General features: G+C 41.8%; 1 pseudogene; it reads left to right on the top strand.

Moving 5' to 3' along the window:
• The first annotated feature begins 11,800 nt into the window (after window positions 1–11,800).
• Window positions 11,801–70,361, top strand: LOC120874071 (annotated as a pseudogene).
• The last annotated feature ends 1,728 nt before the right edge of the window (window positions 70,362–72,089 follow it).

The raw sequence follows: 72,089 nt of genomic DNA, 5'->3' as shown, positions 1-72,089 counted from the left end.
TGCCTGCTAAGAAGAGGTGGACTTGAGAGGGCTTACTGGGTTCCTGAGTCTGGAAAAATATGAATTATTTTGCCACCTGGGGAGATGGAAATCTTCTGTTTAGAGGGTATGGCTGCCATCCCCAAGGATGAATATTGATTCAAGCCAAATGACATCTGTCTCTGAACCTGACCCAGAACTCTGACTGAGCTGATGCTTCTGTTTTCTGGGCCCCAACAAGAGCTAATCATTACTGGCTCAGATTCCTCCCTCCCCAGGCTTACCAGTCAGCATTTCCTTGTCAACTACTTCTAGCCTGAAATCACACTGGAAGGAGAGTTGTAAGGCTATTGGTCTCTTTTCGGTTTCCCACATCTCCAGTGTAGCAACAAGTAGCTGTTATGGCTTCTTGTCATGGCAACAAGTATGGCAACATGTACAGTCAATCTCAGACTATTTAATGAAACTGTCCCCATTTGGCCACTCATGTTTAAATTACCTACAGTTGCCTTAGAAACCTTCCTATGCCTGCTGTTTAACGAACATATATGTGCAGACTTGATCTAGTTTTCTTTCCCAAGTATGATTCCAAGCATGCATTGAAGTAACAAGACATTTAATCATCTAGCCACAGGAATTGACAAAAGCAAACCACCCATCCATTTCTTGCTTGCCCCAAAACAACTTTGAAGTGATCTGCTGAAACAATGTGATACATTGGCATGTACACTCCAGAAGGGACACTTTTTCTGGATCCGTTTTGCACCTAGTGCCAGATGTCTACAACAAGCCTCGCCCTCCAGCAGCCGGTCACCTGGTTTTTGCAGACACAGCCCACTCCAGATCCCTTCAACATCCCTCAGTAAAATCTAGAGAACAAACTCAGTCAAAGCTGTTTCTCCTGAAGAAAACAGGTTTTTGGTTTTTTTAGAAAACAATTTTTGGTAACACATTCAAAATCTTGTGCTCCTTGCCTTGGATTCACGGACCTGCACCAGAGGATGGGAAGCCTCCCCTTCCAACTAAATCTTTCTACACTCCAACCAGGACCAGAGCCTTCAATGGACCCTTTGTCCTCATTGGTATCATTCAGTTGCTAAGCCATGTCTGACTCTTTCTGATTACATGTTCAGCAACAAAACAGGTCTCCCTGTCTTTCACTATTTTGTATAGTTTCCTCAAACTCGTGTCCTTTGAGTAGGCAATGCCATCTCATACTCTCATATCTCTCTCTTTCTGCTCACAATCTTTCCCAGCATCAGGGTCTCTTCCAAAGAGTTGGGTCTTGACATCATTGGCCTAAGTGTTGGAGCTTCATCTTCATCATCAGTTCTTCCATTGAATATTGCTCTACTACTTCCAGAACAAAACTCATGTTTCCAATCAGCTAACAATATTGAACACTGATAAAGTTTAATAGAAGTGGAATCTGGTCCTCTGGGAAATCCCAGCACTGCCACCCTGCTTTTCTCTTACCATTCTTTCCACCTGGCATAGAATTGCTTCCTTACAGCTTCTCCAGCTTGAAATGGCCTGCTGACCCAAAATTGTCAGCTATCCAGGACTTGTTCCTTCCTCCTTCCAAAAAGACTTCTGCCTGCTCCCTGATTGTCCGCTGTACATCAGTTCAGTTCAATCACTCAGTCATGTCCACTCTTTGCCATATCATGGGGTGTAGCATGTCAGGCTTTCCTGTCCATCACCAACTCCCAGAGCTTGCTCAAACTCATGTTCATCAAGTTGATCATGCCACCCAACAATTTTGTCTTCTGTCTTCCCCTTTGCCTCCTGCTTTTAATCTTTCCCACCATCAGGGTCTTTTATAATGAGTCAGTTCTACCCATCAATTGGCCAAAATAATAGAGGTTCAGCTTCAGCATCGGTCCTTCCAATGAATATTCAGGACTGATTTCCTTTAAGATGCACTAGTTGGATCTCCTTGTAGTTCAAGGGACTCTCAAGAGTCTTGTCCAGCAAACAGTGCAAAAGCATCAATTCTTTAGTACTCAGCTATCTTTATGGTCCAACTCTCACATCCACTCAGGACTTCTGGAAAAACCATAGCTTTGACTCTACAGATCTTTGCTGGTAAAGTAATGTCTATGCTTTTTAGTATTCTGTCAAGGTTTTTCATAGCTTTTCTTCCAAGGACCAAGTGTATTTTTTTTCATAGCTGCAGTCACTATCTGCAGTTATTTTGGAGCCCAGGGAAATAAACTCTGTCACTGTGTTCATTGTTTCACCATGTATTTGCCATGAAATAATGGAACTGGATGCAAGAATCTTTGTTTTTTGATCTGTACGTACCTAATCAAGACCATCCCAAAGAAAAATAAATGCAAAAAGGCAAAATGGTTGTCTGATGATGCCTTAGAAATAAGTTAGAAAAGAAGAGAAGCATAGGCAAGAGGGGAGAGAAATGCATGCAAATATGAATGCAGAGTTCCAAAGATAGCAAGAAGAGATTTCAGAAAAGCCTCCCTAAGTGATCAGTGCATAGATATAGAGGAAAACAACAGAATGGGAAAGACCAGAGATCTGCTTAAGAAAAGTAGAGGTAGGGAAGGATTGCTTCATGCAAAGATGGGCCAAATAAAAGACAGAAATGGCATGGACCTAAGAGAAGCAGAATATATTAAGAAGAGGTTGAAAGAATATATAGAAGAACTATACAAAAAGAATATTTGTGATGCAGATAACCACGATGGTGTGATCACTCACCTAGAGCTAGACATAGACATCCTGAAATGTGAAGTCAAGAGGGCGTTTAGAAGCATCACTACGAGTAAAGCTAGTGGTTGTGATGGAATTGCAGTTGAGCTATTTCAAATCCTAAAAGATGATGCTGTTAAAGTGCTTACTTAATATGCCAGCAAATTTGGAAAACTCAGCCTTGGCCACGGGATTGGAAAGGTTGTTTTCATTGCAATCCCAAAGAAAGGTGATTTCAAAGAATGTTCAGCTACCACACACTTGCACTCATCTCACATGCTACCAAAGTAATTTCTCCAAGCAAGTCTTCAACAGCACATGAACTGTGAAATCCCATATGTTCAAGCTAGATTTAGAAAAGGCAGAGGAACCAGAGATCAAATTGCCATCATCCATTGGATCATAGAAAAAGCAAGGGAATTCCACAAATATACTACTTCTGCTTTATTGACCATATAAAAGCCTTTGACAGTGTGGATCATAACAAACTGTGGAAAACTTACTGAGATTGGCATACCAGACCATCTTGCCTGCCTTCTGAGAAATCTGTATGCAGGTCAAGAAGCAATAGTTAGAACTGAACATGGAACAGCAGACTGGTTCCAAATCAGGAAAGGAATAAGTAAAGGCTGTATATTGTCACCCTGCTTATTTAAATTATATGCTGAGTACATCATGTGAAATGCCCAACTGGATGAAACACAAGCTGGAATCACGGTTGCTGGGAGAAATATCAATAACCTCAGATATGCAGAAGAGACCACTCTCATGGCAGGACGTGAAGAGAAACTAATGAGCCTCTTGATGAAAGTGAAAGAGGAGAGTGAAACATCTGGCTTAAATTCCACATTCAAAAAATGAAGATCTTTACATTTCGTCTCATCACTTCATGGCAAATAGATGGGGAAACAATGGAAACAGTAAGAGACTTTATTTTGGGGGGCTCCAAAATCACTGCAGATGATGACTGCAGTCATGAAATTAAAAGATGCTTGCTTGTTTGAAGAAAAGTTATGACAAGCCAGCCACACTTTTAAAAGCAAAAACATTACTTTGCTGCAAAATTTCAGTATAATCAAAGCTATTTTTCCAGTTTTCATGTATAAATGTGACAGTTGAGGCATAAAGAATGGTGAGTAATGAAGAATTGAAGGTTTTGAACAAGACTCTTGAGAGTCCCTTGGACTACAAGGAGATCCAAGAAGTCCATGCTAAAGGAAATCAATCTTGAATATTCAATGGAAGGACAGATGCTGAAGCTGAAACTACAATACTTTGGCCAACTGATGTGAAGGACTTACTCATTAGAAAAGACCCTATTACTGGGAAAGATTGAGGCAGGAGGAAAAGAGGATGACAGAGGATGAGATGGTTGGATGGCATCACCAACTCGATGACATGAGTTTGAGCAAGATCTAGGAGTTGATGAAGGACAGAGAAGGCTAGCATGCTGCAGTCCATGGGGTTGCAAAGAGTCAGGCATGACTGAGAGACTGAACTGAACTGGATATACTCCATAGCAAATGCTATTTGTAACTGTCAGTTTTCTCCAGCAAGTCGGGGCTCCCCAAAGCCCCATATCCATAGTTAGTCTGCACCCACGCACAGAAGTCACTGCCTAGCATTCACAAGGCATTCAGTGAGTTCTGATTGCAGGGGGACCTCCATTTTGGTAGACATAGAGCACACTTATTCTCCTGTCTCAAACAACTTGAAAATAGAAGAGATAAATGAAAGAGCAGTTTTTTACATCCAATGTCAGGCAGCAGAGTATGGATTCCTGAGGCAGGGAGCAAGCAAGGTGAGTTCTACAATCGCCACAACTCTAGAAATAGTTTCTAACACATATATGGAAGTGCTATCTAGGCAGAGATAAACGGTCTCCCAAGAAGAAAGATTCGAGACTCTAGATAGTTAGAGTTCACTGGAGACAGCTACACACAGAGAACTGTGTGAGTATACAGGTGATACCCTTCCAGTTTACAGCAGAGAGTTAATAGTACTGGTTAGGATTATAGGGAACAATCCTTGAGCCTCAAATTGCACCAACTCTAATGGTGTCCCCACCCACCAGCATGGAAATTACTCATAATTCCCATGACATCAGTATAGCCCTGAAGACAATATTGCCTTACTAGTGGGGAATAGTAAACCTGGTCTAAAGGCTGGCCTTATATCAGCTAAAAAACCTGAACAGCAAGCCTTCAAATAATACAATTGTTTCCAAGAAATTAACAGTGTCTGCAAACAGTGCCATGAGTAAATTATAAAAATTAAGACTATCCAGCATCCAAAGGGTAACAATTGCCATATCCAATATCCAACTTAAAATTTCCATATCAATTGTGAAAATATTTGTCCTACATCAATCAAAATATTGTAAATTAATTATCTTCTAATTAAGATAAATAAATGTTTTTTAATTTATTTTTTATTTTACTTTACAATTCTGTATTGGTTTTGCCATACATTAACATGAATCCACCATGGGTGTACATGCGTTCCCAAACATGAACCCCCCTCCCAACCCTCTCCCCACAACATCTCTCTGGGTCATCCCCACGTACCAGCCCCAAGTGTGCCATATCCTGCATCGGACATAGACTGGCAATTAGATTCTTACATGATATTATACATGTTTCAATGCCATTCTCCCAAATCATCTCACCCTCTCCCTCTACCACTGAGTCCAAAAGTCTGTTATACACATCGGTGTCTTTTTTGCTGTCCTGCATACAGGGTCATCATTGCCATCTTTCTAAATTCCATATATATGTGTTAGTATACTGTATTGGTGTTTTTCTTTCTGGCTTACTTCACTCTGTATAATCGGCTCCAGTTTCATCCATCTCATCAGAACTGATTCAAATGTATTCTTTTTAACGGCTGAGTAATACTCTATTGTGTATATGTACCACAGCTTTCTTATCCATTCATCTGCTGATGGACATCTAGGTTGTTTCCATGTCCTGGCTATTATAAACAGTGCTGCGATGAACATTGGGTTACATGTGTCTCTTTCAATTCTTGTTTCCTCGGTGTGTATGCCCAGCAGTGGGATTGCTGGGTCATAAGGCAGTTCTATTTGCAACTTTTTAGGGAATCTCCACACTGTTCTCCATAGTGGCTGTACTAGTTTGCATTCCCACCAACACTGTAGGAGGATTCCCTTCTCTCCACACCCTCTTCAGCATTTATTGCTTGCAGATTTTTGGATCGCAGACATTCTGACTGGTGTGAAGTGGTACCTCATTGTGGTTTTGATTTGCATTTCTCTAATAATGAGTGATGTTGAGCATCTTTTCATGTGTTTGTTAGCCATCCGTGTGTCTTCTTTGGAGAAATGTCTGTTTAGTTCTTTGGCCCATTTTTTGATTGGGTCGTTTATTTTTCTGGAATTGAGCTGCAGGAGTTGCTTGTATATTTTTGAGATTAGTTGTTTGTCAGTTGCTTCATTTGCTATTATTTTCTCCCATTCGGAAGGCTGTCTTTTCACCTTGCTTATAGTTTCCTTTGTTGTGCAGAAGCTTTTAATTTTAATTAGGTCCCATTTGTTTATTTTTGATTTTATTTCCAGAATTCTGGGAGGTGGATCATAGAGGATCCTGCTGTGGTTTATGTCGGAGAGTGTTTTGCCTATGTTCTCCCCTAGGAGTTTTATGGTTTCTGGTCTTACATTTAGATCTTTAATTCATTTTTAGTTTATCTTTGTGTGCGGTGTTAGAAAGTGATCTAGTTTCATTCTTTTACAAGTGGTTGACCAGTTTTCCCAGCACCACTTGTTAAAGAGATTGTCTTTACTCCATTGTATATTCTTGCCTCCTTTGTCAAAGATAAGGTGTCCATATGTGTGTGGATTTATCTCTGGGCTTTCTATTTTGTTCCATTGATCTATATTTCTGTCTTTGTGCCAATACCATACTGTCTTGATGACTGTGGCTTTGTAGTAGAGCCTGAAGTCAGGCAAGTTGATTCCTCCAGTTCCATTCTTCTTTCTCAAGATTGCTTTGGCTATTCGTGGTTTTTTGTATTTCCATACAAATCTTGAAATTATTTGTTCTAGTTCTGTGAAAAATATCGCTGGAAGCTTGAGAGGGATTGCATTGAATTTGTAAATTGCTTTGGGTAGTATACTCATTTTCACAATATTGATTCTTCCGATCCATGAGCATGGTATATTTCTCCATCTATTAGTGTCCTCTTTGATTTCTTTCATCAGTGTTTTATAGTTTTCTGTATATAGGTCTTTAGTTTCTTTAGGTAGATATATTCCTAAGTATTTTATTCTTTTTGTTGCAATGGTGAATGGAATTGTTTCCTTAATTTCTTCTTCTACTTTCTCATTATTAGTGTATAGGAATGCAAGGGATTTCTATGTGTTGATTTTATATCCTGCAACTTTACTATATTCATTAATTAGCTCTAGAAATTTTCTGGTAGAGTCTTTAGGGTTTTCTATGTAGAGGATCATGTCATCTGCAAACAGTGAGAGTTTTAATTCTTCTTTTCCAATTTGGATTCCTTTTATTTCTTTTTCTGCTCTGATTGCTGTGGCTAAAACTTCCAGAACTATGTTGAATAGTAGTGGTGAAAGTGGGCACCCTTGTCTTGTTCCTGACTTTAGGGGAAATGCTTTCAATTTTTCACCATTGAGGATAATGTTTGCGGTGGGTTTGTCATATATAGCTTTTATTATGTTGAGGTATGTTCCTTCTATTCCTTCTTTTTGGAGAGTTTTTATCATAAATGGATGTTGAATTTTGTCAAAGGCCTTCTCTGCATCTATTGAGATAATCATATGACTTTTATTTTTGAATTTGTTATTTGTGGTGAATTACATTGATTGATTTGCGGATATTGAAGAATCCTTGCATCCCTGGGATAAAGCCCACTTGGTCATGGTGTACAATCTTTTTAATGTGTTGTTGGATTCTGATTGCTAGAATTTTGTTGAGGATTTTTGCATCTATGTTCATCAGTGATATTGGCCTGTAGTTTTCTTTTTTTGTAGTATCTTTGTCAGGTTTTGGTACTAGGGTGATGGTGGCCTCATAGAATGAGTTTGGAAGTTTCCCTTCCTCTGCAATTTTCTGGAAGAGTTTGAGTAGGATAGGTGTTAACTCTTCTCGAAATTTTTGGTAGAATTCAGCTGTGAAGCCGTCTGGACCTGGGCTTTTGTTTGCTGGAAGATTTCTGATTACAGTTTCAATTTCCGTGCTTGTGATGGGTCTGTTAAGATTATCTATTTCTTCCTGGTTCAGTTTTGGAAAATTGTACTTTTCTAAGAATTTGTCCATTTCTTCCAGGTTGTCCATTTTATTGGCATATAATTGCTGATAGTAGTCTCTTATGATCCTTTGTATTTCTGTGTTGTCTGTTGTGATCTCTCCATTTTCATTTCTAATTTTATTGATTTGATTTTTCTCTCTTTGCTTCTTGATGAGTCTGGCTAATAGTCTGTCAATTTTATTTATCATTTCAAAGAACCAGCTTTTGGCTTTGTTGATTTTTGCTATGGTCTCTTTTGTTTCTTTTGCATTTATTTCTGCCCTAATTTTTAAGATTTCTTTCCTTCTGCTATCTCTGGGGTTCTCCAATTCTTCCTTTTCTAGTTGCTTTAGGTGTAGAGTTAGGTTATTTATTTGACTTTTTTCTTGTTTCTTGAGGTATGCCTGTATTGCTATGAACTTTCCTCTTAGCACTGCTTTTATAGTGTCCCACAGGTTTTGGGTTGTTGTGTTTTCATTTTCATTAGTTTCTATGCATATTTGATTTCTTTTTTGATTTCTTCTGTGATTTGTTGGTTATTCAGAAGCGTGTTGTTCAGTCTCCATATGTTGGAATTTTTAAAATTTTCCTCCTGTAATTGAGGTCTAATCTTAGTGCATTATGGTCAGAAAAGATGCTTGGAATGATTTCGATTTTTTTGAATTTATCAAGGTTATATTTATGGCCCAGGATGTGATCTATCCTGGAGAAGGTTCCATGAGCACTTGAGAAAAAGGTGAAATTCATTGTTTTGGGGTGCAATGTCCTATAAATATCAAGTAGATCTAACTGGTCTAATGTATCATTTAAAGTTTGTGTTTCTTTGTTAATTTTCTGTTTAGTTGATCTGACCATAGGTGTGAGTGGAGTATTAAAGTCTCCCACTATTATTGTGTTGTTGTTAATTTCCCCTTTCATACTTGTTAGCATTTGTCCTACATATTGCGGTGTTCCTATATTGGGTGCATATATATTTATAATTGTTATATCCTCTTCTTGGATTGATCCTTTGATCATTATGTAGTGGCCTTCTTTGTCTCTTTTCACAGCCTTTGTTTTAAAGTCTATTTTATCAGATATGAGTATTGCCACTCCTGCTTTCTTTTGGTCTCTATTTGCATGGAATATCTTTTTCCAACCCTTCACTTTCAGTCTGTATGTGTCCCTTGTTTTGAGGTGGGTCTCTTGTAAGCAGCATAGAGAGGGGTCTTGTTTTTGTATCCATTCGGCCAGTCTTTGCCTTTTGGTTGGGGCATTCAATCCATTTACGTTTAAGGTAATTATTGATAAGTATGATCCCGTTGCCATTTACTCATATTTCCCATGACATCAGTATAGCCCTGAAAACAATATTGCCTTACTAGTGGGGAATAGTAAACCTGGTCTAAAGGCTGGCCTTATATCAGCTAAAAAACCTGAACAGCAAGCCTTCAAATAATACAATTGTTTCCAAGAAATTAACAGTGTCTGCAAACAGTGCCATGAGTAAATTATAAAAATTAAGACTATCCAGCATCCAAAGGGTAACAATTGCCATATCCAATATCCAACTTAAAATTTCCATATCAATTATGAAAATATTTGTCCTACATCAATCAAAATATTGTAAATTAATTATCTTCTAATTAAGATAAATAAATAAATTTAAGAAGGAAAAAAATTCCAATGTTTAAAGAAGCAAGAAAATATCCAAAATGAGGGTGAAATCAATTAGTAAAATCACTGTTAAAATATACATTACATAATTAGCACAGAAGGACATTAAAATGCTTCCTAGAATAATAATCTCTAGAGTCATGAAGCTGAAGAATATTGAGTATGTCAAATAGAGATATGGAAAATAGGAATGAAAAGACTGTGGGAAACAATTGTGCATCACAGAGATTTGAAACAACTTTAAGAATACTGAAATATATGTAAATAGAATCCCACAGGAAGTGAAAGAAGGAGAATAGAGAAAAGAACTTCATAATTACTGGCTGAAAATTTTCCAGATATGATGAAAGCTTTAAACCCATTAAGACAGAAGTTCAATTAATTCAAGGACAAGAAATAGGACAACTATTCAAAGGTCCATGATAACTCATTGTTTCAAACAATCAACCAAAGAAATGTAACCAGAAGGAAAAACAGACACAATAGAACAAAAATGGGAAAGACAGCAGATTAGGCAAATGGGACAATGTTAGCCAGAGGGCACTGGCACCACATCTTAAAATGCTGAAAGAAATATAATTGACTCAGAATTCTATACCCAAGAAAAATACATATCAAAAACAAGATAAAATACGTTCTCAGATGTACAACAACTATGAGACAGCATCACCACCAACCACCAATGTAACAATAAATGTTTTTTACCAGGCCTCAAACGTGAGATCTCCATAATTCTAGCCATCTCAGTCCTTCAAAAGACCTTGATAAGGGCAAATATTAAAGGAGAAATAGTCATTGTGTTTCTACCCACTTTGAGAAAGTATTGCTAACTCCTCAGTTTATGAGGTTGCAATGCTGGTGAACTAGATGGAGAAGTGATGTGAACAGAAATAAGGAAGGTGAGACAGGTAGGTCAGAATGTGAGGTAACAAAGACAAGGTATTTAGAAGCTGAAGGATTGGGAGAGATTTGGGACCTCAGTTGGAAAAGAAGTTTTCAAATCAAATTGGGTCATGTGGTGTGTATAATCCTCACTTCAGTCCTTAGAAGATCTCTACTGACCAGTCTGCCTCTTTTTTTCTGAAGCACAGTTCAGGTCCATCTAGCTGTTTCTCATTGCTGTTCCTTTCTCCTGGCTTCCACACTGTGCCCAGCTGTTCAGCCTAATCCATTCAGACAAGGTTTGTTCTTTTAGGCAGGCGATGCAGGCTACTTACAAAATGATCTATTCTCTGCTTCTCTTTCAAAACTGTAAATAGTTTGTTATATAGCCATGAGCCCAGTAACTACAGGACTGCATTTCCTACCCAGCCGGGCTCTTAGTCATGACTGCTGACTGAGATGCAAGCAGATCTTTAAGAGGGATTTCTTTAAAGACTTCTTTCAAGGAGCTGATTTAGCTGAGAGACAGGACTCTTCTCTTCCCTACTTTCTTCCTGTTATCTGGATTTTAGTTGTGATGGCTAAAACTCCTGCAGTTGTATTGGACAATCATGTAACCTAGGAGATGGATACCACCCAAGCTCTGGCTGGCTCACCTCCAGGTTTGTTTCAGTGGCAGAGAAAAATCAAGTTTATCTTGCTAAATTATAGTTCTTTTAGTTTTTTGCAATGTGCATCAAAATTTAATCCTGATACTACTATGTGTTTAATACGATATAGCCTTATTATTTTGTTGGGTTTAGTGAATAAATTTGTTTTACATTTCTCTACTTTTTATTTTATAAATTGATTCATCAACCATTATACCTAAATTGTATAAATGCAAAATTATGATTATAAGCATGCTTTCTTTTAGATTTTGAATTTTTATACTTTCTTATGTTCTTTCCTTTCTTCTTTTCTCCGTATTGGTACAGCCTGGATCATGTCCTCTCTGTTAACCATCCATATCCATATCTGCAGGCCAAAACAGAGCAAGAGCTCTGTGGGGAGAACCAAACAAGAATGAATACAGGGGCATGAATGAAGGGTGGTGGCTCTTGTTACTCCTCATGACTGTTCTGAAGTAGGATCACATTCCCCTGCCCTTCTGAGTGCCCACAACCTGTAAGTTTTCCATGAACATGGAAGGTACTTTGGCCAGTGGAATTTGAGTAGAGGTGGTATGTCACTTCCATACTGAAGTATTATTTTCTGTCCCACTAGCTGGAATGCAGATGTAATGACAGCACCTGAAGCGGCCATGTTAGACCAGAAGTAAGTAGCACAGGTGGAAGATATGACAAGAAAGAAGTGGACCCTCATCTCTGTGGAGAGACCTGCACTAACATCATATGAAGACAGTTTAAATGGTATTGTATTTAAGATAATGTTATTTAGGGTTTGATTACAGATGTTGAACCTGTAACCTAACACTCATAATAGAATAACTGATCTTTGTATTAGCCTTGTCTTGACATTAGGGTCTGAATGAGACAGTATCTACTGATGTATACTTAGAAGTGAGTCACGTGACAGCCCTGCCCTCTGGAAGCTGTGCTCTAGTGTGGGATTCAGAAACTGAAGAAAGAACAAAGCCACATGGCAGGACAGCTTCAAGATCCTGTAGAAAACCTTGGGAGGGGAACCTCAATCAGTCCTGATCTCAGGAGGTTGCTTGAAGCAGGGACCATCCTCTCAGTCTCCTCATAAATAGGCCATGGTGCCAAGTTTCATGTAAAAGTGAGTTATTTCAAATTCCTTCCAGAGTGTTTTCCCTTTTGATCCAGTGCTTAAGATATGCATTTGAGACCTGCTTTGGGAAAATCACAAATGCCCCAGGGCCAAAACTACTGAGCCTGAGTGACCTAGAGACTGATCTACATCAGGAGAAGCACAGGATTGAAAAGCCAGTGCACTGCAATTACAGAGGAGCACCTGCTCGCTGCAAATAGAGAAGTCCTGAGCAGCAATGAAGACCTACTGCAACCAAAACTTAAAAAAAAAAAAAAAAAACTCACAGAGAAACCAGTGAGGTCTCAGGGAAAGCAGGACATGAAAAAGAATGAAACTAGTCTGGGTCTGATATCATGCAAGTCATGGAGAGGGAAGCAAGAGCCTGTTTTCACAGGGAACTTGGGATGTAAGTTGTGCCTCAAACGTGCCCCAACCTAAGGCTAGGGAGCTGGGATTTCACTCTCCCACTAGCACCTCCCTCTCATCCTTCAACTAACACCCAGCTGGTGTCTCCAAGCCCTTGTATTAGATCCTACAAAGACAAATCAAAGGTGACACTAGAAGCAAAAGACACCAAACTGAGGAAAATATAACCTCAGAAAACGTCTAGATTTCTGCACTCATTCTGGCATCAGTTCAGTTCAGTTCAGTTCAGTTGCTCAGTCGTGTCCGACTCTTTGTGACCCTGAGAATCGCAGCACACCAGGCCACCCTGTCCATCACCAACTCCTGGAGTTCACCCATATCCAGCATCATATCTAAATCCTGCAGTCTAAATAAATCCATGGGTCTCTACATGTAAGCATTAAAAAAAGAAAAATCAGCTTTTAATCTATATAATAGTATAGTTGATTTAGAGCATCGTATTAATATTAGTTGTATGAGAAATTAATCAGCTTTTAATCTATATAGTAGTATAGTTGATTTACAGCATTGTATTAATATTTGTTGTATGAGAAATTAATTCCCTTATACATACACATGTATCCAGTCTTTCCATATAGGATATTACAGACTACTGAACAGAATTCCTGTGCAAACAGTAGGTCTTTGTTGACTATCTATTAAATAAAGAAGTATACATATATTAATCTGAAACTCTCAATTTATCCCTCTCCCACCTTTCCACATTAGTAACTATAATTATTGTTTTGATGGAGGAAAGTGTCTAGGCACTTTTTGGTTCAGGGTCTGTGCTTGTGAGAGTGGAGTAGCCAGGGAAAGCAAGCCTGAGACAGACTCATTTGAGAAGATGCTAAATGTTGAGAAGGACCTGGCCATGCAAAAAGCTGGGAGAAAAACATTCTAGATGTGAGAAATAGCCGCTGCTAAGGACCAATGTAACCAAGTTTAATGAATGGCTACTGTTCCACTCATCCTGTGCTTCAGTTGTGAGTTAGCAGCAATAAGCCATGCTAGCTTTCCCAAGAAGGGAGAACCTGGGTTATCACGAGGCTGAATATGCTCTGGACTCAGGGATGTGTCCATAAACTGGTTATCACCAGGAACATCAGGTGCCAGGGGCACCACCATTGCCTCTGACTATTTCCATGTACTTGTTTTCAGAAGTAGAAACGCCAAGGAAATGATAGAACAAAGAAACAAGTAATGCCTCTTGTTTTATCTTGCGCTGTGTGATTCCCATGGCCCTTTGACCACACTGCTCTCTGCCCAAAAACTCTTTTCTCTTTTGCTTCCTCAAAGGTGGCTTGTGAATAACATCAGCACCTGACTGTGAAGCCTGGTGGCTGGAACTCAACTCACAATCAGCTGGGACCCAGAGATGCCCAGCCTTATCCTGAGTTTCTGTCCTTTTTCTCCAACCAGATTTATAAAGCAAAGTCCCTAAAAATCATAAGAGTGATGGCAGTTCTCTCAAGGCCTTTGAATCTCCAAGGTCTATTTGGAGCATCAAAGAGAGAATATATTCCCCTGCATCCAGGCTAGTCTCAGACCTCAGCCTCCCTCAGCCAGGGGTTCCCTGAGGAAACATAAGACATTTATCTAAGTTGCCAGAAGGCTGAGAAGAGAAAGCTTCTCACTGTGAATCCAGGTTCATGTTATCCATTCACCCAAAGGTCTGTGTTGTCTGAATGAGGATAGGGAGCTCTGGGGATTCTGAGTTGGGAGTGAGTCAGTCACCACCTGCATGACGGCCTCCTAGGGTCACTACAGCTGGGACTCCCCACTGTGCCTGGAACCCAGAAGAAACAGCATGCAGTATTGCTTTCCTGCTGCTACAAGAAGGTAGGTCTGGTGACAAATTCAGAACCAGACTTGAGGGGCAACGGGAAAGGATTTCCATTCTGGTGCCTACAGATATCTGAGAGCTGCCCAACAGTGGATGCAGTGGAGTTTTCTCTCATCTTTCCCTTCTTGGAAGTCTCCTAGTCTGAGAACCAGAGTCCCTGGGTCCCAAGTCTTCACTAACGTACCTGCAGCTTTAGAGTGGGTCATACAACCCAGGGTTCAGTTTCCCACCTCTTGGATGAGGGAGACTGGACTTGCTCCAGAACACTTGTTCCAGGCTGAAGCTCAGTGCCAATCAGCGGGCAAGAGGCTCAAAGGTGCCTGTTACTGAGGATGCTGAGGCTGCCTCTGGTGGGCAGGGGGCTGTAACTGTCTGGTGATGTTTATGGGTCCTGGGATCAAAACTGGGAGTGGTAGACCACTTGGCACACAGCTGCTGTGACACCGACGACCTTAGAGGCCTTGCCTCCTGGAACTTACCATCATTTAGGTTCTGTGGGATGAGATCAGGTACCTAAAAGTCAGAAGTTACCCATGCGGACGTTTGTAGATTCTTCAGCAGAAACCCAAATTAGGCTGATGAATCATCTCTGATAAAAAACTCGGAGAACTCGATATGCCAGGACTCTTAGACAAATTTTGTAGTATTTTAAATACTATTTAAAGTAGGTCATCTTTTGGATGACCTGCCATTTGGTCTCTGGCTTGGGATGATACCCACAGTTAGAGTGGAATCCAAGGGCTCCTGGGTGAGGCTGTACCTCTCCCTGTGACTCAGTAGGAGTGAGTACAGCTCTCTCCCTTCCACATCTGGAGCAGGAATTCCAGCAGGAAGGATGTGACCTCCAAGATTAACTGGAAGACTCAGGTAGGTCTGGCCCTCAGGTGCACTATTCTTTTCCCAGTGCTTCTTCCTTCCCTCCTGTGTCCTGTGCAAGTTGCCCACCTCCTGGTTCTTGGGTTCTGAATTCCTCCTCCCTTCTCTTGCAAATATCCATGCAGTCCAACTTGTGGCTTCCTCTCTACCCAGGCCCGATCCCTCACATGCAGATGGCACGAAAGAAGGGAAAACCAAGGATGGGTGTGCCTAGTTCATTGTTTCTAAAAATGCCTGCATTCCTTCTGCTTCTAGACCCTGTTCTGAATCACTAACATCTCCAGCTAGATGACTCAGCTTAGCAGGGTAATGGAAATGCAGATAATGGGGGTGGGGGTGGTAAGTTTGTCAGGTGTGGGGGACGATTTTCAGATGAGAAGAGATGAGTTGGAGTAAGGAGCATGTGGTCCTCCAACCACTCATTCACTGGGGACCTTCCTGAATCTGCTATCTTGTACTCCTCAGGGTACCTCTAAGACAGAAATTTCAAAATGGACTTTCTATAAACTTACTACAAAATGATTTCAAACATAGCAAATATAATAAAGAAGAGTGTCATAAAGTCTATATTTTATCATTTTGGCGTGAATAAGTACAAAACTAACCTCTTAGTCCCACCGGTTGTCATTGACTGGAGACTATGCAACATCAAGGTGGTGGCCAATTAAGTTCCCAGTGGAGACATTTTTGACATGCATCAGTCTTTCTCTTCTTGCTATCTTCTCGCATGTGGTGGTTGACGGGAAAGAGGAAGAGGGAGAATAAGAGAGAAAAATAGGGAGAGGATAATCCCATCATGAGGAACCACCATCAAAAACCCATGTCAACCTGGGTACCTTCCAAACGCCTTACTTCCTAATACCATCACATTGGGAGTAAAGAGTGGACACAATTCAATCCATAGCAGCTATGCAGTTCTGTTTTTAAAACAAGACAGACACTCATTTCATTCTCTCTTTTACTTCTTATTCATTTTTCCTGAAGTATTTTAGGGACTAGACGAACAATTCACAAAATGTACATAATGAGTATTTGGGGTAAAATAATGGGATGTTAAAAAAAATGCACTTTGTTCTCAATAAAATTAACATCTAATATCCAGTCCATGTACAAATTTCCCTGATGCTCAAAAAGCAGTTTTCACAGTTTATTGGAAGAATGTAGTCATATTTTACACTTGGTTGTTCTCCTTTAAGATGAAATAACTGTTCCTCTCTCAATTTTAATGCCATTCATTTGTTCAGAAACTGGGTGGAAGCAGGGTGGATTGTCTTACAGAATGTCCCACTATTGGGTTTAGAGCAGGAGTCCACAATACCAGCACAGTGGGTCACGACCAGTACCAGTCCTTGGTCTATTAGGAACCAGACCTCTACAGAAGGAGGTGAGCTGCAGGCCAGTGAGTGAGGCTTCATCTGTATTATAGCACTCCCAATCACTCTCATCACTCCCAGAATCGACAGTCTAGCTTGTTTTCCTGGGACTGTTTGTAGTTACATAACCTATGCTTAATAGAAACAAAATAACATAAATATTGATGATTATTTTCCTTTATCAGCACTCAGAATGGTGAGTTGGTGCCCTAGCAATCTATCACAGAGTCAAATAAGTTGTTGCCTATTAACATTTGGACACACTTGGCCAGCTTAAAATTCAATATTAAAAAACTAAGATCATGGGATCCAGCCCCATCCTTCATGGTAAATAGAAGGAGAAAACATGGAAGCACTGACAGATTTCTTCATCTTAGCTTCCAAAACCACTGTGGATGGTGCCTGCAGCCATGAAATCAGAGGACGTTTGCTTCTTGGCAGGAAAGCTATGAGAAACATAAACAGTGTGTTGAGAAGCAGAAACATCATTCTGCCCAACAAACTGGTAGATGTTTGATCTTTTCATTTGGATTCTTAAACTTTCTGTCCAGTCCCCATTTGGCTTCAAAGTGCCTTAGCTTTCTGGTCCTTCACGATTCCCAAGATCATTTTGTGCATTTCTTTACACAGTCCTGAATTCAGCCGTCTCTTTAAGAATCCATGCATTGTTGGATGGGAAATGTATTTAGAAGATACATGCTAGACCTCAGAATAGTCACTGTTATCAAGTTGTCATTGATTGTAGGCTTTACATTGGTCAGAGTAGAAAGTACACATTTTCCTTTAAAAATAAAGTAAAAAGTAATATAAATAGTTGGTACAAACTTATGATTTCAGTTCTAGATTTAAGACAGCAGGGTTTGAATTAAACTTTTTTCCATTACCTGTGAACCTCTTTTTCTAGCCACTGAAAGGCTTACTTCAGAACATTAATTATTGCCTTGCTTTTACCTGTTAACATGCATATGATTCTGTCACAATTACAGAAGTTATGAGGAACAATTAGTTGTTGAATAAAGTTTCAGATTTCTTTCCTGATTTCTTTTGATTTTGTTTGGTTTTGTTTTGGATGGGCAGTATTTTTATTTTTCCTTAGAAGATATTCGACTCTGAATATAGTCATAATTCTGAATTTTAAAGCTACTTAAGTAATGTGTTCTTATGGGCAGCTAGTCACCAACCTGCTGCAATTAGATTTATCAGTCTCTTTGCTCTCATTTGCTCAGTTCAGTTCTGTCCTTTCAGTGGTGTCCGTCTCTTTGCAACACCATGGACTGCAGCATGCCAGGCTTCCCTATCCAACACCAACTCTCGGAGCTTACTCAAGCCCATGTCCATCGACTTGGTGATTCCATCCAACCATCTCATTCTGTCTTCCCCTTCTCTTCCTGACTTCAATCTTTCCTAACTTCAGGGTCTTTTCCAATGAGTCAGTTGTACCTATCAGGTCAGCAAATAATTGGAGCTTCAGCTTCAGCATCAGTCTTTCCAGTGAATATTCAGGACTGATTTTTTTTTAGGATGGACTGCCTGATCTCCTTGCAGTCCAAGGGACTCTCAAGAGTCTTCTCCAACACCATAGTTCAAAGGGCACATATGTGTGTTATTTGTCAGTGATGTCACATTCCCCCTGTTGGGATTTAACCACCAAAACTGAATTTAAACAACATGCAAAAATGAGGATTATGTCACAGTGCCCCATCTAAACACACCTGGCAAAAGGAGAGGCTCCTGTTGTATTCAAAGGACAGGCATGGATAAATCTCATGCAGGAATATGCACTGGAGGGTTGGCTGAGTCATTAAACACGATTGCCATTACTTTGGCTGCCACAGTAGTTTTGTCTTCTTTGATTGGGAAGACATTTCAAAATTATTTTTTGTACGTTTGGTTTGGCAGACAAAATTTTTCATAACATAAACCCTATGGGGAAATTATATCAGAAATATATCCATTTATCTTCAGCAGTAAAATTTTGTTGGCTTGTATGTCCCTGGTGATCTTTCTTTATAAATAGAAAGGAAACACACATGTTCAGTATGCATTCAGTCTCTTTTTAAATCAACAGAAATGAATTAAATTCCTCTCTGTCCCCACTGGACTCCCAACACTTGGTGAGAAATAAAAACCTGCAGAGACTGAAGGCTGATTCCAGCACATTGCTGTGGAGATTCTTCCCACTGTTTTTAGGGGAAACAATTAGTTGTTAACATTAAAATCAGTAGATTGTAGATAAATATCCAAACTTCCAATTCTCTTGAAAACATGGCCAAGTGGCCTGCTATCCAGCATGGGTGAAGTGGAGGAAAGGCTGCTTCCAGTGGTAAGGCCTGTGTGGGCCAGGGTTCAACATGGCAACCTAGTCCTAGTATCATATCTCCTGCCTCCGGGGGCCATGATTTTGTGAGAACTAGACTGCTACCTCTCTTAAGATAAAGACTACTTTTGTCTTCATCAACTTTTACTTTGAAGCCTTTAACCCAGAACCTAGCACACAGTTCTTCCTTGTACATTTGTTAGATGCTATAAAATATCTTGTGGATGCATATGACATTTCTTCCAATATTGAAACCATGCAATTGAAGTACTGCTCTGTCCTAAATCTTTGATGCAGTCTGGCATCATAGGCACCCTTGATGTCTCCCATTAACCCACTACCTAAAGCCAGTTGTATGTCCCTGGGCTGTCCCTGAAGTTTTCATTTTGCCATTTGACAACTTATCCTCCTAGGAATCTCCTCGCCAATGAAGACAGCAATGCATATCTCATGAAGTGGCTAGGAAGATGACATGAAACCACGAATGTCGAGCTTAGCCCTTAATATCCATTTTTATGATATTCTTAGCAGGATTTTCTCCAACTAGGCAAGGTTCTCCATCTTCTGAAATGTCCATGCAGATCAGTATGATTTTCCAGTCAACCTTCAAGGAAGAGATTACAGTTCAATTGTCTGTATTCTGTGAAGCTTCAAAATCCACTCGGCAAGGACACTGTGAAGTTAAAGATTTTATCGAGACCTTTGTGTTTTTTTCAGACCTATTATTGGCCTAAGGGCTACACTAGGGCATGTCAGAGCATATATATCACTAGGGCTCCCGATCACCACTACATGCTAAGAACCTGAACTTCCCTGAGTACTTGGAGCCAGGAAAGAAGCATGAAGTGGCTTGTGCTCCTCGACCTGGTGGCCTCAGATTACAGAGTCATGTAAGTGTGGAGACTGTAAGCCACATCATCTTCCTTTCTGTGATTTTTCTTTTCATCTGATTATTCTTCTACTCACAGGTTTAGAATGAAATGGAATATTTCCCTCACAATTTTAAAGTTCAGCCCTTAAATATTGATAAATACCTTGCTATAGGAACTGTGGGACCCAAGGTCTTGGTGTAGATTTGCATAGTTGCATAACTCTGGGGTCCAGTCATGTCATGACCTATTGAAATTGGAACTCCTTGCAAATATTCAGTGCACAGTCAATCAGAAGTAGGTGTGGTCCTGGGGAATAGCACTTTTCTAGGTTTTATTTAGCATGTTCTTTGTTCCCTCTCTACTTCCGTGTGTATATCTCTATGTCTGCATCTCTGTATCACTATTGTTTGTCTCTCCATCCCTTTGGAAGTCTCTGTGAGTGTATTTCTCTCTGTGGTGTTTTCTTTTAACTTTTCTTTTAATTTTCTACATTTCCTGAACTTGTGCCCTATCTCCTGGATTCTTTTAACTTTCCTTCTCTTTCAACTTGGAGAAAGATGGGGAGAGCTATTTATACACTGTTTTATATCTGACAAGCAGTGTGACCACAGCCAATTCACAAGCCTCTTGTATTTCAAATTCCTCCCTTGTAAAAGAGGATAAGAATCCCCCTTCTACCTCATTCCCTGAGCTTCTGTGAGAAGGGTACAGTGGCGTGGCAACAGCAAGGCTAGTGGTTGTCATTGTTGAGACTTCCTATTTATCAGGCACTTTATATCCATCACTTCACTTATCCCAAAGATATCCTATTTGAAGTGTTTGAATCATTACATTCCACCATTATACCAAAGGGAAGACTGAGACCACACATGGTCATATGGCTTACCCAACATTACAGAACAGAGTCTTTATTCAAAACTACGTCTTTGCCATGGAATATGCATAAAATTCTTATAATAAGGGGACTCATAAAAATGAGTAGAAAGTACACAGTGCCTTTAGTAAGACAGTTATACCTTAACACTGACAGCTAATTGTAGCATCTTTTTGTTTTCTTTCTCAAATGTTCAGTGAAAGAATATCTCTAAGGTATTCACCCCCTGAGGAACATCATGGATGTGAGTGTTTTGGGAGGATGCTAATCCACAGTGCCACCTGACGCTCTAGCCTAGCACTGGGGCTCATCTGGAGATGCCACGTGATATGTTGGGGTTGGGGCTCCTGCAGGAGGCAGAAACACTGGGCAAAAGGGGCCCCACACAGAGGAGAAGACAGTCTCATCTTCAACTGTTGGTTTTGGTGACTGGACCCAGAAATTACCAGGTGGCAGGGAAACATCCATTTCTGTGTCAAAGATGTGTCATTAGTTTGAGGGAGATTGTTCCTTCTGAGCAGAAGGCAATGACGACCCACTACAGTACTCTTGCCTGGAAAAACCCCAAAACGGAGAGGCCTGGTAGGCTGTAGTCCAAGGGGTCGCTAAGAGTCGGACACGACTGAGTGACTTCACTTTCACTTTTCGCTTTCCTGAATTGGAGAAGGAAATGGCAACCCACTCAAGTGTTCTTACCTGGAGAATTCCAGGGACAGTGGAGCATGGTGGGTTGCTGTTTATGGGGTTGCACAGAATCGGACATGACTGAAGCGACTTAGCAGCAGCAGCAGCTCCTTCTGAACTAAGGGAGTCAACTAGTTACAGATGAAGAATGAACCATCTCTTGTCAGAAGGTAGAACCAACTGCAAAGCAACCAGGTAGAGGAATTCAGTTTCCACAGATGCAAGAACCACAACAGGAAAAAGTTACTGAGCCCGTATTCTGTGTAAGGCCATAAGAATCTAACACAATGCTTACTGTTTTTAGATTAGAAAGGGGCTTATTTGTCTTCAAGAATGCCCGTGTCAGCCTGAGAGATAGGCAAACAGTAAATACATGTCAAATGAAAGTGTCACTTATGTGGTGTTGCTCGAATGTGGTCTGAGTTTAGAGTTAGTGCCTGGGGTTGATCAAGAAGGACCTCCTGGAGAAGGGGGTGCTAAGGCTGCGTTTGAAAAGACTACAAAATTTCCCAAATGAAGGCACCAGGACTTCCCTGGGTGTCCAATGTTCCTGGAGGTCCAGTGGTTATGCCTCTGTGCTTCCAGTGCAGGAGGTACCATTTCAACGCCTGGTCATAGAATCAATATCCTGCATATAATGTAGCACTGGGAAAAAAAAATCAAATGCAAGCACCTCTGTGATCAAAGGCTGTGAGCTTCACAGTGGTTGGAAAGTGATCTCAAGAGATATATGAACCCAGAGGAAGACATCAGTGTGGGAACAGACGGTAACCAGTTCTGCACTAACCCACTCCCTCCTTCTCCATGTAGATGCTCTACGTGGGTAACATCACCACTGGAACCCCCTCAGGAATTGCAGGTTATCTTTGACACAGGCTCATCTGACTTGTGTGTGCCCTCCCTCTTTTGACCCGACCAGCCTGTTGTGAGTACAGATACCCCGTACCCGGACCATCCTTCACTTGCCCTGCCACCTTGTTTCCACCCTTGGAACCTGATGACACTCATCTCTTGGGTCTGCAGCTACACAATTTAGATTCAGACATTACAAGTCCTCCACCTTCCAGCCTACACAAAAGACCTTCAGGATCACCTATGGATCTGGGAGCATGAAGGGATATCTTGCTTATGACAACATTTTGGGTAACGTGTAAAGAGAAGCTGGGTCAGGACTGGCTATGGAGTAACCCCTGCTTGAAAAACAGATGCAGGACCAATTGGCAGGACCCTTCCAGGCCTAACTGACATAGACATTGACCATCTTACCCACAGGATCCTGTCCCTGGGGAGGTAGTGCCTGCACTGACACATGAGCAAATGGATTAGCTAACCCAGGGAGTGGCTTGAGGTGTAGACTTGCAGCTCCTTTGCCCATGAGCAGTTCAAGATTAACTTTGCTGGGAGCAAGAAGACAGGAAAAAAGCATCCACTTTTATATTCACAGACTATATCAGCCATTTTCAGGTGATAACTGGTTTAATTTTGCAACAACCCCACAAAGCAGTTACTCCGATTAGCTCATGAGACATATGAGGAAACTGAGATCCAGACAGCAAGGGCATTGCTGAGAGCATACATGTGGCAAAGGGTGGAATTAGGCTGGCTTTTGTGGACTGAAGTTGCTGTGGGGTGTTTGGGGACAGGATAAAACTAATCTGGGGACCCTGGGGGCAGTCAAGAGCTTCAGGTATCCAGAGTCAGAAACTGGAGGCCTGAGAAGTCAAGGGGCCTGATAAATGAGTTCTCACTCTAGAGGACCCTTGAGAGTCTAATAAACCTATGGCCTGACTCCCCCAAAATACTTGAGTATTTCCCCTCTCTCTCTTTCTCTCTCATACATACTCACAAAAATATACACATATCCCCAAAAATGAATTCCCCAGGCAGTAATTTCATAGAACCCTGCAAGCAAGATTGTATTTTTGGCTTGTCTTCTTGGACAGATGCAGAATCTGCAGTATATTACAAAGAATACAGTCCATTCCTGTCATTAAGTCACAGTGATGCCAAAGAGAAGGCTATCTTGCTCCCAATTGTTTTGTCCATAAGGTGGCACCACTGCGACCTGGCCTGACTCCTGGTTGCCCCACCTGGACAGAAGCCACGAGGCCAATCTGACTCATTCAGGTGGTGTTTTTCAGAGGGGCAAATATTTTAAAATTCACACTCTCTCTCAAATGGAACCCAAATTCCCCTTCCACCTTGCTCTAACCGTCTGTGGGCAACCAAAGACAGAGCACAGCCTCAATTCTTCTCTGAAGATCTAATGGCAATGCAACCCAACCCAGTCCTAGCCACAGTTCATGTAACTGTACGTTGGAACACTCTTCTCTCCCACAGATTGGGGAGCTTGTAAGTACTGACCAGCCGTTCGGTCTAAGTGTGGCGGAATACGAGTTTGAGGACAGACGATTTGATGGTGTCTTGGGCTTGAACTATCCCAACATATCCTTCTCTGGGGCCATCCCCATCTTTGACAAGCTGAAGAATGAAGGTGCTATTTCTGAGCCTGTTTTTGCCTTCTACTTGAGCAAGTAAGTCTGAGATGGACAATTCCTTTCTCCGAATGTAAGATGCTTTCAGTTGCACAAAAATTATAGAACACTTGATAAAGCAGTATCCTAAGAGTAATATAACCAAGGATAACTATGGCCCCAGGGCCCTACCTGGCTTCACCACTGGCTTTTATAAATAAAATTTTATTGGAACACAACCCTACTCCTGGGCTCAAGACCAGTAACTTAGTCTACCTTGGTTAGTTATGAGGGAGGCTAATGGAAGGCAACAGGAAATAAGTTGGAGGAAAAAGCAATATGATTTGCTTATGAGTTTGATAAGGATGGAAGGAGAAGGATCGTGGATATCTTTCCTTCCTCATTAGCATTTAAACAGAGCCCAGGAACAGCTACCCCATTTTTGAAGTCAGTGAAAAATGAAAGTGTGGGACACAAAAGCGTGGGACTCCTCATTCAAGAAATATTAGGCATTTGAAGTCAGGGAGAGCAGAGGTGGGGTCCCTTCTGAGTGTGGGGCCCTTTGGACATTGTAGGTCACAGGCCAGTGGAGCCAACTCTGGGTGACACGAACCTCTGGGTCCAGCCCAGGTGGATCCAGGGTAATTCAAAAGGGAGATGGAGCAGGCATCCTAGGAAAAAACTTATTTAATTACAGATAGAGAGAGGTTAGAAACGGATAGTGTAGTAGGAAAATTAGTGGAGAAAAAGAGGCTGAATAACTTGGTTTACGTGGAATACCAATCACCACCTACGTAGGCCACAGGCGTCTTTCCATTCTCCCGAAGGAGAGGAGGCACTGAGGCCTCCCTGGTCCGATCTTAGAAGCCCAGGCAAAATTAGCAGGCTTGGTGAGTACTTACGTACCAGATGGGAATTCAGCCAGAAAAACGGGGAGCAAGAAAGAATGACATGGGGGAATCAGTCTTTCCAGAAACTGATCCCAGTTCTTTATTTTTCAGATTTGCTTATATACTTTTTGTTATACATAGGGATGAATACAGAGTCACGTGGGGGTCAGCAGACCTGACCCTTGTCACAATCAGGTGCTTCATATAAAATTATACAAAGGTCTTAGGGGGTTTACATCATCTTCTGGCCATGAGGCCTGCTGACATTTTACAGCACTTTCTGATAATGGTCAGTCAACCAGAAAACTTATTTTTTCTAGGGGTGATTTTTTAGTAAACCACACACCACCCTCCAAATAAAGTTGCATTCCTATAGGGTGAGGGTTTATTGGGTTACAATCAAGAAAGGAATTTACTTAGCCTAAGGTTTAACATGATTAATCTTAAAGGTTAATACTTCTTTCTCCTATATGCTAGTTATATTCATTATAAGGGCAGGGAATATGGAGATTTAGCAGCAAATATTGGCTCAACAAATGAAAAACCCTTCACCAATATAATTTCTAATCAATGTACTATACTATACTAATAATTTTCTAACTTCTCAAAAGAGTCTGTATTTAGGAAGTTTAAAGCGTCGTGTGCCTCTCACAGTTGGGAGGCTGTAAACAATCACATGTGGCCGGATGAACCTGTTCAGGTAGGCTAGAAAACCTTTAGAAGAGTTTTTAAGTTGAAACACTCTTGTCACACCCAAGAATTTTTATTAACTAGAGCTGCAAGTTAACTCCTTCTCCAAGAGAAATGGTGATGGGGGAGAGCCCCCTGTAAAGTCAGAGGTATAGGTGAGAGCATACAATAGACTCTGGTTTTGGGGGTAGATGCTCGGGAACATGGGGTTTCCTGAGGCTCGATCCTGCCTTTGCATATGCCGAGCCTCCTTCCTCATGACCTTTGCCAAAGGTGGAGTTCCTTATGCTGGCTCCCGGCATGAACCCACACCATTAGAAATCCCAGGCTTTGGTTTTCCTGAAAAATGACAAGATGGACAATGGGAAAGCAAAATACTTCTGCACCATGTCCTCTGATGGTGTCTGAGCATTCAGGTCGCTTAAGGTCCAGGGCATCTTCAGAAGACGTAGTAGGTGGAGCTCAGACAAGTGATTCAGCTTCTAACCTCCTCTGTGCCACTCATGAGACAGTAACAGACCTCAGTGTGGATCTCTATCTCTCTTAGACACTATTTCTGCATATGTACATGGGGACCTTTAGGGCCTTGATGGGTGGACAAGCACAGCTCTCAGACAGTGCTGTTGTTACTGTCCTCCAAAGATTCCCCACTCACTTCTCTGTACAGAGACAAGTGGGAGGGCAGTGTGGTGATGTTTGGTGGGGTGGACCACCGCTGCTACAAGGGAGAGCTCAACTGGGTACCATTGATCCAAGAGGGTGACTAGATTGTATGCATGGACCGGCAAGACTCTCCGTTTAAGGGTCAGCCAAAGTGATGCTCCCACTACTGTACGTGGACTCAGGCAAACACACACAAATGCATTCTCAGACACACAGTCACACAGACATACACCACCTTCAATGACAGAGACAGACAAACACGTGGAAACACACAAGCAGACACATATAAACATACACATTAACACATAAAAACATGCATAGCTAGTCAGAGAAACACAAGCACACACAGAGACACATGCAAACACACATACAAACAAAGACACAAGCACATAGATACACAAACAACCCATGCGTTATTAATCCCCAGGCCTTCTGAGCATGGCTCTGACCAGTGTCCTAAAAGGCACCAGAGAGTTCTTTGCAGCTGGGAGAATGCTGCACCCACTGCCCTTTGAGCTGGGGAGCATGATTAGAGGACTCCAAAGTGTGGTAAGCCGAGGATCAGGGAGAATTTCTCCAGCCTGAACAGAGTTATGATAAGATGACCAACTGTCCAGGGCTACCTAGGACATAGGAAGTTCTCAGTACAGATAAATGTCTGTTTAAAAACAGGGACAGTCCTGAGAAAATGGGGAAAACTGGTCTTCTTAGGGAGCAGCTACGCAGCAGTGAAGAGAGGTTGGCTGCAGTCTTAAGGCGTGAAAGCAACTAAAAAAAAGACACGCCAAGTTCTTGGGCACACAGTGGGACAGGGGCTATTACAGAGAATCAGGAAGGTGGGATCCAGGAGTGACCTGAGGACAAGAGGCATAATTGATAGGATTCTGTGTCATACCCTCAGACAAAAGCTGACCTGTCCTTTGGAGTTTCTGTGGGCTAGTCATGTATTTCCTGGCCAGGGTCTCAGGGTCTGAGCTAGTTGTAGGAGCAGTGCTGGGAGACACCCTCTCCCAGAGGAGCCCCTCTCTCCCACCACTGTGAGAATCTGCTGCCCCTGCGAATCTCCATCTTCACTCTGTGTGTGACCCGTTATTTGTTCCTCATCAGATACAGCTCTCTGGAGGTTTCTTATTGTTTTCTCAGTCTCATTCACTCATTGAACAGAAAAGCATTGGGCATCTACTGTGTGCCAGGCACTTTAGTGGGTCAAGGAGAATAAAATTCGCCCTCACATCTAAGAAGGCAGATGTACATGAAGTGACTTGCCCACATAGTGAATTGTGACTTTGGTACATGCTAGACGTGAAGAAGAAAAGGCACTGGCAACCCATTCCAGTACTCTTGCCTGGACAATCCCAGGGACAGCGGAACCTGGTGGGCTGCCCTTTATGAGTTCACACAGAATCGGACATGACTGAAGTGAGTTAGCAGCAGCAGTGGACATGAGGAAGGGTCTACAGAGAGTGACCAAGACAGGAGACTGATAAACACCGGGGGAGAGACTTCCCAAAAACAAAGTGGAGTGGAGCCTTCTAGGAAGGAAGACCAGCTCGTGTCAAGGTACAAAAGATCCTGGTGTATTCAAGTAATGCATTCGAGGATGTTAAGAAAGGTGCTGTGTCGAGAGCAAAGGAAAAGAGGGCAAGAGACAAAAGTCTATTTAGGAGACAGTCGGGAAGGGGACAAGTCTGGGGAGACTCACAGTGACCTTGATGCCCACTTTCTTCCTTTCTCTCTCAGCATCACCATGAAAAGAAAGGTTATTGCCTGTTCTGGAGGCAGCAAAGGCCATAGTTGACACCAGGGCAACATGCATCGAAGGCCTAAGAACAATGGCTGATAACATACAGAATCTCATCAGCGCCACGCCACGGGGTTCCAAGGTAAAGGGTCATGCCCCAGGGTCACTCCAAGTCTCCACACACAACAAGGATAACCAGGGCCAATCTCTCACCCTTTCTCTCTAATAGCACTACGTTTCATGTTCTAAGGTCAATACTCTGCCCTATATTATCTTCACCATCAATGGCATCAACTACCCACTGCCAGCTTGAGGCTACATTATCAAGGTGAGGGGACAATACTGAGGGTTGGTTCTCAAACTGGAGCTTGCAGGAACCCTTGGGCTGCTGCTGGGAGGCTGCGCCCTCTGGAGGCCATGTCAAACCATTACAGATGCTGCTGGGCCCTGTGGCTGGGCCAGTGCCTCCCACAGAACCAATCACTTGAGAGTAAAGGGCTGTGTGGGACACTGATCTTCCTGAAATAAATGCAGAGAGGCCACACCATATGGCATGGTGGGAGTCAAGGAGAGGGGAACACTAAGGTCGTCAGTCATCAAAGAGCTTCAATTCAATCTGAACCCTTAGGTGCATGAACATGAAACTCAGCACTAGCAGTCACTGAAATATGCCATTTACAAGGAGAATGGCTGGGGACAGTCCCAGTGTGATGTCCCAGCATAAGTTAACAGTCTCCCTTCTCTTCTCAAAGTTTTCCTGATTTGGATGATAAATTACATGGTCAGCCTAGTTCTCAGCTACATCTTCCCCTTGCTCCAGCCAGGTGCCTCCTTTGTGAGTTGGGGTACCCGACCCCTCTGTGGGGAGGATGGATGCCGATGTGAATAAAGGGTTCACTGTGACTGCTCAGCCCCGGCACTGGGTGGAGGCTTCATGTCAGCTCCCAGCATGAGTTCAGAGCAGGCTGATGGACTCAAAGAAGGCTTTGAGGAAGAGAGGGAATATCAGGAATTCTAAAAAGACAAACTCATTGAGACATATGGAGGGTTGCTTGGTTCTAGGCAAGACTGCACTAGATTCCATGCAAGTGGCATCCCAAGGTGCTCTGCACTGGAGCACTGGGGACTTACTAGGAGTGATGAGGTCTATGGACTGACCAGTGGGGATGGGGGATAAGAGTACTTTACCCAACCAAGCCTGGAGTGGCCAAAGAGAGTGAGTGTGGGCTAAAGGAGGCTTTGCAGGTTCCAGAGTTAAGTCTTCAATAAAGTGTTGTGAGCACTGCTCTATTTAAGATGAATAACCAACAACGAGTTGCTGTGTAGCACAGGGAACTCCACTCAGTTTTTATATGACAGCCTGCATGGGAGGGACATCTTTGGGACCAGGATACCCGGATACATACAGTTGAGTCCTTTGATTGTCCTCCTGAAACTCAGAATACTGTTAATCAGCTATACTCCAATACAAAATAAAAATTTTTAATAAAGTATGGATTGTGCGATGCAAGAGGAAAACCAGCATTCTCTTCAGAGACAACAAGGAGCAGGAATCAGAAGGAAAAAAAAACAGGGAGTGAGGAGAGCTATGGAAACACTTGTTCTTTTCGAAAAAATTATACTGAAGTGTGGCTAATTTTCAATGTTGCATTAAGTTTGCTGCACAGCAATGTGACTCAGTTATAAACATAAATTATATATATATATATTCTTTTTCATGGGATTTATCACTTAATATTGAATATAGTTCCTTATGCCCTACAGTAGGACTTTGTTGTTTTTCATTCCTCTGTTTCCCCAACTCCCAGTCCTCGCCTACCCCACAAGCTTGCTCATGGCACCTCATATCTTGACCCTCTCTGGTTTTGGATGAACTCTCATATACCCTGCTTCTGAGAAAACCCCTTGATATTTACCAAAAGAAGGAAATCATAGAAAATATTGTGTTGAGTCTGGATATTGGGAAGAGTCACCAGTAAGGGCTCATGCTGACTGGTGTGTGTCTCTGACTCCCCCAGGATTCTAGAGGCCACTGCTTTACCACCTTTCAAGAGAACACTGTGAGTTCATCTACAGAGAACTGGGTCCTAGGTGACGTCTTCCTGAGGCTGTATTTCTTGGTCTTTGATCAAGGAGATGACAGGATTGGCCTGGCACAGTGTAAATGCTTGGAGTGCTTCAGGAATCAGTAAGGATGCTCCTAACACACATTAACTCACACTTTGGGCACTGCTACCCAGGATGCTGGTGAACAGTGTTTGGTGGCCTGCTCACCCTATTCTCAGTAAAGAATAAAGGGTTTCACTCTTAATGGTGCTGAAACAAATGGTTGCCTCTGTTTGTGTCTGGGAGTGTAGAATCTAGAACCAAGTCTGAATCAAAATTGAGAGGAGCCCTACTCCAACTGGCTTCAAGGAAAAGGGAGACTCATTGAAATTATTCTGGGAATCCAGGACACAAGACTCAGAGCAAATGCAAAGATCTCAGTGACTGCCCCAAGAAATCAGAAGTCATCAGTTCTATCTTTCTCACCCTCGGTATTCCCCTTCCCACATCTTTGATGGTCTTAGCCTGACAACTTTCTTCCTTAAGCCTTCTACACCTAGTGAGGGAGTCTAAGCTACCTGTCCTAGGGTTTTTATCCTGAAGGCATCTCCTAGTAAGGAAAGAAGCTCGGAGCCATTAGAGTTCAAGGGTGTTCCCTGAATGGCCCACCTCAGTTCACATATACAGTCCTAGATCAGCCATCCTGGCACGGCCATGTGGTCCTATGATTGGCTTTACATGGTCATGGGACCTGACACAGCAGCACACATGATTATCAATTTCCTCCAGAACTACATGACTGAAGCTGGGGAGAGGCAGCCCCAAGAATGGCGACTGTGGGATGGTCTAGGCAGAGTGGAAGAGTTTGTGATGACCCACCAACTCCATCACCTCCTCATTCAGAGGAATTATAAGAGGTAATGAAATAGACTCTCTTCATCCCATCTCAGAAGATCGTATCACTGGGCATGTCCTCCAGGGGATTATAGGTGAGATACTTCATGCAAAGCTGGTTCCCTCTTGCTCCCACACCCCAGTCACGCTCTCTGCAACATATGCCTGCCCTGTCCTTTTCAGTCCCACTTGGTAAGTGGTGGCCTCAGTGGATCCCTGAGCCATATCCCTTCTCCAGGGCCCAGAATGCCCCTTCCTTGGTCTCCAAACTGCTGGGGAGAATGCAACGCATGTAGTGGGGGACCCAGTAACACAGAGCCTTCAGCCTTTCTGAGCTTCCTCCAGGGATGGAGCTGCAAACTATTTGCTTGGAGCTGCCATGGTAAGGCACCTTTGCAGTGGAAGCATACGTTCTTTCCACTTGGACCCCTCAGTGCATGCCTCAGCTAAGACAGCAGGGGTCAGAGGTTGATTTCCTTTCAGATTGACTGGTTTGATCTCCTTGCTTTATAAGGGACTCTCAAGAATCTTCTCAAGCACCACATTTCAAAAGTTCAATTCTTTGGCATTCACCCTTTCATATGGTCCAGATCACTGATCTGTACATGATTACTGGAAAAATCATAGCTTGAAAAGTCAGACCTCTGTAGCAAAGTGAGTCTCTGCTTTTTAACACACTGTGCAGGTTTTTCATAGCTTTTCTTTCTTCCAAGGAGGCAAGTGTCTTTTAATTTTGGGCTGCAATCAAGAAGAACTGTATGAAAAAGAGCTTCACGACATAGATAAACACGATGGCGTGATCTCTTACCTAGAGCCAGACATCCTAGAATGTGATGTCAAATGGGCCTTAGAAAGTATCACTACGAACAAAGTTAGTGGAGGTGATGTAATTCCAGTTGAGTTATTTCAAATCATGAAAGATGATGCTCTCAAAGTGCTGAACTCAATATGCCAGCAAATTTGGAAACTCAGCAGTGGCCACAGAACTGGAAAAGGTCAGTTTTCATTCCAATCCCAAAGAAAGGTAATGCCAAAGAATGCTCAAACTACCGCACAATTGCACACATATCACACGCTAGTAAAGTAATGCTCAAAATTCTCCAAGCCAGGCTTCAGCAATACGTGAACTGTGAACTTCCAGATGTTCAGGCTGGTTTTAGAAAAGGCAGAGGACTCAGAGATCAAATTGCCAACATTGGCTGGATCATTGAAAAAGCAAGAGAGTTCCATAAAAAATATCTATTTCTTTTTATTGACTATGACAAAGCCTTTGACTGTATGGGCCACAATAAACTGTGGAAATTTCTGAAAGAAATGGGAATACCATACCACCTGACCTGCCTCTGGAGAAACCTGTATGCAGGTCAGGAAACAGCAGTTAGAACTGGGTAAGGAACAACAGACTGGTTCCAAAAAGGAAAAGGAGTACGTCAAGAGTGTATATTGTCACCCTGTTTATTTAACTTATATGCAGAGTACATCATGAGATATGCTGCGCTGGAAGAAGCACAAGATGGAATCAAGATTTCCAGGAGAAATATCAATAACCTCAGATATGCAGATGACACCACCCTTATGGCAGAAAGTGAATAGGACCTAAAAAGACTCTTGATGTAAATGAAAGAGGAGAGTGAAAAAGTTGGCTTAAAGATCAATATTCAGAAAACAAAGATGATGGCATCTGGTCCCATCACTTCATGGGAAATAGAAGGAGAAACAGTGGAAACAGTGTCAGACTTTATTTTGGGGGGCTCCAAAATCACTGCAGATGGTGATTGCAGCCATGAAATTAAAAGACACTTACTCCTTGGAAGAAAAGTTATGACCAACCTAGAGAGCATATTGAAAAGCAGAGATATCACTTTGCCAACAAAGGTCCGTCTAGTCAAGGCTATGATTTTCCCAGTGGTCATGTATGGATGTGAGAGTTGGACTGTGAAGAAAGCTCAGCACCAAAGAATTGGTGATTTTGAACTGTGGTGTTGGAGAAGACTCCTGTGAGTTCCTGGGACTGCAAAGATATCCAACCAGTCCATTCTAAACGAGATAAGTCCTGGGTGTTCATTGGAAGGACTGATGCTAAAGCTGAAACTCCAATACTTTGGCCACCTCATGCAAAGAGTTGACTCACTGGAAAAGACCCTCATGCTGGGAGGGATTTAGGGCAGGTGGAGAACGGGATGACAGAGGATGAGATGGCTGGATGGCATCACCGACTCGATGGACATGAGTCTGAGTGAACTCTGGGAGTTGGTGACAGACCGTGAGGCCTGGCATGCTGTGATTCATGGGGTTTCAAAGAGTTGGACACAACTGAGCGACTGAGCTGAACTGATTCTGGGTTTGTTCTGGCATTTCACATACTTAGCTGTGTGACCTTGATCAAGTCCCTTAACCTCAGATTTCTCATCTGGAAAATGGGCAACATGATGATACTTTAACCCTTTAGATTGCATACATGCCTGCAAAGAGCAGGTGGCCCTGAGAGGGCTTTCTGGTCTCCTAAGTCTGGAACAAATACGAATTATTCTGCCACCTGGGTAGAAGGAAATCTTCTGTTTAGAGGTTATGCCTGCCATCCCCAGAGTTAAATACTGATTCAAGCCAAATGACATCTATTTTTGAACCATAACACAGAAGTCTGACTGAGCCAATGCTTTTGTTTTCTGGGGTCCCACAAGAGCTAATGATTATTGTCTCAGATTACTCCCTTCCTTAGCCTTACCAGTTAGCCTTTCCTTGCCAACTACTTCTAGCCTGAAATCAACTGCAAGGAGAGTTGTAAGGTCTCTTTTTAGTTTCCCACATCTCCAGCAAGGCAAACAATAGTTGTTATGGCTGCTCGTCATAGCAACAACTATGGCAACCTGCACAGTCCAATCTCAGCCTGTTAAATTAAACTGTCCCCATTTGGCCCCTCATGGTGAAAATACCTACAGTGGCCTTAGAAACCTGTCTATTCCTGCTGTTTATCAGAAAATATGTGTGACATGATCTAGTTTGCTTTCTCAAGTATGATTCCAACCATGCATTTAAGGAACCAGACATTTAGTCATCTAACTATCCAGAGGAGTTGACAAAAGCAAACCACCCATCGTTCATTTCTCGCTTACCTCAAAACAATATTGAAGTGATCTGCCACAACAATCTGATACATTGGCATGTACACTCTAGACGGGACAATTTTCCTCTGGATTCATTTTCCACCTAGTGCAGAATGTTTACCATGAGCCTGGCCTTGCAGGATCTGGACACCTGGTTTTTGCAGACTTAGCCCACTCCAGATCTCTTCCACATCCATCAGTAAAATCTAGAGAACAAACTCAGTCAAAGCTCCCACTTCTGCAGGAGATAGCTTTGTTTTTGTAGAATACAATATTTGGTAACACATTCAAAATTTTGTGCTCCTTTCCTTGGATTCAAGGACCTGTACCAGAGGATGGGAAGCTTCCCCTTCCACCTAAATATTTCTCTAGTCCCACCAGGGCCAGAGGATTCACTGGACCCTGTGTCCTCACTGGTATTGTTTAGTTGCTAACTCATGTCTGACACTTTGTGATTACATGTACGGCAGGAAAACAGGCTTCATTGTCTTTCACTATTTTGTGGAGTTTCCTCTAACTCATGTCCATTGAGTTGGTGACACCATCTCATCTTCTCATCCTTTTGATACCTCTCCTTCTGACAACAATATTTCCCAGCATCAGGGTCTCTTCCAATGAGCTGGCTCTTCACATCAGGTGGCATAAATGTTGGAACTTCATCTTCAGCATCAGTCTTTGCATTAAATATTGCTCTACCACTTCCAAAACAAAACTCATGTTTCCAATCACCTACCAATATTGAGCATTGATAAGGTTTAGTAGAACAGGGATATTGTGCCCTGGGAAATCCCAGCACTGCCACCCTTCCTTTCTCTTACTATTCTCTGAACCTGGAACAGAATTGCTTCCCTACAACTTCTCTTGCTTGAAAAGACCTACCAATCTATCATTGTCAGCTATCCAGGAACTGTTCCTTCCTCCTTCCCCAAAGACTTCTGCCTGCTTCTTGATTGTAATCTGTACATCAGTTCAGAAGAATTGCTATATCATGCTAACTTCTTGCTATGTCATGGGGTGCAGCACACCAGGCTTCCCTGTCCATCACCAACTTCCAGAGCTTGCTCAAACTCATGTTCATCAAGTTGGTGATGCCATCCAACAATTTCATCTTCTGTCTTCCCCTTTATCTCCTGCATTTAATCTTTCCCAGCATCAGGGTCTTTTCTAATAAGTTGGTTCTTCCCATCAGTGGCCAAAGTATTGGAGGTTGGGCTTCAGCATTGGCCCTTCAAATGAATATTCAGGACTTATTTCCTTTAGGGTGGACTGGTTGGATCTCCTTGCAGTCCAAGGGACTCTCAAGAGGCTTGTCCAATACCACAGCTTAAAAGCATCAATGCTTTGGTCCTCAGCTTTCTTTATGGTCCAACTCTCACATCCATCACAACTTCTGGCAAAACCATAGCTTTGACTATACAGACCTTTGCTTTTAAACAATGTCTCTGCTTTTTAGTATGCTGTCTAAGTTTTTCATAGATTTATCTTCCAAGTATCAGTGTCTCTTTTTTCACAGCTGCAGTCACTATCTCCAGTGATTTTGGAGCCCAGGAAAATTTGTCACTGTTTTCATTGTTTCTCCATGTATTTGCCATGAAGTAATGGGATGGGATGCCATAATCTTTGACCTTGTGATCTGTACATACCATATGAAGACCATCCCTAAGAAGAAGAAATGCAAAAGTTTGTCTGAGAATGCCTTACAAATAACTTACAGAAGAACAGACGCAGGGTGGAAAGGAAAAAAGAAAGACATACCCATATGAATGCAAAGTGCCAAAGAATAGCAAGGAGAGATTTTTAAAAAGCCTTCCTAAGTTATCAGTGCAAAGAAATAGAGGAAAACAACAGAATGGCAAAGACCAGAGATCTCTTCAAGAAAATTAGAGATAGGGAGGAAACATTTCATGCAAAGGTGGGCACAATAAAGGACAGAAATGATTAAGAAGAGGTTGAAAGAATACATAGAACTGTACAAAAGAGACATTAATGACCCAGATAACCCCAATAGTGTGATCACTCACCTGGAGCTAGACATCCTGAGATGCACATCAAGTGGGCCTTCAGAAGTATCACTAGGAGAAAGCAAGTGGAGGTGATGGAATTGCAGTTGATCTATTTCAGATTTTAAAGATGATCCTGTTAAACTGCTGTACTCAGTATACTAGCAAATTTGGAAGGTCGTATTCATTCCAATCCAAAAGAAAGGCGATTTCAGAGAATGTACATCTCCCACACATTTGCACTCATCTCACATGCTACCAAAGTAATTTCTCCAAGCAAGTCTTCAACAGTACAGGTACTGTGAAATTCCACATGTCCAAGCTGGATTGAAAAAAGGCAGAGGAACCAGAGATCAAACTGACAACATCTGCCAGTTCATAGAAAAAAACAAGAGAATTGCAGAAAAACACCTACCTCTGCTTCATCAAATTTGCAAAAACCTTTGACAGTGTGGGTTACAACAAACTGTGCAAAACTTACAGAGATTGGAATACCAGACTATCTTATCTGCCTCCTGAGAAATCTGTATGCAGGTCAAGAAGCAACAGCGAGAACTGAAGATGGAACAACAGACTGGTTCCAAATCAGGAAAGGAGTATGTCAAGGCTGTGTATTGTCACCCTGATTACTTAACTTATATGCAGAGTACCTCATGAGAAATGCCCAACTGGATGAAGCAAAAACTGGAATGAAGATATCCGGGAGAAATATCAATAACTGCACATAATCAGATGACACCACCCTCATGGCAGAAAGTGAAGAGGAACTAAAGAGCCTCTTGATGAAAGTGAAAGAGGAGAGTGAAATATCTGGCTCAAACTCCCCATTCAGAAAATGAATATCATGACATTTGGTCCCATCACTTCATGGCAAATAGATGGGGAAACAATGGAAACAGTGAGAGACTTCATGACTTCATTTTGGGGGGCTCCAAAATCACTGCAGAAGATGACTGCAGTCATGAAATTAAAGATGCTTGCTTGTTTGAAGGAAAGCTATAACAAACCTAGACAGCATTTTTAAAAGCAATGACATTACTTTGCTAAAAGAGTTAAGTATAACCAAAGCTCTGATTTTTCCTGTTGTCATGTATGGATGTGACAGCTGCACCATAAGGAGTGGTGAGCGATGAAGCATTGATGTTTTTGAACTGTGGTGTTGGACAAGACTCTTGAGAGACATTTGGACTGCAAGGATATCCATCCAGTCAATGCTACAGGAAATCAATCCTGAATATCCAATGTAAACACTGAATCTGAACCTGAAGCTCCAATACTTTGGCCAACTGTTGTAAAGAACAGACTATTAGGAAAGACTCTGTTGCTGGGAAAGATTGAAGGCAGGCAGAGAAGAGGATGACAGAGGATGAGATGGTTGGATGGCATCACTGACTTGATGGACATGAGTTTGAGCAAGCTTCTTAAGTTGGTGAAGGACAGGGAGGCCTGGCGTGCTGCAGTTCGTGGGGTTACAAAGAGTTGGACAGGACTGAGTGATTGAACTGAATTGAACAGACCCCATAGCAAATACTATTTGTAATTGGCATGTTTCCCCAGCAAGAGTGGGGCTCCCAAGGCCCCAACAATTATCCCCAATCAAGTCTGCACCCATGCACAGAAGTCAGTGTCTAGCATTCACAAGGCATTTGGTGAGTTCTGATTCCAGGGAGACCTCCATTTTGGTAGACATAGAGGAACAAAGGACACATTTATCCTCTTGTCTCAAAAAACTCCAAAATAGATAAATGAAAGAGTAGTTTTTTACATCAAACATCTGGCAGCAAAAATGGATTCCTGGGGTGGAGGGGAGCCAGCAAGGTGAGTTCTACAATTGCTCCAACTCTAGAAATAGTTTCCAACACATACATGGAAGGGGTATCTAGGCAGAGACAAACAGTCTCCCCAAAAATAGAGATTTGAGACTCTAGATAATTAAGAGTTCACAGGAGAAAGCTACATAGATAGAACTGTGGGAAGGTACAGGTGATACCCCTCCAGTTTTCAGTGGAGAGTTGATAGTAATGGTAAGAATTATAGGGAACAACCCTTGAGCCTCAAATTGAGCCAAGTCTAATTGTGTCCTTACCCACCAGAGTGGAAATGATTCATAATTCCCATGACATCAGTAGGACCTTGAAGACAATATTGCCTTGCTAGTGTGGAATAATAAACCTGGTCTAAAGTCTGGTCTCATCTCAGCTTAAAAAACTGAACAGCAAGCCTTCAAAAAGTACAACTGTTTCCAAGAAATTAACAATGTTTGCAGAGTGCCAAGAATAATTTATAATAATTAAAAAACATCCAGCATCCAAAGGGTAAAAATGACCACATTCAACATCCAATTTAAAATTTCCATATAAATTGTGAAAGTATTTGTCCTAGTTCCTTCACAATATTGTAAAATAATTATCCTCTAAGATATATAAATTTAATAAGAAAAAAATTCCAGATGTACAAAGAAGCAAGAAATATCCCAAATGAGGGGAAAATCAATTGGTAAAAACACGCTCAATCACTACAAACAAATCCAGATGATATTTGCTGAGTCTTCACATACACCAGTGAAAAATTGTTTCCTCCTCTTTTACACTTCTGGCTCGTTTCAACCAACCATGCCTCTTGTGCCACATCCTGCAATCTTGGTCCTCTGTCACTTGCAGTGATGTCCTAGTTCCATCAGCATATTGTAAAGTAATTATCCTCAAATTAAGATAAATAAATTTAAAAAGAAAAAAATTCCAGATGTCCAAAGAAGCAAGAAAATATCCATAAAGATGGAAAAATCAATTAGTAAAAGCACAGTTAAAAATGTACATTACATAATTAGCAAGGAAGGACATTAAAATGCTTACTACAGCAATAATCCTTATATTCATGAAGCTGAAGAATATGGAGTATGTTAAGTAGAGACATGGAAAATAGTAATGGAAAGAATGTGGGGAAAAATGAATTGTCCATCACAGAACTTTGAAACAACTATAAGAATACTACAATATATGTAGATGGAATCCAACAGGAAGTTAGAGACAGGAGAATAGAGGAAAAAAACGTCATAATTACTGGTTGAAAAATATCCAGATATGATGAAAGCTTTAAACCCACAAACACAGAAGCTCAAGTAACTCAAGGACAAGACGTATGACAAGTATACAAAGTCACATCATAATTCATTGCTTAAAACAATCAACCAAAGAAATGTAACCAGAAGGAGAAACAGACACAGCAGAACAAAAAATGGGAATGACAGCAGATTAGGCATAGGAAACAATGTTAGCCAGAGGACACTGGCACCACATCTTAGAGTGCTGAGAGAAATAGATTGACTCACAATTCCACACCCAAGAAAAATACATATCAAAAACAAGATAAAATACTTTCTCAGACACACAACAATTATAAGACTGCATCACCACCAACACACCAATGTAATAAATGTTTTATAAAAGGTCTCAAGTCAGAACAAATTTAAAAGGAAGGGGAAATCTGGATATACAGAATGAAGGAACAGTAGCCAAATGATCAACATGCAATATATATTAAAAGGTAATTATAATGAATTTCCAGTGGTCCAGTACTTAAGGATCTGTTTTGCAATGCAGGGGATGCTGGTTTGTTTCTTTGCCAGAGGAGTAAAATCCTACATGCCACAGAGCAACTAGTCCTGCATGTCTCAAATAGAGTTTACAAACTGCAAGTACTGAGCTTGCCCTCCTCGAATAAAGAGTCCCTACCACAAGGAAGACCCTGCATGCCACACTAAGACCCAACACAGCCAAGGAAATGATAAATGAATATATAATTTAATAATTATTAATAATTATCATAATTAATAATGATAGACTGGAAAGTTAATGATGTATACCATGGATATTAAAACTACTTTAAAAGAGTTACAGTTAATAAAGTGACAAAGTCTATAAAAGGAAATCATAAAAACTACTCAGTCACAAAGAAGTCAGGGATAAAAAGAGACATGGGAAGAAAGAACATGGGACAAACTGAAGATAAAGAGCAAGATGATCGAATTAAACCCAACTAGAGTTAACCCCTCAGATGTGAACCCAGACTGAAGATATACCCCAGGCCCCAGATGACAGCAGATCCCCATACACTGCACTCTGCAGTTGAAACAGAGCCTGCCATGCTCCAGGGCCCCATGTGCCTGGGCACAAAACAGCACCAAAAATTTATATGGAACAGTGAATTAGAAGCCTCCAATCATATGAAGTACACCCTCTGTTTATAAAGAAATGGCATTAGAAATCAATGTTCACTAGACAGAAGAAGAAAAAGGTGCTAGCATAATGCAGACCTTCCCTGCTTTACTACTTTACTTCTTTCCAGGAAGGAGTAAATAAATTGACAGGACTTACATCTCTTCAATACTAGATATACTTGACCTGGGACACATGTTCAGTTTTCATGGTTCATTCTCCTCTTTTTTTTTTTTTTTTTTGCTTATACTGAGCAACAGAGACTGCTCCTCTAAACCAAGCTCAATCACTACAAACAAATCCAGATGATATTTGCTGAGTCTTTCACATAAACCAGTGAACACTTTTTTCCTCCTAATTTGCATTCCTGGCTCTTTTCAACCAACCATGGCTCTTTGGCCACGTCCTGGAATCCTGGTCCTCTGTCACTTGCAGCGATGTTCCCATACACCAGGCCTCAATTATGCTCAATGCAATTCCTATTCAGAGTGGCCATAATACATGCAAAAATGGAAAGAACAGGCAGCTCCTTGCTCTCCTCTCTTGTTCATTCACTACATACATTCACTGAACACCTGTGTAGCAAGTCTGTTACAAACAAACCTTCAAGTTGAAAACTTTCAAACATGTAAAAGTGTAGTTTAATGTGCAATCACGTCAGTTAGTTCAAAGATCTGACACACATGGTCGTGGGCACATCCCAGACAAGTGGGTGTGCTTTTGTGTACTTTACTATACAAAACTGTATGGAGTACAATAAGTGTTAGTTGCTCAGTCGAGCCTGACTCTTTGAGACCCCATAGACCGCAGCCCACCAGGCTCCACTGTCCATGAGATTTTTCCAGCAAGGATACTGGAGTGCATTGCCATTTCCTTCTCCAGGGGATCTTTGCAACCAAGGGATTGAACACGGGTGTCCTGCCCTGCAGGAAGATTCTTTACTGATTGAGCTACAAGGGAAGCTGACAGAGTACAATACTGCAGTATTTTTATTTCAAGCCTACGATGTCTGAAAGGAAGCATAAATGCAGTGGTAATATAGATGGTACTACTATTCTGTTTTTAAAAGTGTGCTTAATTGCTCAGCTGTGTTCAAATTTGGCAACATATGGACTATAGTCAGCCAGGCTTCTCTTGCCATGATTCTCCAGACAAGAATACTGGAGTGAGTTGCCATACCCTATCCAGGTAATGCAAGATTAAAAATGTTTCTTTTATTGTTTGTGTTGGGTTTTTTTATGTATTATTTGCGTGAAAAGTATCATAAAGCTATTAAACTGCAGTAACATATAGCCATTTGCCTTAGTTGGCTGTCTAAGTAACTTTGCTGGACTTATGAAGAAACTGGGATTTTTGAACATCCTTTTGAAATGTTACTTGTTCATGCACAGGGGACTTACTCTCCTGCTAAGACCTGTGAATCCAAAAGAAAGCACATCCCCTCCAGGTCCAAAGAATTCATATTCTTCGTTGGGATTTTAGAGGAAACATGAGAGCTTCATAATTCTAGGCATATCAGTCCTTCAGTAGACATTGATCATGAGAAACTAATATTAAGGTAGAAATAGTCATTGTGTTTCTACACACATCTAGAAAGTGTTGCTAACTCCTCAGTACTGGATCTTGTAATGCTGGTGACTGGATGTTGAGGTGACGTGAACAGAAGTAAGGAAGGTGAGACAGGTAGGTCAGAATGTGAGGTACCAAAGACAAGATATTTAGAAGCTGAAGAATTGAGAGAGATTTGGGACCTGAGTTGGAAAAGCAGTTTTCAAAACAAATTGGGTCATGTGGTACGTGTAATCCTCACTTCATCCCTTAGGAGATTTCTACTGACTACTCTGCCTCTATTTTCTGGAGCACAGTTCAGATCCATCTAGCTGTTTCCCATTGCTGCTCCTTTCTCCTGGCTCACACACTGTGGCCAGCCGTTCAGCCTACTCCATTCATTTATGTTGTTGTTGTTATTGTTGTTCTTTAAGGTAAGTGCAGCAGGCTACCTACAAAATTATCAATTTTATGCTTCTCTTTTAAAACTGAAAATAGTTTGTTATATAGCCATGAGCCCAGTAGCTACAGGACTGCCCTTCCTATACACCCGTGCTCTTAGTCATGACTGTTGACTTAGAGATGCAAGAAGATCTCTAAGAAGGATTTCTTGGAAGACTGCATTCAAGGAGCTGATTTAGCTGAAACATGGGACTTTTCCCTTCCCTACTTTCTTCTTAACTGTTGTCTGGATTTTAGTTGTGATGGCTGGAACTCCTGTAGTTGCATTGGACAATCATGTAACGTTGGAGATGGATACCACCAGAGCTCTCACTGGCCCACCTCAATCTTTGTTTCAGTGGGAGACAAAAATCAAGTTTATCTTGCTAAAGTTATGGTTGTTTTAGTATTTTGCAATGTGCATCCAAACTAATCCTGATACTACTATATGTTTAATGTGATATAGCCTTATTATTTTGTTGGGTTTAGTTAATATATTTATATTTTACATTTCTCTTATGTTTTATTTAATAAATTGATTCACCAACCACAGGTATACCTAAATTGATTAACTGCAAAATTATGATTATAAGCGTACTTTCCTATAGATTTTGCATTTTTATACTTTCTTATCTTCTTCCCTTTCTTGTTTTCTCCATATTTGTACAGCCAGGGCCATTTCCTCTCTTACAGCTTCATCTGTATCCATATCTGCAGGCAAAAACAGGCTGAAAGTTGTGTGGGGAGAACCAAAGAAGAATTAATTACAGGGACAAGAATGAAGAGTGGTAGCCCTTGTTACTCATCATGAATGTTCTGTAGTAGCATCACATTCCCCTGCCCTTGTGTGGACCCACTACACCCAGGTTTGCCATGACCATGAACATACTTCAGCCTGTGGAATTTGAATAGAGATGATATGTCACTTGCAAATGGAAGTATTATTTTCTGTCCCACTAGCTGGAATGAAGATGTAATGACAGGAGCTGGAATAGCCATCTTAGACCAGAGGTAAATAATAAAGGTGGAAGATGTAAAAAGAAAGAAGTGGGTTCCATTTCTGTGCAGAGACCTGCACTATTATTATATGAAAGAGAATTGAAATTGTATTGTATTTAAGATAACGTTATTTAAGGTTCGATTACAGTACTTGAACCTGTAACCTAAAACTCATAGTGGAATAACTGATCATTGTGTTAGCCTTGTCTTGACATTAGAGTCTGGTATAATGAGACAAGATTTACTGACATATGTTTACAAGTGTGTTAAGTGACAGCCCTGCCCTCTGGAAGCTGTGGTCTAGTGTGGGTTTCAGAAACTCAAGCAAGAACAAAGCGACATGGTGGGAACAGCTTCAAGATGCTGTAAGAACACTTGGGAGGGGAACCTAAATCAGTCCTGGTCTCATGAGGTTGCTTGAAGTAGCAGACAATCCTCTATTGGTCTCCTTAAAAATACGCCATGGTGCCAAGTTTCATGTAAAGGTTATGTATTTCAAATTCCTTCCAGAGGATTTTCCTTTTTGATCCACTGCTTAAGATATGCATTTGAGACCTGGCTTGGGAAGATTTCAAATGTGTCAGGGCAACTAAACCGGTGGGCCACAACTACTGAGACTGAGTGCCCTAGAGCCTGTGATCTGCCTCAAGAGAAACACAGGCTTGAAAAGCCAGTGTACTGCAATTACAGAGTAGCCACAGCTCGCTGCAAATAGAGAAGTCCTGAGCAGCAATGAAGACCTAGTGCAGCCAAAATTTTTTCCAAAAAAATATGGGGAAATTAACAATAACACAACAATTGTGGGAGACTTTCATATCCCACTCACACCTATGGATAGATCAACTAGACAGGGAAATAACAAGCAAACACATACTTTAAATGATACCTTAGACCTAACTGATATCTATAGGACATTTCACCCCCAAACAGTGAATTTCACCTTTTTCGGAGGTGCACATAGAACCTTCTCCTAGATAGAGCACATCCTGGGGCATAAATCTAGCCTTGGCAAATTCAAAATAATTGAAATAATTTCAAGCATCTTTTCTGGTCACAATGCAGTAAGATTAGATGTTAATTACGGGAGAATAACTATTAAAATCCCAACATATGGAGGGTGAACAACATGCTGCTGAATAACCAACAATTCACAGAAGAAATAAGAAAAGGAAATCAAAATATGCCTTAGTTCAGTTCAGTTCAGTTGCTCAGTCATGTCTGACTCTTTGCGACCTCATGAATCACGACATGCCTCCCTGTCCATCACTATCTCCTGGAGTTCAATCAAGTTCATGTTCATCGGGTTGGTGATGCCATCCAGCCATCTCATCCTCTGTCATCCCCTTTTCCTCCTGCCCCCAATCCCTCCCAGCATCAGAGTCAGCTCTTCGCATGAGGTGGCCAAAGTACTGGAGTTTCAGCTTTAGTGTCATTCCTTCCAAAGACCACCAGAAACGAATAAAAATGAAAACACCTCCACCTTAAAACTATGGGTCCTTGTAAAAGCAGTGTTAAGGGGAAGGTTCATAGCAATAGAGGCTTACCTCAAGAAACAAGAAATAAGTCAAATAAATAACCTAACTTTACACCTTACACAACAAGAAAAGGAAGAAATTAAGAACCCCAGGGTTAGTAGAAGGAAAGAAAACTTAAAAATTAGGGCATAAATAAGTTCAAAAGAAATAAAGGAGACCATAATAAAAATAAACAAAGCCAGCAGCTGGTTCTTTGAGAGGATAAATAAAATTGAAAAACCATTAGCCAGACTCATCAAGAAACAAAGGGAGAAGAATCAAATCAACAAAATTAGAAATGAAAATGGAGAGATCACAACAGATAACACAGAAATACAAAGGATCATAAGAGACTAGTATCAGCAACTATATGCCAATAAAATGGACAACATGGAAGAAATGGACAAATTCTTAGAAAAATAAACTTTCCAAAACTGAACCAGGAAGAAATAGAAAATCTTATCAGACCCATCACAACCACAGAAATTGAAACTGTAATCAGAAATCTTCCAGCAAACAAAAGCCCAGGACCAGACAGCTTAACAGCTAAATTCTACCAAAAATTTAGAGAAGAGCTAACACGTATCCTACTCAAAGTCTTCCAGAAAATTGCAGATAAAGACAAACTGCCAAACTCATTCTATGAAGTCACCATCGCCCCAATATCAAAATCAGACAAAGATGCCACCTATAGGCCAATATCACTGATAAACATAGATGGAAAAACCTTAACAAAATTCTAGCAAAGAAAATCCAACAACATAATAAAAAGATCATACATCATGACCAAGTGGCTTTTATCCCAGGGATGCAAGGAGTCTTCAATATCCACAAATCAATCAACATAATATATCACATTAACAAATTGAAAAATAAGAACCATATGATTATCTCAATAGATGCAGAGAAAGCCTTTAAAAAAAATCAACATCCGTTTATGACAAAACCCTCCAGAAAGCAGGAATAGAAAGAACATACCTCAACATAATAAAAGCTATATATGACAAACCCACAGCGAACATTATCCTTAAAGATGAAACTTTGAAAGCATTTCCCCTTAAGTCAGGAATAAGACAAAGGTGCCCACTCTCATCATTACTATTCAACATAGTTTTGGAAGTTTTGGCCACAGCAATCAGAGAAGAAAAATAAATAAAAGGAATCCATACTGGAAAGGAAGAAGTAAAACTCTCACTGTTTGCAGATGACATGATCTTCTACATAGAAAACCCTAAAGACTCCACCAGAAAATTACTAGAGCCAATCAATGCATATAGTAAAGTTGGAGGATATAAATCAACACACAGAAATCACTTGCATTCCTATACACTAATAATGAGAAAATAGAAAATAAATTAAGAAAACAATTCCATTCACCATTGCAATGAAAAGAATAAAATGAATAGGAATATATCTACCTAAGAATTGATGCTTTTGAACTGTGGTATTGGAGAAGACTCTTGAGAGTCCCTTGGACTGCAAGGAGATCCAACCAGTCCATTCTGAAGGAGATCAACCCTGGGATTTCTTTGGAAGAATGATGCTAAAGCTGAAGCTCCAGTACTTTGGCCACCTCATGCAAAGAGTTGACTCATTGGAAAAGACTCTGATGCTGGGAGGGATTGGGGGCAGGAGGAGAAGAGGAAGACCGAGGATGAGATGGTTGGATGGCATCATGGACTCGATAGAGGTGAGTCTGAGTGAACTCTGGGAGTTGGTGATGAACAGGGAGGCCTGGCATGCTGCAATTCATGGGGTCGCAGAGTCGGACATGACTGACCGACTGAACTGAACTGAACGGAAAGAGACAAAAGACTTATACATAGAAAACTATAATACACTGGTGAAAGAAATCAAAGAGGACACTAATAGATGGAGAAATATACCCATGCTCATGGATCAGAAGAATCAATATAGTGGAAATGAGTATAGTATCCAAAGCAAACTATATGTTCAATGCAATCCCTATCAAGCTACCAATGTTATTTTTCACAGAACTAGAGCAAATAATTTCACAATTTGTATGGAAATACAAAAAAACCTGAATAGCCAAAGCAATCTTGAGAAAGAAGAATGGAACTGGAGGAATCAACCTGCCTGACTTCAGGCTCTACTACAAAGCTAAGGACCAAGGTAACCAAGTTAAATAAATGGCTACCCTTCTACTGCCAACCCAGAAGAAACAGCCCTGAATATTGCTTTCCTGCTGCTACATGGAGGCAGGTATGCTGATAAAATTGGAACGGGACAGGAGGGGCAAAGGGAAAGGAACTTCCACTCTGGTGCTTGCAGACATCTGAGAGCCACCCAGCAGTGGATGCAGTTGAGCTTTCTCTCATCTTTCCCTTCCTGGAAGTCTCCTAGCCTGGGAACCAGAGTTCCTGGGTCCCCAGTCTTCACTAAGTTATCTGAAGCCTTAAGGTGAGTCATACACCCCAGGTTTCAGTTTCCCATCTCTTGGATGAGGGAGACTGGACTTGCTCCAGAGCACTTGTTCCAGACTGAAGCTCAGTGCCAATCAGTGGACAAGTGGCTCAGAGGTGGGTGTTGTTGAGGATGTTGAGGCTACCTCTGGTGGGCAGGGGGCTGTAACTGTCTGGTGATAATCATGGGTCCTGGGCTTAGGACTGGGAGTGGTAGACCACTTGGCACACAGCTGCTGTGACACCGACGACCTTAGAGGCCTTGCCCTAACCATCATTTGGGCTCTGTGGGATGAGATCAGGTAGTTGTAAGTCAAAAGATACCAATGAGCAACCTTGTAGAATCCACAGCAGAACCCTAATTAGGCCAGTGAATCATCTCTTTTAAAAAAAACTCTGGGAACAAGATATGCCAGGACTCTTAGACAAATTTTGTAGTATTTTAAGTACTATTTAAAGTATGTCATCTTTTGGATGACCTGCCATTTGCTCTCTGCCTTGGGAAGATAGCCACAGTTAGAGTGGAATCCAAGGGCTCCTGGGGGAGGCTGTTCCTCTCCCTGTGACTCATTACAGTGAGTACAGCTCTATCCCCTCCACATCTGGAGTAGAATTTAAAGCAGGAAGGATGCGACCTCCAAGTTTAACAGGAAGACTCAGGTAGGTCTGGCCCTCAGATAGGCACTATTCTTTTCCCAGTGCTCTTCCTTCCCTCCTGGGACCTGTGCAATCTCCCCACCTCCTGGTTATTGGGTTGTGAATTCCTCCTCCCTTCTCTGGAAAATATCCATGCAGTCACTTGTGGCTTCCTCTCTACCCAGGCCCTATCCCTCACCTGCAGATAGCAATAAAGAAGGGAAAACCAAGGAGGGGTCTGCACAGATCATTCTTTCTAAATATGTCTGCATTCCTTCTCCTTCCAGACCCTGTCCTGAATCATAAGATTTCCAACTAAATGACTCAGTAGCTTAGCATGGGTGTGGAGATGCAGATAGGATTGGAGGTAAAGTTGTCAGGTATGGGGGGATGATTTTCAGATGGCAAGGGAAGAGTTGGAGTAAGGAGCATGTGGTTCTCCAACCACTCACTCATCGGGCACCTGCCTGAATCTGCTATCTTGGGCCCCTCAGGGTATCACTAAGACAGAAATTCATTCTATAAACATCTTACTACAAAACGCTTTCAAACATAGCAAATATCAGAAAGAAGAGTGTCACGAACCCTATATTTCATCATTCAGCATTAATAACTACGAAACTAACCTCTTAGTCCCACAGGTTGTCATAGACCGGAGACTATGCAACATCAAGTTGGTGGACAATTGAGTTCCCATGAAGACATCCTTGACCTGCATCAGGTATTTCTCTTCTTGCTATGTTCTCATTTATGGTGGGTGAAGGGAAGGAGGAAGAGGGAGAATAAGAGAGAAAAAGAGGGAGAGGCTAATATCATGATGGACCACTATCAAAACCCCATGTCAACTTGCCTACCTCCCAAAGGCCCTACTTCCTAATACCATCACATTGGGAGTCAAGGGTGGACACAGTTCAATCCATAGCAGCTATACAGATCTGTTTTTAAATCAAGACAGACCCTCATTTCATTCTCTCTTTTACTCCTTATTCATTTTTCCTGAAGTGTTTTAGGGAGGAGATGAATATTTCACAAAATATGCATAATGAGTATTTGGGGTAAAATGATAGGATGTGAAAAAAATGCTCTTTTGTTCCCAATAAAATTAACATCTAATATCCAGTCCATGTACAAATTTCCCTGATTCTCAAAAAGCAGTTTTCACAGTTTATTGAAAGAATGTAGTCATATGTTGCACTTGGTTGTTCTCCTTTAAGACTAAATAACTGTTCCTCTCCTAATTTTAATGCCATTTATTTGTTCAGAAACTGGGTGGAAACAGGGTGGTTTGTCTTACAGAATGCCGCTCTCTTGGGTTTAGAGCAGGAGTCCACAATACCAGCACAGTGGGTCAGGACCAGTACCAGTCCTTGGTCTATTAGGAACCAGACCTCCGCAGCAGGAGGTGAGCTGCACGCCAGTGAGTAAGGCTTCAACTGTATTATAGCTGCTCCCCATCACTCTCTCGTCACCCTGAGAAGGGTCAGTCTAATTGTTTTCCTGGAACTATTTTTAGGTACATAACATATGCTTAATAGAAACAAAAATAGCATGAATATTGATGATTATTTTCCTTTCTCACTGCTCAGAATGGTGAGTTGATACCCTAGCAATCTATCACAGTGACAAAATAGATGTTGTCCATTAACATTTGGATACATTCGGCCAGCTTAAAATTAAATATTAAAAAAACTAAGATCATGGGATCCAATCCAATCCTTCATGGCAAATAGAAGGAGAAAGGGTGGAAGCAGTGACAGATTTCTTCATCTTAGCCTCTAAAACCACTGAAGATGGTGCCTGCAGCCATGAAATCAGAGGATGTTTGCTTCTTTGCAGGATAGCTAAGAGCAATATAAATCATGTATTGAGAAGCAGAAACATCATTCTGCCCAACAAACTGGTAGATGTTTGGCCTTTTCATTTGAATTCCTAAACTTTCTTTCCAGTCCCCATTGGGCTTCAAAGTGCCTTAGCTTACTGGTCCTTCACGATTCCCGAAATTATTTTATGCATTTCTTAACCTAGTCTTGAAATCAGCCATCTCTGAGAATCCATGAATTGTCTAATGGGAAATGTATTTAGAAGCTACATGTTAGACCTCAGAATAGTCACTGTTATCAAGTTGTCATTGTTTGTAGGCTTTACATTGGTCAGAGTAGGAAGTACACATTTTCCTTAAAAAATAGAATAAAAATGAGTATAATTTGTTGGTACAAACTTATGCTTTCATTTCAAGATTAAAGACAGCATGGTTTTAATTTAACTTCTTTATGTTATGTGTGAACCTCTTTTTCTAGACACTGAAAGGCTTACTTCAGAACATTAGTTTTAATTATTGTCTTGCTATTACCTGTTAACATGCATATCATTCTGTCTCAATAACAGAAGTTATGAGGAACAATAAGTTGTTGAATATGATTTCAGATTTCTTTCCTGTTTTTCTTTTGATTTTCTTTGGTTTTGTTTTGGATGGGCAGTATTTTTGTTTTTCCTTAGAAGATATTCCACTCTGAATGTAGTCATAATTCTGAATTTTAAAGCCACTTAAGTAATGTGTTGTTATGGACAGCTAGTCACCACTTGATGCAATTAGATTTATCAGTCTCTTTGTTCTCAGTTTGTTCAGTTCAGTTCAATTCTTTCAGTCGTGTCCGTCTCTTTCAACGCCATGGACTGCAGCATGCCAGGCTTCCCTATCCATCACCAACTCTCGGAGCTTACTCATGCTCATGTCCATCGACTTGGTGATGCCAACCAACCATCTCATCCTGTCTTCCCCTTCTCTTCCTGCCTTCAGTCTTTCCTAACATCAGGGTCTTTCCCAATGACTCAGTTCTTCCCATCAGGTGGGTAAATAACTGGAGCTTCAGCTTTAGCGTCAGTCCTTCCACTGAATATTCAGGACTGATTTTTTTTTTAGGATGGACTGGTTTGATAAGAGTCTTCTCCAACACCATAGTTCAAAGGGCATATGCCAGAGCCCAGCTCCAACAGCCAGGGATTCAACCTGAAGAGGTGAGCAGTGTCAGCGATGATGATGTAACCTCTGACTCATAGTACCGACTACATCTGACAGACAGTGATGTAGCCTCTGATTCAAAGTATGGGACTACATCAGCGATGATGAGGCAGCCTCTCAGTTTTTCTTGGACTGCCTGTTTATTTCAAGTTTAAGTCTTTCTTTTATACTTTTACAAAAGCATTAGCTCAGAGGTTTGACATTTTCAGTTCTCCCTCACCCAGATTTATTATCTCCATAAGTCATGGTTGCTCTTCAAACAGAGTTCCTGCTTCAGTGATTCTCTCAGAATAAGCCTTACTATCTATTATCTACTTCCTCTAATGTGTCCTATAGTTAACTTGTGATTACATTTTAACTCATGCACATTCCTCAGTTTAATTCTTATCTTTCTAAACTCTGTTTGCCCCTAACATCCTGAGCTCACTATCTCTTAAAAAGGCTTCTAGCTATCAGTTCAGTTCAGTTCAGTTGCTCAGTCGTGTCCGACTCTTTGCGACCCCATGATTCGCAGCACACCAGGCCTCCCTGTCCATCACCATCTCCCGGAGTTCACTCAGACTCATGTCCATCGAGTCCGTGATCCCATCCAACCATCTCATCCTCTGTCGTCCCCTTCTCCTCCTGCCCCCAATCCCTCCCAGCATCAGAGTCTTTTCCAATGAGTCAACTCTTTGCATGAGGTGGACAATGTACTGGAGTTTCAGCTAGTTTTAGCATCATTCCTTCCAAAGAAATCCCAGGGCTGATCTCCTTCAGAATGGACTGGTCAGATCTCCTTGCAGTCCAAGGGACTCTCAAGAGTCTTCTCCAACACCACAGTTCAAAAGTATCAGTTCTTCTGCGCTCAGCCTTCTTCACAGTCCAACTCTCACATCCATACATGACCACAGGAAAAACCATAGCCTTGACTAGACGGACCTTAGTCAGCAAAGTAATGTCTCTGCTTTTGAATATACTATCTAGGTTGGTCATAACTGTCCTTCCAAGGAGTAAGCGTCTTTTAATTTCATGGCTGCAGTCACCATCTGCAGTGATTTTGGAGCCCCCCAAAATAAAGTCTGACATTGTTTGTACTGTTTCCCCATCTATTTCCCATGAAGTGATGGGACCAGATGCCATGATCTTCGTTTTCTGAATGTTGAACTTTAAGCCAACTTTTTTGCTCTCCTTTTCACCTTCATCAAGAGGCTTTTTAGCTCCTCTTCACTTTCTGCCATAAGGGTGGTGTCATCTGCATATCTGAGGTTATTGATATTTCTCCTGGCAATCTTGATTCCAGCTATAGTGTCTCTAAAAATTGCTAACCATAAGCTACAGTAAAATGTGCTAACTTTACAAAATTCCTTAAATCTTTGACTTCTAACTATTTTAATTATTTTTAAGCCCTAAATTCAATAAACTCCTTTGCCATAAACATTTTCCTCACAAATAAGCTTCAGATAGCAATCCCTCCCATGGCCTCAAGTTGCAGCCTATGTGCTCATCCTGGAACACTCTTTTCGTAAAAAGTCCTTAAACAAATGTCAATGATTAACTTTAAGAATTATTCTCTGAGCACAGCTGTAGAAGGCTTTGTGCCTTCTCATGCTCCTCTCAAGAACAATAAGCACCTTAATATTCCCTTTCCATCGACTCAGGCAAGGAGAGGGAAAAAACAAGTGAGAATTACAAGGCCTAACTCTTTCATCCTGGGTCCATGCCTGCAGAATGAGGAGAGGGGTGTGGGGTCGTGCCTTCATTTTGTCAGTAAAGCCTAACACGGCTCCTGACAGGCATATATGTGTGTAATTTGTTAGTGATGTCATGGTCCCCCATTGGGATTTAGCCACCAGAGCTGAATTTAAACAACATGCAAAAATGAGGATTAAGTCACAGTGCCCCATCTAAACAGGAGAGGCTGCTGTTGTATTCAAGGGACAAGCATGGATAGATCTCATGAAGGAATAGGCCCTGGGAGTCCTGGATGACTCATTAAACACGATTGTCTTTACTTTGGCTGCCACAGTTGTTTTGTCTTCTTTGATTGGGAAGACATTTCAAAATTATTTTTTTGTATGTTTGGATTGGCAGACAAAATTTTTCATGACATAGACCCTATGGGGAAATTATATCAGAAATATATCCATTTATCTTCAGCAGTTAAATTTTTTTGGTTTGTATGTTCCTGATGATCTTTCTCTATAAATAGAAAAGAAACACATATGTTTAGTATGCATTCAGTTTATCTTTAAGTCAACCAACATGAATTAAATTCATCTATGTCCCCACTGCACACCCAACTCTAGGCAAGAAATAAAAACCTGCAGAGATTGAAGGCTGATTCTAGCACATTGCCGTGGAGATTTTGTTCCCACTGGTTTTTTTTTTTTTTTTGGGGGGGGGGGAAATAGTTGCTAACATTAAAATCAGTAGATTGTACATAAATATCCAAACTTCTGATTTTCTTGAAAACATGGCCAACTGGTGTGCTTTACAGAATGGGTGAAGTGGAGGAAAGGCTGCCCCCAGTGGTAAGGCCTGTGTGGCCCAGGGTTCAACATGGCCACCTTGTCCTAGTGTCATATCTCCTGCCTCCTGGGGCCATGACTTTGTGAGAACTAGACTTCTAGCTCTCTTAAGATAGAGACTACTTTTGGCTTCATCAACTTTGAATTTGAAGCCTTTAACCAAGATCCTAGCACATGGTTCTTCCTTGTACAGTTGTTGGATGCTATAAAATATCTTGTGGATGCATCTGACACTTCCAATACTGAAACCATGCAATTGAAGTACTGCTCTGCCCTAAATCTTTGATGCAGCCGGGCATCATAGGTGCCTCTGATATCTGCCATTAAACCCCCTACCTAAAGCCGGTTGTATGTCCCTGGGCTGTCTCTGAAGTCTTCTCTTTGCCATTTGACAACTAATCCTCCTAGCAATTTCCTCTCCAAAGAAGACAGCAATGCATATCTCAAGAAGTGGCTCAGAAGATGACATGAATCCATGAGTGTCAAGCATTGCCCTTAGTATCCATTTTTACGATGTTCTTAGCAGTTTTTCTCCAAGTAGGCAAGGTTCTCCATCTTCTTAGATGTCCATGCAGATCAGTTTGATTTTCCATCCAACTTTCAAGGGAGAGATAACAGTTCAATTCTCTGTATTCTGTGAAGCTTCAAAGTCCACTCGCCAAGGACACTGATGAAGGTAAATATTTTATTGAGGCCTTTGTGGGTTTTTCAGACCTATTATTGGCCTAAAGGGCTAAACTAGGGCATGTCAGAGCGTATATAACTAGGGGCTCCTGGTCACCACTACATGCTAAGAACCTGAACTTTCCTGAGTACTTGGAACCAGGAAAGAAGCATGAAGTGGCTTGAGCTCCTTGGGCTGGTGGCCTTTTCGGATTGCAGGGTCATGTAAGTATGGAGACTGTAAGCCACATTATCTTCCTTTCTGTGATTTTTCTTTTCATCTGATTATTCTTCTACTCATCAGGTTTAGAACAGAATGGAATATTTCCCTGACAATCTTAAAGTTCAACCCTTACTTATTGATAAGTACCTTGCTATATGAACTGTGCATCCCAAGGGTCTTGGTGTAGATTTGCATAGTTACACAACTCTGGGGTCCGGTCATGTCATGACCTATTGAAATTGGAACTCCTTGCAATTGTTCAGTGCACAGTCAATGCAGGTATATGCATGGTCCTATGGAATAACATTTTTCCACCTTTTATTTAGTGTGTCCTCTTTGTTCCCTCTCTACTTCAGTGTGTATATGTCTATGTCTGCATCTCTGTATCACTATCATTTATCTCTCCATCCATTTGGAAGTCTCTGTGAGTGTATTTCTTGCTGTGGTGTTTTCTTTTAACTTTTTTTTAAAAGTTTTCTACATTCCCTGAACTTGTTCCCTATCTCCTGGATTCTTCTTTCAACTCTTCTCTTTCAACTTGGAGAAAGATTGAGAGAGCTACTTATACACTGTTTTATATCTTACAAGCAGTGTGACCACAGCCAATTCACAAGCCTCTTGCATTTCAAATTCTTCCCTTGTAAAAGAGGACAGGAATCCCCCTTCTACCTCCTTCCCTGAGCTTCTGTGAAAAGGATACACTGGGATGGCAACAGCAATGCTAATGGCTGTCATTGTTGAGGCTTCCTATTTATCAGGCACCTTATATCCATCACTTCACTTATTCCCAAGATATTCTATTTGGAGGGTTTGAATCACTACATTCCACCATGTTACCTGGTAATTTTTGGGCCCAGTCATCTGGGCCCAGATGTAGCATCTTCTTTGTTTTCTTTGTCAAATGTTTGGTGAAAGAATACCTCTAAGGAAAGTGAAGACCATGAGAAAAACCCTCAGTGGAAAAAAACATGCTGAACAATTCTTGAAGGAGCATGCTTACAGACTCTCAGATTTCTTATGGCTCAAATATAACTATTCACCTCCTGAAGAATATCATGGATGTAAGTGTTTTGGGAGGATGGCGCTCCACAGCACCCCTTGGTGCTTAGCCTAGCACTGGGGCTCATCTGGAGGTGCCACGTGATATTTTGGGGCTGGGGCTCCTGCAGGAGGCAGAAAAACTGGGCAAAAGGGGCCCCATGCAGAGTAGAAGGCACTCCCATCATCAACTCTTGGTCTTGATGACTGGGCCCAGAAATTACCAAGTGGCAGGTAAACCTCCATTTCTGTGTCGAAGATGTGTCATTAATTTGAGTGAGATTGTTCCTTCTGAGCAGAAGGCAATGACGACCCACTACAGTACTCTTGCCTGGAAAAACCCCAAAATGGAGAGGCCTGGTAGGCTGCAGTCCATGGGTTCGCTAAAAGTCGGACACGACTGAGCGACTTCACTTTCACTTTTCACTTTCCTGAATTGGAGAAGGAAATTACAACCCACCCCATTGTTTTGCCTGGAAAATCCCAATGACGGTGGAGCCTTCTGGGCTGCTATCTATGGGGTTGCACAGAATCGGACATGACTGAAGAGACTTAGCAGCAGCAGCAGCTCCTTCTGAACTAAGAGAGTCAACTAGTTACAGATGAAGAGTGAACCATCTCTGATCAGTAGGTAGAACCAACTGCAAAGCAATTGTGAATGACAAGGCAGAGTAATTCAGTTTCCACAGATGCAAGAACCACAGCAGTAGAAAGTTACTGAACCCATATTCCGTGTAAGGCCATAGGAATCTAACACAGTGGTTACTGTTTTTAGAATAGAAAAAGGGCTTGTTTTGTCTTCAAGAATGCCTTTGCCAGCCTGAGAGATAGGCAAAGAATAAATACATGTCAAATGAAAGCGTGACTTGTGTGGTGTTGATTGGATGTGGTCTGAGTTTAGAGGGAGTGGCTGGGGTTGATCAAGAAGGACCTCGTGGAGAAGGGAGTGGTAAGGCTGGGTTTGAAGAGACATCAGAATTTCTCAAATGAAGGCCCCAGGACTTCCCTGGATGTCCAACGGTCCTGGAGGTACAGTGGTTATTCCTCTGCACTTATATTGCAGGAAGTACCACTTCACCGCTTGGTCATAGAATCAATATCCTGCATACAATGTAGCACAGGAAAAAAAAATCAAATGCAAGCACCTCTGTGATCAAAGGCTGTGAGCTTCACAGTGGTTGGAAAGTGATCTCAAGTGCTATATGACACCCAGAGGGAGACATGAGTGTGGGAATAGCGGGTAGCCAGTTCTGCACTAACCCACTCCCTCCTTCTCCCTGTAGATGCAATACATGGGTAACATCACCATTGGAACACGCCCTCAGGAATTCTAGGTTATCTATGACACAGGCTCATCTGACTTGTGGGTACCCTCCATCTTTTTCCCCAGTCCAGCCTGTTGTGAGTACAGACACCCCCTACCCGGACCATCCTTCACTTGCCCGGCCGCCCTGTTTCCACCCTTGGCACCTGATGACATTCATCTCTTATGTCTGCAGCTACACAAGTTAGGTTCAGACATTACAACTCTTTTGCCTTCTGGCCTACCCAAAAGACCTTCAGGATCGCCTATGGATCGGGGAGCATGAAGGGATTTCTTGCTTAGGGCACCATTTGGGTAACATGTAAAGAGAAGCTGAGTCAGGAGTGACCCCTGCTTGCAAAACAGATGCAGGACCATCTGGCAAGACCCATCCTAGCCTAACTCCCATAGATATTGGCCATCTTACCCACAGGATCCTGTCCCTGGGGAGGCAGTGCCCGTGGTGACACACGAGCTAACCCAGAGAGTGGCTTGAGGTGTGGACTTGCAGCTCCTCTGCCCATGAGCAGTGCAAAGTTCATTTTGCTGGGAGCGATAAGAGAGGGGGAAAGCATTCACTTTTATATTCACAGACGGTTCCAGGCATTTTCCAGGACTTCCCTGGCGGCTCTGATGGGCAAGCATCTGTCTACAGTGCAGGAGACCCGGGTTCCATCCCTGGGTCAGGAAGATCCCCTGGAGAAGGAAATGGCAATCCATTCTAGTACTATTGCCTGGAAAATCCCATGGACAGAGGAGACTGGTAGGCTACAGTCCATGGGGTCGCAAAGAGTTGGACACAACTGAGCGACTTCACTTTCACTTTCACTTTATATTCACAGACTGTTCCAGGCACTTTCAAGCAATATTGGTTTAATCCTGCAACAACCCCACACAGCAGGTGGTTAGCTCATGAGACATAAAATGAAACTGAGGTGTAGACAGCAAGGGCCTTGCTGAGGTCACACATGTGGTAAATGGTGGAGCTGGGTTGGCTTTTCAGGACTGAGGTTGCTGTAGGGTGTTTAGGGACAGGATAAAACTGATCTGGGGACCCTGGGGGCAGTCAAGGGCTTCACGTATCCAGAGTGGGGAACTGGAGGCCACAGATGTCAAGGGGCCTGATAAATGAGCTCTCACTCTAGAGTGCCTTTGAGAGTCTCATAAAACTGAGCCTAGTTTTGCCTTCTACTTGAGCAAGTAAATCTGAAATGGACAGTCTCTTTCTCCAAATTAGCTGTAAGATGCTTTCAGGTGCACGAAAATTATAGAACACTTGATAAAGAAGAATTCTGAGAGATAACTTAACCAAGGATAAATATAGCCCCAGGGCTGTATCTGGCTTCACCACTGGCTTTTATAAATAACGTTTTATTGGAACACAACCCTGCTCCTGGACTCAAAACCAGTAACTTAGTCTAGGGGGTTGAGTGAGGAGGAAGAATAATAAAGGCAACAGGAAACAAGTTGGAGGAAAAAGCAATACGATTTGCTTATGAATTTGATCAGGAAGGAAGGAGAAGGATGGTGGATATCTTTCCTTCCTCATTAGCATTCCACTGGGAACCCAGGACCAGCTACCCGATTAGCAGGGTCCAATGAAAAATGAAAGTGTGGAACACAAAACAAACATGTGGGACCCCTTGTTCAAGAAATATTAGTCATTTCAAGACAAGGAGAGAAGAGGTGGGGTCCCTTCTGAGTGTGGGGCCCTTTGAACAGTAGGTCACAGGCCAGCGGAGCCAACTCTGGGTGACCTGAGCACATCCTTAGAACTCCCAGGCTTTGATTTTTCTGAAAAATGACAAGCTGGACAAGGAGAAAGCCATTATGCTTTAGCACCATGTCCTCTGAGTGTATCTGAGCACTCAGGTAGCAGAAGGTAGGGCATCTTCAGAAGATACAGTGGGTGGAGCCCAGCCAGGTGACTCAGCTTCTAACCTTCTCTGTGCCACTCATTAGCCAGTAACCAACCTCAGCCTGGATCTCAATCGCTCCTAGACTCGATTTCTGCATCAGTACATGGGGACCTTATTAGGGCCATGATGGGTGGGCCAGCACAGCTCTCAGACAGTGCTGTTGTTACTGTCCTGCGAGGATTCCCCCCTCTCTTCTCTCTACACATGCAGGGTGAAAGGCAGTGTGGTGACACTTTGTGGAGTAGATAAATCCTACTACCAGGGAACATTGATCCATGCAGGCAACTGGAGTGTACACATGGACCGGTAAGCCTCTCCCTCTGAGGGTCAGCCCAAGTGATGCTCCCACTACTGTACATGGACACAGGCAGACACACACAAATACATTCTCAGACACACAGTCACAGACATATACACCACCCACAATGACACAGACAGACACACAGACACTTGGAAACACACAACCAGACACATATAAGCCTACACAAGATACATATAAACATGCATAGCTAGTCAGAGACACACAAGCACTCAGAGAGACACATACGAACACACATACAAACACATATACAAACAAACACACAAACAGATAGATATGCAAACAACCAATGGGTTCATAATCCCCAGGACTTCTGACCAGGGCTCTGAACAGGGTCCTAAAAGGGTCCAGGGAGGTTTTTGCAGCTGGGAGAGGATTGTACCCACTGCCCTGTGAGGCGTGGAGCATGGTTAGAGGACTCTACCGTGTGGTGAACAGAGGATTAGGGAGAATTTTTCCAGCCTAAACAGAGGTATAAGATGACCAACTGTCTGGGGCTACCTTGGACATAGGAAGTTCTCAGTACAGATAAATGTCAGTTTAAAAACAGGGAAAGTACTGGAAATGGGGAGAACTGGTCTCCTAAGGGAACAACGACTGAGAAGTGTAGAGAGATTTGCTGAAGTCTTAAGATGTGAAAGTAACTAACAAAAAAGAGGGGGGCGGTCCTAAGATGGTGGAGGAATAGGACGGGGAGACCACTTTCTCCCCCACAAATTCATCAAAAGAACATTTCAGCGATGAGTAAATTCTATAAAACAACTTCTGAATGCTGGCAGAGGACATCAGGCACCCAGAAAAGCAGATCATTGTCTTCAAAAACAGGTAGGAAAAATATAAAAGATGAAAAAAGAGTCAAAGGAGGTAGGGAGGGAGCTCCATCCCGGGAAGGGAATCCTGGCCCGGGAAGGGAGTCTTAAAAAGGGAGAAGTTTCCAAACACCAGGAAACACTCTCGCTGCCGAGTCTGTGGCAAGCCTTGGAAGTGCAGAGGGCAACATAACACAGAAGAAAAATAAATAATTAAAACCAACAGATTATGAGCCCAACGGTAACTCCCCCGGTGGAGAAGCAGCGCAGAAACCTGCATCCACCACTAGCAAGTGAGGGCTGGGCAGGGAGGCACGGGCTGCAGTGCTTTTTAAGAATTGGGCCAGAATGCCGGGAGCGTAACCAAAGTGAACTAACGTGGGCTAGCATACCAGACTGTGGGATAGCTACTACGTGAAAATCTCTAACATAAGACACCGCCAGGACCACACACAGAACAAAGGACAGGACAGAAATAGCCGGCTGCAGACCATCCCCCTCTGGTGACAGGCAGCCAGAGCCGTAAGGGATGGAAGGGGGCCATCACAGCCCCAGAGAGACTTTACCTACCAAACTGCAAGCAGGCTTATTTGCTAAGGCTTTTTGGGGTCCTGGACAGTCACCATTTGCCTCACAAGGGGCTCCAGCAGTACACCCAGAAAACTGAGCAGTAGGACAGGAAAGGCGATAAGCCGCAGCAACTGCACTTGCCAAACACCTGAGCTACTCGGTCCTGGGAAGGGCACAAAACGCAGGCCCAACGGAATCTGCACCTCTGAGGGCTACCTGAGAGCTGAGCCTGAGCGGCTTAGACCGAGGAGGTGCACGCAACCTAGGGCTGACCTCAGATGTTCCCGGCAGAGCAACGTAGAGCCATGTGCAGGGGCATGCCCAGCATGGCTGAGACACTGCGAGCACACACCAGTGTTATTTGTTTCCACCATCCCTCCCTCCCCACAGCGCAACTGAAAAAGTGAGCTTAAAAAAAATAAAGTGTCCACCACCGCCCCCCTTGTGTCAGGGCAGAAATCAGACACTGAAGAGACCAGCAAACAGAAGAAGCTAAACAGAAGGAACTGCCTTGGATGTGACCCCACACTGCCCACAACACCAGAGAAAGTCACAGAAATATATTTACTATTTTCTTTCTTTTTTGTTTTTGAAGATGTTGTTGTTTGATTGTTGTTTCTTCTTTTCTTTTTCTTCTTTTTTTAACTTTTTAAAATTTTTAAGTCCTTTATTTCTCCTTTAATTTTAATTTTTATAACCTACTATTACTTTTCAAAAAAAAACTATTTTTAAAGCAAATGCCGTATATATACATTTTTGTGGTTGTTGTTGTTTTTTAAAAATTCCCGTGACTTTGTTTTCTTCTTCTTCTTCTTTTCTTTAATATTGTATTTTTGAAAATCCAAACTCTACTCTAGATTTTTAATCTTTGTTTTTTGGTATTTGTTGTCAATTTTGTACATTTAAAAACCCAATCTTCAGTACCCAATTTTACCTGAGAGCAAGATTACTGGCTTGACCACTCTCTCCTTTGGACTCTCCTTTTTCTACACCAGGTTGTCTCTGCCTCCTCCCTCCCCCTTCTCTTCTCTACCAACTCTGTGAATCTCTGTGTGTTCCAGGCAGTGGAGAACACTTAGGGAACTGTTTACTGGCTGGATCTGTCTCTCTCCTTTTCATTTCCCTCTTTTATCCTCCTGGCCACCTCTGTCTACTTCCTCCCTCTCCTCTTCCCTGTATAACTCCATGAACATCTCTGAGCGGTCCAGACTGTGGAGTGCACATAAGGAGGTGATTACTGGCTAGCTTGCTCTCTCCTCTTTTGATCCCACCTCATCTCATTTCAGTCACCTCTAAATACCCCCTCCCTCTTCTCTTCTCCATGTAACTCAGTGAACCTCTTTGGGTGTCCCTCAATGTGAAGAAACTTTTCATCTTTAACCTAGATGTTTTATCATCAGTGCTGTATAGATGGAGAAGTCTTGAGGCTACTGTAAAAATAAAACTGAAAACCAGAAGCAGGAGGCTTAAGTCCAAATCCTGAGAACATCAGAGAATTCCTGAATCCAGGGAACATTAATCGATAGGAGCTCATCAAATGCCTCCATACCTACACTGAAACCAAGCACCACCCAAGGACCGACAAGTTCCAGAGCAAGACATGCCACGCAAATTCTCCAGCAACAAAGGGACACACCCCTGAGCTTCAATATACAGGCAGCTCAAAGTTACTCCAAAACCATAGACATATCATAACTCATTACTGTACACTTCATTGCACTCCAGAGAGAAGAAATCCAGCTCCACCCACCAGAACTCCAACACAAGATTCCTTAACCAAGAAACATTGACAAGCCACTGATAAAACCCCACCCACAGTGAGGAAACTCCATAATAAAGAGAACTACACAAATTACCAGAATACAGAAAGGCCACCCCAAACGCAGCAATATAACCAAGATGAAGAGACAGAGGAATACCCAGCAGCTAAAGGAACAGGAGAAATGTCCACCAAAAAAAAAAAAAAGAAGAAGAAGAAGAAGAAATAGGGAATCTACCTGAGAAAGAATTCCGAACAATGATAGTGAAAATGATCCAAAATCTTGAAATCAAAATGCAATCACAGATAAATAGCCTGGAGAAGATGCAAGAAAGGTTTAACAAGGACCTAGAAGAAATAAAAAAGAGTCAATATATAATGAATAATGCAATAAATGAGATCAGCAACACTCTGGAGGCAACAAATAGTAGAATATCGGAGGCAGAAGATAGGATTAGTGCAATAGAAGATAGAATGGTAGAAATAAATGAATCAGAGAGGAAAAAAGAAAAATGAATTAAAAGAAATGAGGACAATCTCAGAGACCTCCAAGACAATATGAAATGCTCCAACATTCGAATTATAGGAGTCCCAGAAGAAGAAGACAAAAGAAAGACCATGAGAAAATACTTGAGGAGATAATAGTTGAAAAGTTCCCTGAAATGAGGAAGGAAATAATCACCCAAGTCCAAGAAACCCAGAGAGTTTCAAACAGGATAAACCCAAGGTGAAACACCCCAAGACACATATTAATCAACAAAGATCAAACACAAAGAACAAATATTAAAAGCAGCAAGGGAAAAACAACAAATAACACACAAGGGGATTCCCATAAGGATAACTGCAGATCTTTCAATAGAAATGCTTCAGGCCAGGAGGGAATGGCAAGACATACTTAAAGTGATGAAAGAAAATAACATACAGCCAGGATTACGGTACCCAGCAAGGATCTCATTCAAATATGAAGGAGAAATCAAAAGCTTTACAGACAAGCAAAAGCTGAGAGAATTCAGCACCACCAAACCAGCTCTCCAACAAATGCTAAAGGATATTCTCTAGACAGGAAACACAAAAAGGGCGTATAAACCCGAACCCAAAAAATAAATGGCAATGAGATCATACTTATCAATAATTACCTTAAACGTAAATGGGTTGAATGCCCCAAACAAAAGGCAAAGACTGGCTGAATGGATACAAAAACAAGACCCCTCTATATGCTGCTTACAAGAGACCCACCTCAAAACAAGGGACACATACAGACCGAAAGTGAAGGGCTGGAAAAAGATATTCCTCAAAAATAGAGACCAAAAGAAAGCAGGAATACCAATACTCATATCAGAAAAAATAGAGTTTAAACAAAGGCTGTGAAAAGAGACAAAGGCCACTACATAACAATTAAAGGATCAATCCAAGAAGAAGATATAACAATTATAAACATATATGCACCCGACATAGGAACACCACAATATGAAAGACAAATGCTAACAAGTATGAAAGGGGAAATTAACAATGACACAATAGTAGTGGGAGACTTTAATACCCCACTCATATCTATGGACAGATCAACTAAACGGAAAATTAACAAAGAAACACGAACTTTAAATGATACAATAGACCAGTTAGATCCTATTGATATCTATAGGACATTTCACCCCAAAACAATGAATTTCACCTCTTTCTCAAGTGCTCACAGAGCCTTCTCCAGGATAGATCACATCCTGGGCCATAAACCTAACCTTGATAAATTTTTAAAAATCGAAATCATTCCAAGCATCTTTTCTGAACATAATGCATTATGATTAGATCTCAATTACAGGAGAAAAGCTATTAAAAATTCCAACATATGGAGGCTGAACAACACTCTTTGGAATAGCCAACAAATCACAGAAGAAATCAAAAATGAAACCAAAATATGCATAGAAACTAATGAAAATGAAAACACAACAACCCAAAACCTGTGGGACACTATAAAAGCAGTGCTAAGAGGAAAATTTATAGCAATACAGGCATACCTCAAGAATCAAGAAAAAAGTCAAATAAATAACCTAACTCTACACCTAAAGCAACTAGAAAAGGAAGAAATGGAGAACCTCAGAGTTAGTAGAAGGAAAGAAATCTTCAAAATGCGGGCAGAAATAAATGCAAAAGAAACAAAAGAAACCATAGCAAAAATCAACAAAGCCAAAAGCTGGTTCTTTGAAAGGATAAATAAAATTGACAAATCATTAGCCAGACTCATCAAGAAACAAAAGGAGAAAAATCAAATCAATAAAATTATAAATGACAATGGAGAGATCACAACAGACAACACAGAAATACAAAGGATCATAAGAGACTACTATCAGCAATTATATGCCAATAAAATGGACAATGTGGAAGAAATGGACAAATTCTTAGAAAAGTACAACTTTCCAAAACTGAACCAGAAAGAAATAGAAAATATTAGCAGACTCATCACAAGCATGGAAATTGAAACTGTAATCAGAAATCTTCCAGCAAACAAAAGCCCAGGTCCAGACAGCTTCACAGCTGAATTCTACCAAAAATTTAGAGAAGAGCTAACAACTATCCTACTCAAACTCTTCCAGAAAATTGCAGAGGAAGGGTAACTTCCAAACTCATTCTACGAGGCCCCATCACCCTAATACCAAAACCTGACAAAGATGCCACACACACACACACAAAAAAAAAAAAAAAAAAAAAAACTACAGGCCATATCACTGATGAACATAGATGAAAAAATCCTTAACAAAATCCTAGCAATCAGAATCCAACAAGACATTAAAAAGGTCATACACCATGACCAAGTGGGCTTTATCCCAGGGATACAAGGATTCTTCAATATCTGCAAATCAATCAATGTAATTCACCACATTAACAAATTGAAAAATAAAAGCCATATGATTATCTCAATAGATGCAGAGAAGGCCTTTGACAAAATTCAACATGCATTTATGATAAAAACTCTCCAGAAAGCAGGAATAGAAGGAACATACCTCAACATAATAAAAGCTATATATGAAAAACCCACAGCAAACATTATTCTCAATGGTGAAATATTGAAAGCATTTCCCCTAAAGTCAAGAACAAGACAAGGGTGCCCGCTTTCACCGCTACTATTCAACATAGTTTTGGAAGTTTTGGCCACAGCAATCAGAGCAGAAAAAGAAATAAAAGTAATCCATATTGGAAAAGAAGAAGTAAAACTCTCACTGTTTGCAGATGACATGATCCTCTACATAGAAAAACCTAAAGACTCCACCAGAAAATTACTAGAGCTAATCAATGAACATAGTAAAGTTGCAGGATATAAAATCAACACACAGAAATCCCTTGCATTCCTATACACTAATAATGAGAAAGTAGAAAAAGAAATTAAGGAAACAATTCCATTCACCATTGCAATGAAAATAATAAAATACTTAAGAATATATCTACCTAAAGAAACTAAAGACCTATATATAGAAAATTATAAAACACTGATGAAAGAAATCAAAGAGGACACTAATAGATGGAGAAATATACCATGTTCATGGATAGGAAGAATCAATATAGTTGAAATGAGTATACTACCCAAAGCAATCTACAGACTCAATGCAATCCCTATCAAACTACCAGCGGTATTTTTCACAGAGCTAGAACAAATAATTTCACAATTTGTATGGAAATACAAAAAACCTCTAATAGCCAAAGCAATCTTGAGAAAGAAGAATGGAACTGGAGGAATCAACCTGCCTGATTTCAGGCTCTACTACAAAGCCACAGTCATCAACACAGTATGGTACTGGCACAAAGACAGAAATATAGATCAATGGAACAAAGCAGAAAGCCCAGAGATAAATCCACATACCTATGGACATCTTATCTTTGACAAAGGAGGCAAGAATATACAATGGATTAAAGACAATCTCTTTAACAAGTGATGCTAGGAAACTGGTCAACCACTTGTAAAAGAATGAAACTAGATCACTTTCTGACACCATACACAAAAATAAACTCAAAATGGACTAAAGATCTAAACGTACAACCAGAAACTATAAAACTCCTAGAGAAGAACATAGGCAAAACACTCTCCGACATAAACCACAGCAGGATCCTCTATGATTCACCTCCCAGAATATTGGAAATAAAAGCAAAAATAAACAAGTGGGATCTAATTGAAATTAAAAGCTTCTGCACAACAAAGGAAAATATAAGCAAGGTGAAAAGACAGCCTTCTGAATGAGAGAAAATAATAGCAAATGAAGCAACTGACAAACAACTAATCTCAAAAATATACAAGCAACTCCTGCAGCTCAATTCCAGAAAAATAAACGACCCAATCAAAAAATGGGCCAAAGAACTAAATAGACATTTCTTCGAAGAAGACATACGGATGGCTAACAAACACATGAAAAGATGCTCAACATCACTCATTATCAGAGAAATGCAAATCAAGACCACAATGAGGTACCATTTCACACCAGTCAGAATAGCTGTGATCCAAAAGTCTATAAGCAATAAATGCTGGATATGGTGTGGAGAAAAGGGAACCCCCTTACACTGTTGGTGGGAATGCAAACTAGTATAGCCACTATGGAGAACAGTATGGAGATTCCTTAAAAATCTGGAAATTGAACTTCTTTATGACCCAGCAATCCCACTGCTGGGCATACACACCGAGGAAACCAGAGTTGAAAGAGACACGTCTATCCCAATTTTCATTGCAGCACTGTTTATAATAGCAGGACATCGAAACAATCTAGATGCCCATCAGCAGATGAATGGATAAGAAAGCTGTGGTACATATACACAATGGAGTATTACTCAGCCATTAAAAAGAATACATTTGAATCAGTTCTAATGAGGTGGATGAAACTGGAGCCAATTATACAGAGTGAAGTAAGCCAGAAAGAAAAACATCAATACAGTATACTAACGCATATATATGGAATTTAGAAAGATGGTAATGATAACCCTGTATGCAAGACAGCAAAAGAGACACAGATGTTTAGATCGGACTTTTGGAGTCTGAGGGCGAGGGAGAGGTTGGGATGATTTGGGAGACTGGCATTGAAACATGTATACTATCATATAAGAAATGAATCGCCAGTCCATGTTCGATACAGGATACAGGATGCTTGGTGCTGGTGCACGGGTATGCTCCAGAGAGGTGATATGGGGTGGGAGGTGGGAGGGGGGTTCAGGATTGGGAACTCATGTACACCCATGGCTGATTCATGTCAATGTATGGCAAAACCAATACAGTATTGTAAAGCAAACTAAAGTAAAAATAAAAAATAAATAAATAAAAGCAAATACAACACTAAAAAAAGAAAAATATACAGAAAGAAATAAAAAGAAAAATAAAAATAAAGAACACACACACACAAATAAAAATTAAAAAACACCCCACGTTCATGGACACACTGTGGGGCAGGGGCTATAACAGAGAATCAGGAAGTTGGGATCCAGGAGTGACCTGAGGACAAGAGGCATAACTGACAGGATTCTGCTTGATGCCCTCAGACAAAAGCTGACCTGTCCTTTGGAGTTTCTGTGGGTTAGTTACGTATTTCCTGGCCAGGGTCGCAGGGTCTGAGATGGCTGTAGGAGCAGTGCTGGGAGACACCTTCTGCCAGAGGAACCCCTCTCTCCCACCACTGTGAGAATCTGCTGCCCTCATGAATCTCCATCTTCACTCTGTGATTGACCCATTATTTGTTCCCCACCAGACACAGCTCTCTCAATGTTTCTCATTCATTATTTTCACAGTCTTCATTCACTCACTAAACAGACAAGCCTTGAGCATCCACTGTGTGCCAGGCACTTTAGGGAGGCAATGAGAATAAAACTTGCCCGAACATCTAAGAAGGCAGATGTACAGGAAATGAGACACACATAGTGAATTGTGACTTTGGTACATGCTAGACATGAGGAATCATCTGCAGAGACTGTCAAGAAAGGAGACTGATAAACACCAGGTGAAAGACTTCCCTGAAACCATGACAATTAAGTTGGAATCTGAAAGATGAGAAGAAATTTGCTAGTCAAAGGGGAGGTGGCTCCTCTAGGAAGGAAAACCAGCTTGTATCAAGGTGCAAAAGAGGCTGGTTATTCAAGTACTGCATTCAAGAATGTCAAGGAAGGTGCCGTGTCATAAGCAAATGAAAAGAGGGCAAGAGACAAAGGGCTGTTTAGAAGACAGTCAGGAACGGGGAAGCTCTGGGGAGACTTAGAGTGACCTTATTGCATGCTTGGTCACACTGTCTCTCAGCATCTCCATGAGAAGAAGGGGTACTGATTTTTCTGGCAGCTGCGAGACCCTTGTGGATACTGGGGCATCACTAATCCTTGGCCCAAGAAGACTGATCAGTAACATCCAGAAGCTCATCAGCACCACACCACAGTGTTTTGAGGTGAAGGGTCATGCCCCAGGGTCACTCCCAGGCTCCTTACAAAAGAAGCATCTCCAGGGCCAACCTCTCTCCCTCTCTCTCTAACAGCACTACATTTCATGTTTTGCGGTCAATACACTCTCCTCTATTATCTTCACCATCAATGGCATCATCTACCCAGTCCCAGCTCAAGCCTACATCCTCAAGGTGAGGGGAGAACCCTGAGGGGTGGTTCTCAAATAGGAACTTTCAGGAACCCTTGGGCTGCTGCTGGGAGGAGGGCGCCCTCTGCAGGCTATCTTGCACCTTTGCAGACACTGTTAAGGCTGGGGCAGGCCAGAGCCTCCCACAAGATGAACCACCTGAGAGTAAAGGGCCATCTGGGACACTAATCATCCTGAAATAAATGTGGAGACACCACGTCATGCTGGCGTGGTGGGAGTCACAAGGAGAGGGGAACACTCAGGTTCTCAGTGTTCAAAGAGCTTTACCTCAATCTGAACCTTCAGACGGATGAACATAGAAAGTCAGCTCTAGCAGTACCTGAAATAGCCCATGTAACAAAGAGAATGGCTGGGGACAGTCCCAGTTTGCTGTCCCATCATAGTGATTAACAGTCTCCCTTCACTTCTCGCAGTTTTCCCGGTTTGGATGATAAATTACATGGTCACCCTAATTCTCAGATGCATCTTCCCCTAACTCTGGCCGGGTGCCCCCTTTGTGAGTCAGGCCACCTGACCCCTCTGTGGGGAGGCTGGATGTTAATGTGAATAAAGGGTGCGCAGTGACTGCTCAGCCCCAGCACAGGGTGGAGGCTTCATGTCAGCTCCCTAGGGGAGTTCAGAGCAGGCTGATGGGCTCAAAGAAGACTTTGAGGAAGGGAGGGAATCTCAGGAATTCTAAAACTGTAAACTCATGGAGCCATAAGGAAGGTTGCTTGGCTCTAGGCAAAACTGCACTGGATTCCATGCAAATGGCATCCCAAGGTGCTCTGCATTGGGGCACTGGGGACTTACTCGGGGTGATGAGGGCTAAAGACTGACTGGTGGGGATGGGGAACCAGAGTACGGTACCCAACCAAGCCTGGAGTGGCCAAAGAGGGTGAATGTGGGCTGAAGGAGTCTTCCCAGAATTCCTAAGTTAAGTCTTCAAGAACGTGTTGTGGGCACTGCTCTATTTAAGGTAGATAACCAACAATGAGTTACTGTGTAGCATGGGGAACTCCACTTAATTATATGACAACCTGTATGGGCGGGGTATTTTGTGGACGAGGATACATGGATACATATGGTTGAGTACATTTACTATCCACCTGAAACTCAGAATATTGTTAGTCAGCTATATGCCAATACAAAATAAAGTTTTTAAATAATGTATGGATTGTGGGGATGCAGGAGGAGAACAAGCATTCTCTGCAGATAAAACAGGGAGCAGGAGTCAGAAGGAAAGAAACAGGGAAAGAGGAGAGCTATGGACACTCTTGTTCTTTTCTAAAAATTTTTTTTGAAGTGTGGCTAATCTTCAGTGTTGTGTTAAGTTCTGCTGCACAGCAATGTGACTCAGTTATGCACATACAGAAATATATTTTTTTCTTATTCTTTTTCATGTGGTTTATGACTGGATAGTTACTATATTCCCTTATGCTCTTCAGTAGGACTTTGTTGTTTATCATTCCTCTGTATCCCCAACTCCCAGTCCTCCCCTTCTCCACACCCTCCTCATGGCAACCTCATGTCTTGGCCCTTTTTGGTTGTGGATGAACTCTCATATCCCCTGCTAATGAGAAAATCCCTTGATACTTACCAAAAGAGGGAAATAAAAACAAGAATTGTGTTGGGTCTGGATATTTGTGGGAGTCACATGTAAGAGCTCATGCTGACTGGTGTGTGTCTCTGACTCCCCCAGGATTCTAGAGGCCACTGCTATACCATCTTTCAAGAGAACACAGTAAGGACATATAGAGAGACCTGGATCCTGGGTGACGTCTTTCTGAGGCTGTATTTCTCAGTCTTTGATCTAGGAAATGACAGGATTGCCCTGGCACAGGCAGTGTAAATGCTTGGAGTGGTTCAGGAATCAGTATGGCTGCTCCAAGCAAACACTAAATCACACTTAGGGTACTCCAGCCCAGGATACTGGTGAACTGTATTTTGTATTCTGCACACCCTATTATAATAAACAATAAAAGGTTTCACTCGTACTGGTGCTGAAACAAACGGGTGCCACTGTTTGTGTCTGGGAGGTGTACAATGATCGGGAAGGATCTAGAGCAGGGTCTGAATCACAGTTGAGAGGAGCCCACCTCCACCTGGCTTCAAGGAAAGAGGAGACTCATTGAAATGATTCTGAGAATCCAGGACACAAGACTCAAAGCAAACACAAAGATCTCTGTGACTGGACCCAAGAAATCAGAAGTCATCAGTCCTTATTTCATACCCTCACTCTTTCATTCCCTCTTCTTTGATGGTCTTAGCCTGACAACTTTCTTCCTTAAGGCTTCTACACCTAGTGAGGGAGTCCAAGCTACTTGCCCTAGGCTTTTATATCCTGAAGGCATCTCCAATAAGGAAAGAAAAGATTGAAGACATCCGAGTTCAAGGGTGTTCTCTGAATGATCCACCAAAGATCACAGGTACAGTCCTAGATCAGCCATGCTGGCAGGGCCATGGGGTCCTATGATTGGCTTTACATGGTCTTGTGGCCCTGACCCAGCAGCACGTATGATTGTCAATTTCCTCCAGAACTACATGACTGAAGCTGGGAAGAAGTAGCCCCAAAGAAAGCAACTGGGAGATAGTCTAGGCCATGGAAGAGTTTGTGATAACCCATCAACTCCACCACCTCCTCATTCCGAGGAATTATAAGGGTTAATGAAATAGACTCTCTTCATCCTATCTCAGATGAACTATTCACTGGGCTTCTCCTCCACGGGAGTTTGGGTGAGGTACTTCATGGAGAGCTAATTCCCTTTTGTGCCACACCCAGTCACCAGGTCTCTGCCACATATGACTGCTCTGTCCTTTCCAGTCCTACTTGGTAAGTGATGGCCCCAGGGGATCCCTGAGCCATCCCCCTCCTCCAGGGCACACAATGTCCCTTCCTTGGCCTCCAATGCTGCTGGGGAGAATGCAACGTATGTATCACGAGACCCAGGGTACACAGAGACTGCAGTCTTTCTGAGCTTCTCCATAGGTGGGGCTACAAACTGTTTGCTTGGAGCTTCTATGGTTAGGCATTTTTGCAGTGGGAGCATCCGTTCCTTTCACCTCGAGGCCCTCAGTAGATGCCTCAGCTGAGACAGCAGGGGTCAGAGTTTGATTTCCTTTCAGATTGACTGGTTTGATTTCCTTGTTGTATAGGGACTCTCAAGAATCTTCTCAAGCACCAAAGTTCAAAAGCTCAGTTCTTTGGCATTCACCATTTCTTATGGTCCAGATCACACATCTGTACCTGATTACTAAAAAACCCATAGCTTTGACACTTACAGACCTCTATAGCAAAGTGAGTCTCTGCTTTTTAATACACTGTGCAGGTTTTTCATAGCCTTTCTATCTTCCAAGGAGCAAGTGTGTTTTAATTTTTTGGCTGCAGTCAAGGTCCATATTGATTTTGGAGCCCAAGGAAATAAAATCTGCCTGTTCTTTCCACTTTCCCCTCCTCTATATGCCATGAAGTGGTAGGACTGGATGCCATGAATGTTGAGTGTCTTTTTGTGAATAGTTTCTTGAATGTTGAGTTTAAACAGGTATTTTCATCTCCTCTCCTCATCAAGAGGCTCTTTAG

The sequence above is a fragment of the Oryx dammah genome, unplaced genomic scaffold (genome assembly GCF_014754425.2).
Source record: "Oryx dammah isolate SB20612 unplaced genomic scaffold, SCBI_Odam_1.1 HiC_scaffold_15, whole genome shotgun sequence".
NCBI lineage: Eukaryota > Metazoa > Chordata > Mammalia > Artiodactyla > Bovidae > Oryx > Oryx dammah.
Note: the sequence above shows the minus strand (reverse complement) of the source record. Positions and strands in the feature narration are given on the sequence as shown.